Source organism: Lissotriton helveticus, chromosome 2_2 (genome assembly GCF_964261635.1).
Source record: "Lissotriton helveticus chromosome 2_2, aLisHel1.1, whole genome shotgun sequence".
NCBI lineage: Eukaryota > Metazoa > Chordata > Amphibia > Caudata > Salamandridae > Lissotriton > Lissotriton helveticus.
In genome coordinates, this window is record NC_136060.1 from 7,173,550 (window position 1) to 7,245,638 (window position 72,089).

The following is a 72,089-nucleotide window of genomic DNA, read 5'->3' on the forward strand; positions in this document are numbered from 1 at the left end:
TTGTGGTTTGTGTTAAATCTATATAAAGAATACTTATTTTGAATATACAACTGTGTGGTGTCCATCTGTAGTGTTGTCACTTGATTACTGTATGTGGTCACAAATGCTTTACACACTGCCTCTGAGATAAGCCTGTCTGCTCGTACCAAGCTACCTAGGGGGTGAGCTGGGGTTATTTTAGCAGTGTACCCGCTTACCCTGACTAGAGGCAAGGGTCCCTATCTGTCACAAGTACCTACCTGCACCAACTAGAGACCCCCCAAATCTAACACCGATGATATCATTTTTTATGTGTGGCATCCTGATGATAACTTAATACCATTGCTCCAGGAGGTAACAAGGTATGGTGCTAAATCGGGTCTTCATATACACTAGGGGAAGTCGGAAGTGTTCCAATTGACGGATGCAGCCAGTACAAGAATGGTAGATTATCCATTGACTTGGTGCGATGGCTCTGTGAAGTACTTGGGTCCACATTCATAGGGACAGGGATCATATTTTACAGTTGAATTATATGGCCCAGTTGTCGAGAAGTTTGAACGCAATATAGACCGTTGGTTGCAACTGCCCTTATCAATGGCTTGGAGGATAGCCATAATTAAAATGGTGGTGCTGCCGCAATTTCTGTACCTCTTCCTAAACACTCACATACCACTATATAATAGTTGTTTTTCTAACCGGTGCACATTGCTAACACGATTGGTGTGGGGTGGTAAACAGGCTTGCAATGACTGGAACACCTTAATACTTCCATATGAGAGGGGAGGATTTGCCATACCGAATCTGCAGATTTATCACTTGGTGGCGCAGGCGAGTTTCGCACAACACTGGTATTGGGAAGATAGGCAGATTCCATACTATAGGCCTGAGGCCAAATTAGTGCTGCCGTGCCAGGTTAACACTCCATTGCCACAAGGGTTTCCCCGAGACCCGCAAGACATCCAGACTGTGTCCACGACTAGCTGGGCATGGCACAAGTTGCAACGTGTAATGGGGGCTTGTTTGTTATACTCTCCTGCGTTGCCACTTGCTGGCAACAGCTGGGTTCCCATCTTACAGGAGGCATAAATGAAGCGCACCAGGGCCTTATTTCAGATGTTCACATTTGGCGATCATCTTGCATACCGACGACCCGTGTCTTCGCACTGCAACCACAATGGACCACTTTGTGCTGCTGAGAGCACAGCAGGCGTTGCCTATGGATAGTTATCCTTTGGAACCACCCGAATTTCCAATCTTAACTGGGGTTATTAAGAGTGGGGATGGGAGTCACTTAGTGGCCCGGATGTACAGGGACGTGGTGGCATTGCTTCTAAGTCATGATGCAGGTATGTGGGCTGCATGGGGGCAAGACCTCGGCTACCCCTTGACTGATGTACAGCGGGGTCGGTGTTGTTCACAAACGCGCTGAGTGTCCCCCAAGCACCCGCACAAGCTGCTCCTCTTTAAGTTTCTGTGGAGGGTATATATGACCCCTTGGAGGCTGCATCGTATGGACCCCTCTCACCTGCACACTTGCCTGAGATGTCACTATCCGGGGGCCGACTTTGCACATGTGACGTGGACATGCATTTGAATAGAGAATTACTGGAGATCCATTTTTTAGGAGCTCTCAAAGATGGTGGAGGCCAATTTTGCGCCATCGCCGCTTCTGGCACTGTTGGTTATGTTCATGATCTTCCAAAGTCCCAAGTGCCGCTTTGTTGCCATAGCGCTCCTTAATGCTGAGTGAAAAAGCCCTTAAATGGGCATGCACACAGAGTCCTACACTTATTGCATGGCTGCTTAGGATGACCTATTGCAATACCACTAGTGACACGTATGCACAGTTGCAGCCACCGGCCTCTCCACCTGTAGATATATGGCAACCATTTCAAAACTGTTTATTAGCAACACGGTTTGACGTTGATTCCCCCTCTCTGGTACAGCCTGTGTCTACAGGGTCTGTGTCTGTGTAACAACACTACAGAGGTATGCGTTTCCTTTGTTCTCCTCAACCTCAACACATTAGTGACTGTTGTCATGCATAAACTGTTAATGTACCCTTTATACTTGTTGCTGCTTTGTAAAAGTTATGCCAGCACTAAATGTACTGTTGTGTAGGCTATTGGTCTATGTTTTCACCTGTACTGCTCCACTTTACTGTACTACTTTTCATAGTTTTTCTTTACTGTTTTTGTGATTTTGTATGTAATGTCATAATCACTGCCAACTTTTCTCCTTTCCCATCCTGCTTAGTTTACTCCCCACATTCTCTCTTAACTGAGTTGAAAGTAGATAAGAACTCTAAGAAGGTCATTTGCATCACCATTTTCTTCAGTGTGATGTATTTTCAAACTAGGTTCTACTGAATAAATAACTACACAACAGTCAACATTCAACAGCCTCCTGAACTTTCTTGAGAGGTTAAGATTTTTACAACCTACCCTGAATCTCCTTCAAGATGATACTGCAAAATAATAAATGTCTATTAGCATAGCTGGAGCAAACATCTTGTATCTGCCCTTAGATTGGAATAATTAGAGATGAAATAAATATATTTAAATTCTTTTTCACGATATTGTCTAATATCTGAAATAAGATAAAGGGAGAGTTCACAGTTTTATCACAGCAATAGATAAGTCAGCGTCACCATATCGAGGCATATGTGTTTTAGCTATCTGCAATAGATATTTATGCCCTGAGCATGAAGCCTTAAATGGTTTGTATCTGGAGAAATTGGGGGTCTTACAATCTTGCCTAAATATATAAATGGGTTTGTGAACTTATTTTAGGGAGTTAAAATATGTTATTTTGCAAACCGGGAGGTAATGTGGTGGAATATTTGTGGGTGAGATAGGATCACATTTCTTAATGCCACAAAGCAGGTGTGCTGCCATACTTTGTATCAATTGAAATCTTACAAGCAAATATTTAGGAGCTAACTGTAAGACAGCATTTCCCTAATTCAATCTTGATAAAATCAGTGCATTAACCACAGGAACTCTTAGATCCTCAGAGTAGTAATTTAAAATAAATAATTAAAGTTGTAAGCATAGGTTGAGTTTCTGGGAGGGGTACCAGTTTCCTTCAGCCATTCATGATCTATGATTTGAAGGTTAGGAACACATATGCGTGTACTTCAAGGACCATATCCCAGTTTACTTTTCCTGTCTTGTTCAATTTATTGTCTAGATCATGCTGTTCTGATTTCTTCAGATAATGTCTCAGATTTACATGATATTAAGGGCCTTATTATGAGTGGTCTGGTGTTATATGCAACATTTATAGCACCAGATAAATAACAATACTGCGGGGTAAATTATTTTTTGGTTCTGTAAATTTCACCTATTTCACGTTTCCCCATAAAATGGGGCATAACATATTGATTTGGGTGCTTGCTGCAACAAACTCTACCTGCCCTGTTAAATACTGGGTATTTTTCTCTCCTAAAATTTCTTCGGAGTAAACATGATAAAACGTAATGGGTATGCATTTTTTTATTTGCATTTTTTTATTGCACCTTTATATACTGTAGCATCCTCCCCAGGCCCAGCAAAGGAATATGCCACACACAGAGGTCTGGTTTCTACATCTTTATTACTCAGCACACAATCACAGAATGGTTTCTCATTATGTCAGAAATGTTAATACCCACACCTTAACGCCTCCCAGCAAATTACGCAATTCTTGTTGAGCCCGCCCAGAACTGCAAGGTTCCTAATGCACATAGTCTCAAGACACTCCATTGCCCCATGTTAAAACAAAAGTACAAACAATATTCACATTATTCACATATATCAATACTCACATATATCAATAAGGCATTGAAGTGCTCGCACTCATCAACTATATTGAGTGGTATAAGATGGTTGAAGTGCACTCTAATTGTGCAGCAATGGAAAAAGGTTGTGATGGTTGATCTGGACTGTGAGAAGGTGGCCTGGTATATGCTGTCCACTAATTAAAGTGGGCACCCTGTACCAGTCCACTCGGCCCTTATTATTTATGAGGTCAAAGATAACCTTATTGAAAGCTATCCTAGTGGTAGCTATGGGGAGGAGCCTTCAGGCTTAATCTCGAAGGAATGTAAAGCAGCTTGTTTTACCAGAATATCACCTCCTAAATGACTAAATGAAAGGAGAACCACGCAGTGCTTATATAAAAATATGTATTTATTAATATAACACTCTCTACTAGTCTCTATACAAGACTAGGGGACAAAGCACACAATACTGAATCATTAGAACATTCATAAATAGCACAATACATAGCGGGCTCCAGGGGGAGACCGAACTGTATACTAAAAAAAATATATAACAACAACAACTTCAATAGACACAGTGCCTAGACCACGTAGAATCGCTGGGACCCCAAGGACCTACCCAGAGGAGTGACACAGGGAGCCCTCGGAGGACGGGTGCAGTGAGGAAACATGACCGCGTGCTCAGCACAACTCTATGGGAAAGTCGCAGTTGCCAATTTAAAGTTTAAGGAAACTTCTACGAAGACTTGGAGCAAATCCTTTGGAACATAGGAGGTTCTAAGGCCAACCCACCAGTGAGTACCGAGGTACCTGTGTTACCTATCCCAGAGCTGGATGCATAGGGGTCAGGTGGTGTCGGAAACCTTCAGCGTTTTCAGTGGAGAGCTGCAAAAAGGTACTGCTGCCTGGAAGGTGAAGAGTGTCCATGGAATCCAAGCCTGGATTCAAGGTAAGAGGAACCTGAAAGCAGAGGGGACAGAGTCTTGGTCACTTCAGGTGACCAGGTGCTTGGTAGTCGAATGCCCGCCAATGTCGGGTGCTTCAGGTGCAAAGAAGGGTTGCTTGACTCTGCACTCACGGGGACCAGGAGACGTCAAGGATGACCAGGATCTGGAGGTGAGCTGTCCCACAAAGGATGTTGAGTGCTGAGGGGTAGATGTCCAGCTGGAGCACCAACAAGCATTGGCAACTGCAACCCATGCGGTCAGAGGAAATAGGTTACGGAGTGAACCAGCAAGGTCCAGGGAACTCTCCAAGCAATGGAGAGTCAGGGCACGTCTGGAACAACCAGGTAAGCTCAAGAACATGGTGACCCTCGCCACTACCAACAGGTCAACCAGGTAGACCGGTGACCCACATATGCCCCTTTGGAAGGGTGGAATCATACCTCTCACACGAGTTACTGGTTGGAGGTTTGATTCCAGGGTGTTTGACAACAAACACAACATGTTTGTAAGCAGCCGTTTTAAAGTTACCGCGAGGTTATAATGCACTTAAATATATTTGCCACTACCAACAGGTCAACAGGCCAGGGATCGCAAGGAGACCTCAAGCAAGTTTGTAAAGAACCAGCCCACAGGATACTTGTAGAGTGGAGGATGGAAATGCACCCAATGTAAATGTAAAGCACTCTGATACCCATGGGTCACGTTCACGCTATACAAAACTCTATAAATGAATAAATAAAAATGCAAAGGATCAGGAATCATCACTAAGCAACTGCAAATGTACGCAGTGCACAGGGGTTCGGGTTACACAGTCCCCACGAGGAATACTGGTCTCTGAATCACTGAGAAGGCAGATCAACCTCAGGGACGTTCGGGAACCCACATCCTGTGCTGCTGAAATCTTCAAAGTCCTCAGGAGCTTGGGAGAAGCAAACTAGTCAGATGCATTTAGGTGCCTGCTTTTGCAGGGAAGTAACAAGTTAACTCCAAGAAAGATTCTTCAGTTGTCCAGTGTCATGCAGGCAGTTGAAGTACTTGGTTTCTTCTTAGCAGAATCTTGTCCAGGTAAAATCTAAAGTCCTGTAGTCAGGGTACCCACTTTATACCGATGGGAAAGGGTTGGAAAGATTCTGTGTACCCCTTGGTAAGGGGCAGGACAGAGGGGTGGCTAAACCCATGTCCTTTATCAAGTTTTCTGCCAGAGCAGGAGCCAATGGCTCCCAGAACTGGTTTGAGTTTAACTATGCACAGGAACACCAAATGTGCCCCCAGTGCAGACTTCCTGGCACTCAGAGTGCACCTACCCAGCCCCAATACACTAAATTCTGTCTGGGAGGTGGCTACACCTTCCTGTGACAGGATGCTTATTGTTATGCCTTCCTCTGCGCAAGCTTGGCTCGCACGGCAGGAGGGCAGACCCACATTTATTTTGTGCTGCTCAGGTCGAGAAAGCTGGTACCAGGTAGACCGGTGACCCACATATGCCCCTTTGGAAGGGTGGAATCATACCTCTCACACGAGTTACTGGTAGGAGGTTTGATTCCAGGGTGTTTGACAACAAACACAACATGTTTGTAAGCAGCCGTTTTAAAGTTACCGCGAGGTTATAATGCACTTAAATATATTTGCCTGGCTGCATCACAGACAACCCTGGAGAATGGTCTCCGAAGGCTGCAGAGGGGCTCTGCTCATGCAGGGGCACACTCTCACATAAAACCCAGCACCCTGCCTTCAGGATTGTTAATCTCTGAGAACAAAAGGGGATAGGCCCATTAAAGCGTGGTGAGGGCTAGACCCTTTATAGAATTCAATAACACAAATTGCCCAAACCACAATTACTCCACAATTTTTTAAGAGGGAAGAAATCAATTTATGATGACCACCCTCGACATCTTGCTCAATGTCAATTTTTTATCTTATTCAAATTATCACAAACTTTATGACAGAAAACAAACAATACATTGAGTATTTACACACCTATATATACTTTGTCCACACATATAAAACACCAAATGTTTACACAATAAATAAAGTTTCTGCATCAAACATTACAAAAAAATTATGAATACATCACAAACAACATTACAATCAAAGAATGAGAGAAACCAATTTTTGGGGGGGAATTATAAGCAAATAAATGGCTCATAAACAGTTCAATACTGGACCAGCCGGTCCTAGTATCATAAAGATGACAATTTATTCCACCCTAGATAGTGCCGACGCGTTTCAAGACCAGACACAGTGTCACTGGTCTCTCATCAGGGCTGTTTTATTCTTTGTATCTGAAAGATGCAAAGAAAGTATTTTACTCATCTATTTCGAAAAAGAACTCCTTTTTGGTCAGTGGGCTGAGAGGATAGATAGCTACATACCAGACTTATTTATGTGAAGAGCAGGGCTTTAAAGCGTCATAGATTTCATACGGACTGTTTCTTCACGTGGCCAGTACCTTCTGTAAGACCCTCATACGTGCTCATACTTGGGTCATCATGCCCGATCAGATGTCATAAGGTGCTATATTCTTTTTTTACTTGTAAGTAACAGTTTCATCTCTCGAACTTGTTCACCACTGCCTTAAAATATTTGCATCATACTTGGTTGTGTCTGCCTTTACATTTCACTTTGTATTGAGGATGGCTCTTGTTTTATGCTGTGGTACAATATCTCTTCTATTAACCTTACCCAGGGTTTTCTGACAGACTTTTCAAATGCACTCCTCTACAAGGCCTTTCACTTCTTCGAGGGTGGTATATTGGCTGGAGCGGGCCTTTGACTCCACACACACCAACGTCAAACTGCATCTCATCAACTGGGGCACATGTGGCACGCATAATCAGTTTGCTTTACCATTGCAAACTCTCAGGGAGAGCAGCCTTGTTTCTTTTGGCCACAAATCCCCTACTTGTTGCAAGTTTTTGTGTCCTTTCCAGCCCCAGGAGAAAGCAAAGGAGCATGCAACTCATGGAGCTGTGGATTGTTCGTCTTTATGCCTTAGCATACGTTGACACACTGCCTACTCAATATGCCATAACAATTAATAACCACATCTTAACACCTCACAGAAATTTACATAATTCCCTGTTGAGTCCACCCAGAACCGCAAGGCACCTAGCACACATTCTCACAACACTAAATACACTGGGTGACAAAAAAACTGCAAAACTTGTAATTACAAGATATGCTGTAACATTAGTAAATATTGGCTAACTCTTAATGTGGACTTGGATGTTTTATAGAGGTTTCGGACATCTATGTCTATTAGATAATGAGCTTTGTTGGAGTCCGATCCTTTCGCTGCCAGTATCCTTTGAACAATATTTCTATAATGATTCCTCGCTCAGACTGGTGGTTCTTCAATGAAGAATCTGTTAAGAATACTGGCCCTTGAAATTCATGTTCTGGAACTGAGTGATTGTCGGAATGCATCCTTAATTTCCAGTATTGTTTCTGTAGCTCCACTCCATTAGCCAATTTTAGTATGCATACCACCACAGATCAGATTTCTGGGGGCAATCGAAGATGTTGAGAATACATTTTTTTCAAGAGTGATTACAGCTCTGCAGAATTTGTAATTTCAGTATGCACATTTATTATCTTGATTACACAGCTATTCACCTTCTCTGTGTTCTGGCCCAGTTTCCTAATTTTTAGGTATATTTCAAATGTCTACTCTGCATGACAATTACACACCTAGGAATTATGGTAGCTCTCATTAAGTACTTAATATAATCATTTATCTCCAAGCTCTCTTCTGAACAAATCTCTTACAGGGCCATCATATGCTACTGTAAGGAATTGGTTTATTAGTTAAGAGGGGTGATAAACAATCTTTGTCAAAGTGAACCACAACAGTCACTAAATAAACCTGTGCCTAACCCTCTGGCAACTTGACACAAAAGCAATAAGACAATGTGTAAAGCATTTATGCTGTGCTCAAACAGTAATTGAGTGAAAAAACAAATCCCAATAGAATATAATTTGATAAATAAACAACAAAAATCCAATTGCTAGATCGAGCGTTATGAGTTTTTAAAGTTTAAGGTGAAAATAGCGCCAAAAATGCTTAAAGATCCCTTATGGGTATCGGGTCTTTCTGGACTTGGTCACAGTTACAGGCCAACTGCAATGGAGTGTGAATCAGATACAGGGACCAAGTTTACCCAGGTGAGAAGTTTAACTTCTCAAGTCCAAATCCATGTCAAGAGCTACCGGTGGGGTTTCACGGCAAGGAGATCATTGTCAGTTCAAGAAGCAGAGTGTCACCGAAGGTCACTGTTGTGACACAAAGAGACAGTCGTCACCCGCCCTTTGTGTTGGTGGTCGATGCAGATTGTCCCGGATGATGAGGACTGTTGTGAATATTAATATTAGCTGCATCAAAGTGTCAATGGCAACACAAAGAAATAATAACACATCTTCAAAATTATAGGATTCTAAAGGTGGATTGCCAATAGCATTGGGTACCTAAGCTATGTGTGCTTAATTCTAGTTTTGGTTTTCACTTCTTTCCATCTTCACCTTCCCTGCTGCCTACCTTTACTTCTCCACCTATTCATAATTATGAAATGCCTTTTACCTCACACCCTGTACTTTGCCTGCCTACATTTTATCTGCTATCTCTTACTCTAATCCTGACCATATTGTAATTGAATTACATCACATTTAACAATACAAACTTTATCTTTCAGTGTAGTTATTTTCTATTTATTTAAAATAATGTTAGCATATTTAAAAACTAAACACTACCACAAGCCTAAGTTGAAAGGAACCGTTTCCCAACCCTAAACTAATCCTAATTGTGAATCTGAACCTATTTTTAATCAATGTAATGAATTATTTATTTGATTACTTGAAATTTTGATGGTATCCCGAACCTGATAACTAATTTCATTTAAATAAATATTTAAAAATAAAGTTTTTTCTATTAATTTATTTCTTACATTGACATTAAGTTACATTAAAATAATAACTATCGACCTTTCGCTAACGTAGCCTCCAATTCTACTAATTTCTCTTAGTAATTTAGTGCAATTTTGAACTATAATACTAAGTTAAACATACCATACATGTTGTATTTGCCAAACACTTTGGCACGTGATGGTGAAATTCAGTAAATGCAGACAAAGTGGAAGTTCTGCAAAAGCAGTAACAGGGATGTAAATCATAGATTAGGTAAAGGGGAGACTTTCACCTACGAGCAGAAAGTAGAAATTAGTAAGAATAGGGGCAACTACAATTTCAGTTTTGCCAAAACACAGATACAGAAAATCTGCAAATGCGGCAGAATTTTCTCACGCTTCAATGAAGGAATTCAGAAAGGGGTGGCCTAACAAAATTCTGCGAATACCCTCAACTCCCAAACTTTTTGTGGCTATTAACAAACAATTTCTAGGAAGTTTCCTGTAATATCCCCAGCGGTCTAGTGGTTGCATGCACACACGCATCCACACATCCGCAGGCCAGGCGTGGCCTGCGGGGTTAAATAAAAGGAGGACGTCCGCTCGAGGACGTCACTTCTGACTGCAGCACTGTGTCGGTGTGGGTTGCTTGCTGCTGCGCGACCTGCCCCCGCGCTGCCTCATGAGCCTGAGTGAGGCCTGAATCATCTCCCAAAAGCAGCACACAACATTGGCGACGAGCGGTGGGGGCCCAAACCCTCGCCCATGCACTGGAGAGTGAAGCGTAGCACCCTGCTTCCTTACGCGGCCCTACCGTGTGCCTGCCTGCGGCATTGTCCCAGCCTGACCCCACCTGGCCACCCCTGCCACTCCCCATTGGGGTCGCGGGAGGCCCCAATGTTTGCCCCGGGAGTCGGCGCATCGGGAAGAGGAGCCGGACCGACGGTGCGACCTGGTGCCATGCCTCACGCTTCTCACGTGAGTCGCGGGTACGCGGAGTACCCTGTCATTGCTAACACATCTCGCGTGAGACGCTGCAAATGGCTCCTGGTGTTCCCTACTGCTCCCTGGAGGGAGAGTGAGCAGCATTCTGGCCTGGGGAAGGACTCCAACCCCTCTACACACCCAGACGCCCGCAGAACAGTCGACGGAGCTGAGGTAGGCCGCCCGGCTGCCACGTGGCATCGCGGAATTGGTGAGAAGGTGGGAACACTCAGCGAGGGCACGCACCATCCTGATAAGGTCGCAGAAAAGGGGGAAGAAAGGATAATCATCCCGACGAGCGACCACCATGGTGGATGAAGAAGCGCCAGCAGCCACCATTAACATTACGTTCTAACATGCTGCATCGGGGGTCCTACCGCCATTCAGCGAAATGGAGGATCCGTCTACAGCGTCCCCACGTTGGAAGATATGGCTCGAGAGACTGGAAAATTATTTTGTGGTCACGAGAGTGACGGACAAAGCACTGAAGAGGTCTCTATTACTACACTATGCAGGGGATGAGATATTCAGACTATTCAAACACTTGCCCAATACGGGGGCGGCGGATGATTATGAAGCTGCTGTAGCTGCCCTCAATGGTCATTTTGACCCACAACTGAACCTAGACTTTGAAGTTTTCAAACTGGGACAGGCACGTCAGAGGGAAGGCGAGACCATGGACCGTTTTTATGCTCGCGTAAGGGAGCTAGCAAGTTCCTGTACTGACGAGGATCAACCGAAAGCCATACGGAGACAGATCATTCAAGGGTGTCGAGACAAGGCGCTGAGAGGATCGATACTACGCAAGCCAGGGATCTCACTTGAGGACATCCTAGTTTTGGCCAGGTCCCATGACCTCTCGAATGTCAGGGCTACCGCCATGGAACAAGCACTCCACAAACCCCAAGGCAAACCAGAGGCCATCAAGAGTGAACGGGCAGACGCGGTGAAGACCCAGCCACATGGACCACCCCAAAAGGAATACCGGAAAGACCAGTCCCGAGCACGATGTGGGTATTGCGGGCACGAGCCCCAAGCGGCCAAAGATTGCCCAGCCCAGGGCAAAACCTGCTCAAATTGTGGGATTCCAAACCATTTTGCGACGGTGTGCCGAAGGAGGAACACGTCAAGGACTTTCAAGAAACCACGCACACCTACCAAAGCAATTCGGCAGTTGTCGTTAGCTGAGCCACCATCACCGAAAACAGAGAAATACCTACCCACAATGGACGAAGACTCGGAGTCCGAGGATGAAGAGGCATACATCGTCTCTTTTGCGCGGGAACTCAAGCAGCAGCGGCGGCCACAGCCGACGTGTGTTGTGCAGATGGCCGGAAATGAAGTCAAGGCAATAATTGACACCGGGGCCACCGTGAATGTCATGGGCTTGCAGCAGTTCAGGAAACTACGCCCGCGCCCCCAGGTGCTACCGTCCAAAACGAGAATATTCGCATATGGATCGGATACACCACTACCCCTCAAAGGCAAAATTACAGTACTCATCAAGGCTGATGAATCGGAGGTGGTGGCGACGATCCACATAATTGACAGAGAGGATGACACTCTGCTAAGCAGCCACACGGCCGAAGACCTGAAGTTAATAGCGTTTGCCAATTGCATCAGAGCACACCAGGTGGACGAGCTACTGGGACGATTCCCCGAACTCTTCAGGGGCCTGGGTTGTATAAAGTGTGAACCAATCAGACTACACATCGATAGGTCCATCACCCCCACCGCCCTGCGACACCGTCGGATTCCGTTCCACTTACGTCCACTGGTGGAGAAAGAGCTTGAGAAGCTGGAAAGCCTAGGCATCATCGAAAAGGTCACGGGACCCACTCCGTGGGTTTCACCAATGGTTATTGTGGAAAAACCTAAACAACCGGGTGAAATCCAGTTGTGCATTGATATGCGACTACCGAACACCGCGATCCGGAAGGAGAGACACCTGACCCTACCATGGACGACATTATTGCGGACGTAAATGGGTCGAAGTGGTTTTCGAAGGTTGATCTGAACGCTGGATACCACCAGCTACCATTGGCGGAGGAGAGTCACTTTATCACCACTTTTAGTACCCATCTTGGTCTACGACGATATAATCGGTTGAACTTTGGCATCTCCTCAGCAGCCGAGGTGTTCCAAAACACCATTAGAGAACTTCTGTCCGGGCTACCTGGGGTGATCAATGTCAGCGATGACATCCTGATCCACTCTGCCACCGCTTCGGACAATCACAAACACCTCCGGGATGTCCTGAGGAGACTGAGTGCCCATGGAGCAACACTTCACAAGGAAAAATTTCAGTTTTTCCAGCCCTCCATAGAATTCTTCGGGTAAGTCTTCAATCAGGAAGGTATCCAGGTAGACCCGAGGAAATCCAAGGCCATCAAGGACGCCTTTGCGCCAATATCCCCAACAGAAATAAGAAGCTTCCTTGGGATGGCCACTTACTGTGGCCGATTCATACCGGGCCTAGCCACCTGGAGTGACCCACTAAGGGCGCTGACCAAGGCGGATGCCGTCTGGCAGTGGGGTCCGAAAGAAGACGAAGCGTTCCAGGGGATCAAGGATGCCCTCCTGGAGAAAGCCACCCTGTCGTATTTTGACCCCAAGAAAAGTACGGAGGTGCTAGTGGACGCCAGCCCGGTGGGACTCGGCGCGGTGTTGACCCAGGAACACGAACCTGGCCAATGGACAGCGCTAGCATTCACCAGCAAAGCCCTTACCCCAACTGAGACCAGATATGCACAGGTTGAAAGAGAGGCCCTAGCCATCAAGTGGGCTTGTGGCCATTTCCATCTATACTTGCGAGGACATCCTTTCGTCATGGTCACCGACCACCAACCCCTGGTGTCCCTCTTCAAGGGGACTGCCCCACATCTGCCACCCCGCATAGAACGATGGGTAATCCAACTCCAACCATATGAGATGGAAGTCGTATATCGGCCAGGAGCCAAAAACCCTGCGGACTTCCTGTCACGTCATCCATCCCTACCCGAACCAGAGTCGGTGGACGACGAGTGTGAGGAGTATGCCCAGTGGGTGGCACTCACATCATGCCCCCAAAGCATGACGCTGGAAGAAGTTAAAGAAGCAGCTGCCACCGACAACATCTACCTGAGGTCGTTGAGGGCGGTTCAAGAAGGTTCGTGGGCTGAGTACCTCCGCCCCTCCAACTCCTGGTCAGCCGAAGACAGAGAGTCCCTCACGAAGATGTGGAGAGTCAGACACGAACTAAGCGCCACTGAAGAAGGGGAGTTACTGAGAGGGTCGCGTCTGGTCATTCCCCAGAGTTTGAGAGGCAGAGCGGTGCAACTTGCCCATGGGGGGCACCAAGGCACCACGAAGATGAAGGCGCGCATGAGGGAAAAGGTATGGTTTCCGGAGCTGGAGAGCATGGTGGAAGAACACGTGCGGCAATGCATGGCCTGTCAGCTGACGAGTGATCCTGAAAGACCCCTACCCGTGATCACTGAAGAAGCCTGTACATCTCCCTGGACCAAGGTGAGCATAGACTTTGGGAGTTTTCCGGGAGAGGGACACACGCTAGTGGTCATTGACTCCTACTCGAAATATCCACTAGTAGATAAAGTAGCTTCCAATGCGTTCACCCATGTGGGTCCGGCCCTAGAAAAGATGTTCTCCATGTTTGGATACCCGTCGGAGATACAAAGTGATAATGGTCCCCCGTATCAAGGAGCTGAGTTTGCCACATTTCTCCGAAAAAGGGGAATTCAACACCGCCGCATCACACCCCAATGGCCCCAGGCAAATGGAGATGTTGAACAATTTATGCGGACCCTAAACAAAGTATTCCGGATAGCAATGGTGGAACAGGCCGACCCGGAGCAGAGGTTACATGAATTCCTGCGTGAGTATCGGGGCACCCCCCACTGCACCACCCAGAGCAGTCCGTGGACCCTCATGTTTCAAGGACCACGAAGAGACCTTCTCCCCAATGCCCCGGGGTGGACACCGCCTCCAGCCGACACCAGTGAGGCCCAGGAACGGAGGCGCCAGGGGAACCAACGAGCTAGTCACCGCAGAAAACCCACCCCGAGAATAATAAGCCCGGGGACCCGGGTGATCATACGGAACAGACGCCCATGGGGAAAATTCCAAACTCGGTATGAGCCTGGCACCTGGACGGGTACGTCCACGAGAGGCACCATGGTCACGGCACAGAAGGGAGAGGAGGAAGTGTCAAGGAATGCCACCTGGTTTCAAGGCCATATCGTCAGGAAATAGACAATGCTCAGAGCCAGACGGAGGGAACCCCGATTCGAGTGTGAAGACAGCCCCCGAAGGAGGAGAAGAAGACGCGCTAATGGAAAGGCAGGTAGAGGGACCCGAGAATGCGTCAGTGTCTCTGACACCAGCCATCCCGACCAGTAGTGTTTGCCAAGATGCCGAAAATGGTAGGGCCAACCCACAGCGGTACAACCTGCGGCCCAACCGGCCACCAAGCCAGAGACTGAGAGACTATGCCTGTCTGCTGAGACCCTGAAGCTGTCACCAAGGGACACGCAAGTACTCAGGCCCTTTTGTTTTCAAATGTTGTAGTCCGGGACTGTTTTTGTCTGTTGTGTAAACAAAAGTAAACATATATATAGTTGGATAGGGATGTAAATCCCCAGCGGTCTAGTGGTTGCACGCACACACGCATCCACACATCCGCAGGCCAGGCGTGGCCTGCGGGGTTAAATAAAAGGAGGACGCCCGCTCAAGGACGTCACTTCCGACTGCAGCACTGTGTCGGTGTGGGTTGCTTGCTGCTGCGTGACTTGCCCCCGCGCTGCCTCATGAGCCAGAGTGAGGCCGGAATCATCCCCCAAAAGCAGCACACAACATTTCCCACCATGAAAACACATACAAAACTGCTCCTGTGGAAAGTAGGGTTAAGTGTCTTTCCAGGATAAGAAAATACAACTGGGGGATAAAAATATATCTGTGTTAAGGTGCAAATTTCTGCATCATTTAGAAATGACAATCTGCAGAGGTTATTTGTTTGCACATGACTATTTCTGAAAATCTATGTCTGTTGACGATTTCTAAGAGTACTCCTTCTTGCCTTCTGTTTTATTATTGAGCACTGAAGTCACGTGGCTTCTGCAAGAATAATATTTACAAATTAAGGAGAGAGGGAAAGAGAAAGAAATTAAGAAATTGATTCAAATTAAGGGCCTGGTGTTTCCAAGGGTTTTCATATTCTGTGCCTTTTGGAAAATACGTTTTTACAGAAGGGCCTAAAAGTAGAATGCCTTCGATGTTTCTTAAGTGCAATACTTAAGTAGGCAGTGTCCTTTCAATGGATCTGCAACCATTGGCAGTTTTGATTTAAAGTGTGATTCTTGTGGGGAAGGTCGAGAGATAATCTTGAATTTTTTTGTAAATCCCATAACTACAGGAGTGGATTTCTAATTATTTCAGTTAGGCTCTGTAACTCAGGAGCCAACAGAGCTGTTATGAATCTAAAAATATTTAGGAATATGGCAACATATCAGACTAGCAGACGGGATTGTGTGAATCCAGATTTACACATAATATGGGGGCCTGAAGCTGCTCATAAATGCAAAAACAGGTGGTGCTCTTGTGCGCCAACAAGTCTATTAAATATGAACAATTATATTTTCTTTCAGGTAGCAGCTCATATGGTAAACATTGCTTCTTAAACAAATCACAGAGAAATATATACTGTCTTTATTTTAACATCATTCCTATTTTAAGTATTCAAGGGTTCATGGAAAATGCTGCCTTAAATACTGTGTGACTATTATATAGTATAAATAATGAAATTACAAATGTGGGATGACTCAGCACTGTTTATTCAAAAACCTCAGGAACAGATCTTTGCAATTACATTTCACAAACCTGCAAGTGTGAATAGGTTTCTGCGCTGCCCTCCCTGGTTGCGAATCAGATAGCTTTCTACTATGCATTGTTTAAAGTATCTTTTTAAAATGAAATGTCTATAGTCTTTGAACACAAACGTTTACTGCACTTGCATTCCCACTTTTGAGATTTCATAGCACTACAAACTGAAAAAATTGCTGATTGCAAGAACGTGCAAATCAGTTCAAAGACTCACTGAGTGAACACCAGGACATCACATACAGTGTCGATTTTAGGTTTATCACAGTAGCTCTCTAATCGAGTGCACATTTTTAGGTCTCGCCTATGCAGCGCGCATGCGCTGCTTAGGAAAATGACCTTTAGCCATCGATTCAGTTTGTGTCCCACAATCGGGGGCGCGTTGCATTGCTTTCAATGGCAGCGCCCGCACGTTTGGCAATTCCCTTGCGGGATCAAGCTTTGACACCATATGATTGTAATTAACTTGCAAACACATGGTGCCCCTGGCTTGTTCCCGCAAGGCAAACGCTTTGTGTGCTCTGTGCCGCACTCCCCCTACCCATCCCACTTTTAGCGCAAGGCTTGTTTAAAACGTTTATGAAAGCCTTATTGAAAGCATTGCCCTGCAGGCACAAGCGGCTATGCTCCATTTGCCCACTAGATGATGCTCCTTAGCTGAAGATGGACCACATCCATCTGCTCTCGCTCTCTGCGCCTGTATTGTTCCTATAATCCAATGCAGTGAGACGGGGGTTGCCGCTGGCTCCGCTGGTGAAGGTTTGATGATCTATTGATAACGTAATGCCACTGCAACCGCTATAGGCCAAGTGCATCTCTGGCAGGAAGCAGGAGCAGCTCCGCTGTGTTTGCCGCTGTTAGGACATTCTGTACTCGGGCCTGCTTAGAGAAAGGTCCAAGGGAGCCTCTTCTCAGTCAAGCTAGATTCTGTTTGGGGGTACTGCATCCTTCTTATAGAATTGTGCACGGCAGCTGTAGGGGGGAGACTTATCCTGCGTTCAGAAATAATGCATTTTAATACAGCATGGATCGAAGCGACTTCCTTAGTGCTGCTTTGAAGTATAAAACAGCCGCTCCTGCCTCTCTCGCAGAATTATTGATTTATTTTGTTTCTATGGTGTTTCTATGGTATTTTCATCAATACAGGCATTATAAAAGATGATGGTGTCCGCCTCTTACTGGTGACTTACAACCACACGGCAAAATGTTTATATGCATCACAGAATTTTGTGAAATAGTGACCAACAATCCACCCGATATTTAACAAGTATTTGCAATGCAATAGGTCTCGCTATTGCCATTGTAAACGATATTGCCTTTTATTTGTGTTGATTTTAAAAACATAAGTAAAGGCATTGTTATTTACAATGCCAATAGGTTAAACTCTCGCAAATGTGGGATCTATTGCATTGCAAATGCTTGTTAAGTTGGTAGCAGGGCAGGACTGGCTGTAGCAGGCAGCAAGCGTTTTACTGTGGGCCTGAAGGGTGGGGCTGGATTTTGACCTGTGTGGGCGTTTGATACAGGGGGCCAGTTTTGCAGCAGTGCTGCAATTTCAGTCCCCTGTAACAAACGCAGTAGTGGGGCTTGATGGGGTGTTTGAGGTGTGTTGTAAGGTAATCAGCATACGGAGACACCATGTAGTTCAATGTAGTTTATTGTTCAGTAACACAACACCAGTGCGCCCGTTCGCTTCCGCCAGCGAAGCCTAACTGATGGAGAGCCAGCGGCGCTCACCTTACAACGTTCGGCGTCAGGCCTTCCACTGTGGCGCGGGGGTGCGACCACAGTCAAATCACAACATACCCCCCTTTCCTCTACACGCAGGTAGGGAATAGAGTGGTAAACAATGCAAGTACAGAATTAATGGGAGACAGGACAGGGGAAATGAACAACGATTCAGCCAACACGGAAATCATTCAAATGTGGAGGAGGTCTCCTGATCCGTAAGGGTCTCTGATGGGCTTGGGCCCCATGACAGTTCTGAGACATATCACTTGCGTTGGTTGCTCTTTGATCAGTGCCTAAGTCATCCCCTCCAGGGCCTGGTGTTCTCATCTCTGTACCTGTGCGGGCACTGTCAAGCAATTGGCGATCCTGAGCCAGCATATAACCTGAGCATGTATCTTTGGTGATTGCGTTTCTACTAAAGGTTTCAGGAGAATGTTCTCCAGAGCTGTACTTTGCCACTCTACGCAAGTTCCATTTTTCTCCATTCTCCAATACCACATAGAAGGGATGCACTTCCTTCACCTTGAATGGTCCAAGAAACTTACGCATACCTCTGACCCAACATCCAGACCGGACTTTGACGTAATCACCCACCAGAATGTTAGACCAGTTTTTTCCCTTTTCATGAACCATCTTGGAACCATGCACGGGAAAGCTCACATCACACTCACCGCCATTCTTTCCATCAATCACATCTCTGATCCACGGAGGCACCAGTTTTGAGGTTGGTTTCCTGCCCCGCATGGCTATAAAGGGAACCACACAAGTAGTTGAATTTTCAGTCGTGCGATAAGCCCACACTAACTCATTAAGAGTTCTTTCAATGTCAAGGTTATTTGCGAGTGCCAGACTTTTGGCGCCCTTGATCATGCGATTGGCTCTCTCTACAATCCCATTGGATTGTGGGTTATACAAAGTGGTGAACACATGTTTTATACCACACTCACTTAGGAATTCCCTCATCTCGTTGGAAGATAATTGGGTCCCATTGTCCGTGATAAGGACTGAGGGATAACCTTCCTCCTTAAAAATAGTTTGCAAAACTTTGATAGTAATGCGTGTAAATATCTCAGGAAGAAGATAAGCAATGAGCCATCGGGTATGAACATCCATAACTACCAGACCAAATCTCTTGCTGGGGTGGACACCAGGCATAGGTCCAATAAAGTCAAGGCAAATACTATGCCACACCGTACCGGGATCCTGGATGGAGCTAGAGGTGGATTGGGGTCCCACTTTGAGCCGCTTTTCAGATTTGCAGCATTCACCGCACCTCTCCACCCACTTGACCACATCGCCATCCATTCCTGGCCACCACAACTCGTTTCTCAGCCTTTTTTTTTGTTATAGTTTGGCCTAGATGCCCTTCATGATCCGAGTCAAAGAGTTTTTTCCGAACATCAACAGGGGGAATTAACTTATCCTCACACATGATGATCTGATCACCAACAATGGATAACTCATCAATGACTGCATTATAGGATCGGACACTGATTGGCAGAGTACTTTCTCTATGTCTGCCCTTAGAGATGAGGTTTTTGACATTCCTCAAAACCTCATCATGCGACATAGCCTCAGCCCACTCTTTCTTGCTGACTGCACCACAACTCCACAGAACTACGTCATCCACACACGAGATAGCTCCTTCGCACTCCTTCTTCGACACTCCTGTTTTGTCCACATCCTCCCATTTCAAAGACAAACGTGACATGCAATCAGCCTGAACGTTGCGCCAGCCCGATATGAACTCCAGATCAAAGTTGTACTCCTGTAATCTCGAGGCTAACCTTGCTAGCCTGGCTGACCCCTTTCCTGTTCCTCCTGGGGAGAGTATTTTCAACAAGGGCTTGTGGTCGGTGCGAAGTTTAAACCTACGCCCCCACACATACATTCTGAAGTACTCTACACCCCAAGCAGCTGCCAAGGTCTCTTTTTCTATTACAGAATAGCATCTTTCTGTAGTAGTCAAAGTGCGGGATGAAAATGCCACAGTTTTTTCGCTATTTCCGTCACTTTGTGACAACACCGCTCCTAAGCCGGTGTCACTCGCATCAACTGTGATGATGGTCTTTTCCTGTACATCAAACGGAACTAGAATGCCAGCATTGCATATCTCAAATTTGATTTCATTAAAGCATTTCTCTTGTTCATCCCCCCAACTGAATCTGACCCCTTTCCTCAAGAGCACCTTGAGTGGTTCTGTTTTGCTAGCAAAGTTCTTCACGAACTTTGAATAGTACTCAATAAGCCCAATGAATGAGCGTACCTGGTCTTTATTTATGGGAACAGGAGCCAACTTTATGGAAGCCAAAAGATCTCTTTTAGGTTTCACGCCCTCTGATGAGATGAAGTGCCCTAGATATTCCACCTCTGTTGCTAAAAATGAGCATTTCTCCCTGCGCAATGTCAGACCAGATTCTAGAATTCTTGCAAGGGCATTCTTTAAGGCAGCATTGTGGTCACTCACACTCTCACCAAACACTAAAATGTCATCCTGAAAATAGATTACATTTTTCACACCCTTGAAAACCTTTGTGACCATCCGTTGAAATACACTTGCAGCTGAACCTAACCCAAAGGGCATCCTCGTAAACTGAAATATACCCTCGTTGGTGATGAAAGCTGTCAAGTGTTTTGAAGATTCGTGCAATCGTATTTGGTGGGCCGGCGGCGCTCTAGTCCCTGTCTGGCCGTGGTTGGTAGCATCCATATATAGCACTGTAAACAACAAGGGCCTTACCATAATTAGCTGAGCTAACTCAGATGAGGGCTGAGCGCCTATTTTATGCACTCTTAGGGCCTCCTTTATGGGGATGTGGCAGTGCTACAAGGCACCTTGCTGCACTGCCGAAACGTCAATGTGGAAGGGCAGGATTGCACTGTATTTATCTCTCCTGACCCACTCAGAAGAGGTCGCTCCCCCACGCTCCTAAGGCTTGCTGACCCGGTGACTCCAGAGCGCCCTGAAGCAGATAGCGGTATCGTAGCTGAATCTTAACACCGCGTCTGCGCTCCGCTCATTCTGCTACCTCTAATTAGCCCTTTTGACACCCGCATTGCCGACGCTGCCTGCATTGCGCAATTGATTTCTGTAGCGCCGCTGCATATTTCTATCAGCGCATTATCTGCTCGCATTGCTTTATTTAAGTAACTTAATGCGCGATTGAGCCCCAGTCTTGCCCAGTTCCGATTTATTCCTTGCAGCCATTTTGTTGTTGTTTATTGTACTCCCTGACCCGTGGCTCCGCCCTGCTCCCACCTCCCAGCTGACCCTCCCTCCCACAAGCAGTAATACACAGACACCCCCTTCCCCACGCTGTGACTCTCTCCTGACCCACTCAGAAGAGGTCGCTCCCCCACGCTCCTAAGGCTTGCTGACCCGGTGACTCCAGAGCGCCCTGAAGCAGATAGCGGTATCGTAGCTGAATCTTAACACCGCGTCCGCGCTCCGCTCGTTCTGCTACCTCTAATTAGCCCTTTTGACCCCCGCATTGCCGACGCTGCCTGCATTGCGCAATTGATTTCTGTAGCGCCGCTGCATATTTCTATCAGCGCATTATCTGCTCGCATTGCTTTATTTAAGTAACTTAATGCGCGATTGAGCCCCAGTCTTGCCCAGTTCCGATTTATTCCTTGCAGCCATTTTGTTGTTGTTTATTGTACTCCCTGACCCGTGGCTCCGCCCCGCTCCCGCCTCCCAGCTGACCCTCCCTCACCCCTCCCCTCCTACCACCCATATATGACAGATGCCTACGCGCGCAGCGTTAACGCGCAGCGGTCGCGCCCCATGCGCACCGAAGGTGCGCCAAAGGTAAGCCCGTCTACGCCAAAGGTAAGCCCGTCTACGCCCGTCCACGCCAAGCCCGCGCCCAGCGCCAGACCCCCTGGCCCCCATCCCACCCACCCCACCCGCATTACATACGACGCCTCCACCCTCGTAGCCCTAAATCCCGGCCGTCTCCCCAACTGAGCTCCCAAGCCGCTCCTGGACACACCCATGGACCCTTCACATGCAACTCATGCAAGTATGACGGCACCAAGTCCAACTCCACATCCACGAACACCAAACAGAGATCTGATACCAACCACCTAAAATGTATCCTGCTCAACACCCGCTCGGTCCACAGACACGCCATCGACCTTTGGAATCTACTAGACACCATCTCTCCGGACGTCGCCTTCCTAACAGAAACATGGATGAACGCCTCCTCTGCCCCAGACATCGCCATTGCCATACCGGAAGGATACAAGATCATCCGTAAGGATCGCATCAAGCAAACAGGAGGAGGCATCGCCATCGTCCATAAGAATTCCATCCGCATCTCAACCAGCTCAGACGCTAACCTCGCAGCCGCCGAACACCTTCACTTCCAGATCCACACCGACCCCAAGACCACACTCAGAGGCACACTCCTCTACAGGCCACCAGGACCCCGTGCACAATTCAGTGAAGACATCACTGACTTCAATACCCCACACGCCCTCCCCTCCGAGGACTACATCCTACTGGGAGACCTCAATTTTCATCTGGAAAAGAGCAACGACAGCAACGCCACCACCCTACTGGACAATCTCGCCAACCTCGGACTCAAACAACTTGTTAACACCTCCACTCACTACGCAGGTCACACACTCGACCCCATCTTCACCTCCAGCAAACATATCTCCTTCAGTCACACCACAGCTCTCCATTGGACGGACCACAGCTGCGTTCACTTTGTCTACAAAAAGACCACAACCCTCAACCATCCTCAACCTACTCTGCGAAGAAACTGGAACAAAATCACCATCGACCAGATCTCCTCATCGCTTCTTCAAAACCCCCCTGCCCACTCTTCGAACACCAACCAAGCAGCCACTAACTTCACTCAATGGCTAACCAACAGCGCCGACAACCTAGCACCTTTGAAAAAACGCCAAAACAAACTAGGCAGCAAAAACGCTCCCTGGTTCAACGATGATCTTAAGAAATCCAAGAAACTCTGTTGCTTCCTCGAGAAGGCCTGGAAAAAAGACCCAAACACCAGCACCAAGGACGCCTTCAAAAACGCCACCCGCACACACCACCAACTGATCCGGACTGCCAAGAAAGCTGCACTTAAAGACTGACTAGACAACAACGCCCACAACAGCAAGGAATTATTCAACATCGTCAAAGAATTTACCAACCCCTCAGCCAACTAAAACGACATCACTCCCTCTCAAACCCTTTGCGACACCCTAGCCGCATTCTTCCACGACAAAATCGCAGACATCCACAACAGCTTCGACAACCAACCCGGAAACCAACCCTCCCAACCTTCTGCCGTACCCCTACCCCCCGAACATCCTCAACAACTGGAACCCTATCTCCACCGAGGACACCATTCGCCTGATGAATTCCATTCACTCTGGCTCCCCTACAGACCCATGCCCTCACCATATGTTCAACAAAGCAAACTCCATCATAGCACCACACCTCCGGGACGCCATCAACTGCTCCCTCAACTCCGCCACCTTCCCGGAAAGCTGGAAACACGCCGAACTCAGCGCCCTTCTGAAAAAAACCACAGCTGACCCTACCGAACTCAAAAACTACCGCCCCATCTCGCTCCTACCATTCCCGGCCAAAGTCATCGAGAAAGCGGTCAACAACCAGCTCGCCGCCTTCCTCGAAACCAACAAATCCCTCGACTCCTCACAGTCCGGCTTCCGAGCCAAACACAGCACTGAGACCGCCCTCATCGCAGCAACAGACGACATTCGAACTTTACTGGACAATGGAGACACAGTCGCCCTCATCCTCCTTGACCTCTCCGCAGCCTTCGACACAGTCTGTCATAGCACCCTCCTACAACGCCTCAGAAACATCGGAATCCAAGGAAAAGCACTGGAATGGATCACCTCGTTCCTTACTGGAAGAACTCAGAGAGTCCGCCTTCCACCATTCAAGTCAGAGGCCACTGAAGTCATTTGCGGCGTGCCACAAGGATCTTCACTCAGCCCCACCCTCTTCAACGTATACATGAGCCCCCTCGCGACCATCGCACGCCAACACAACCTCAACATCATCTCCTACGCTGATGACACTCAACTGATCCTCTCACTCACCAAAGACCCGAACACCGCCAAAACCAACCTACATGAAGGAATGAAAGAAGTAGACGAGGTTGAACCTCGTGTTAATTTGCGAAAATCTTTCAAAATGCAAAAAAATGCATTTTTTACACTGTCATGTTACAGACATACATGTCCTTAGGACATGTGTGTTTGAAACATGCACTTTCAAATACATTTCATGGGTGCAGGGGGGGTCCTTTGGACCCCCCCTGCACCCTTGGAATGCATCAACAAATTGTGAATTCGTAAATGCCTTCCCATTGACTCCTATGGGCCTTTTGGCCCATAGGAATCAATGGGATTTGCGAAAAAGCAGTTAGGAATTCGGTATTTATTTGTGATTCGGTAAAAATTTCGATTTTTACCGAATCACAAATAAATACCGAAAAAAATGATGCATAGCATTTTGCAATTCTTAATTTGCGATTCGGTAATTTTCGCAAGTTAAGAAATGCAAAATGTATGCATGATGCATGTGCCCCTTAGCTCTTTGAGCCAGAGCATCTGTTCATGATGCTTCCCCAGGCGCCTTACAGATCACGCACAGATCTCACTTTAAAGCGCTTACCTCGTTGAGATTGTTACTAAGTTTAATTGGGGCTTCACAAAGATATTTAAAATGACATAGCTTGCAGAATATTGTGAAAGTATTGCAGTAATGGGGTGCTCCAAAATCGCTATATGAATAGTCTTTTTTTATTTAATTTTGTTAGTTTTATAGTGAACTATAAAGCGCATTTGCATTTTCACTATCAACGTGTGCATAAAGGATCTCCCTATTTCAGTTAAACTTCAGTCAGCAGGATTAGAGCAGCTGGCATCGCGGTGAAAACTTAATCAGCTTTGTTATCTTTTTTTTGTTTTTAAATCAAAGTCCATCAGATTCTCCTTTGAGTCCTTCTCGCTGCCTGAATATTAGACCGCATTCGTAGAATTTACGCAGGGTGCATTCTTAGAAAATGTTTGAACATTTCTAATCTGGAATACATCCCAAAAAGTCAGAATGCTAACAGTTTTTATTTTTAGCATACAACAAATGAGAACACCGCAGGAGTTTGATGTTGATATTATTTACAGGAATAGCTGTCCATTAAATTATTCTACTGTATGCAACATAGTGTGAAACATAGTGTGATCTATCTATCTATCTATCTATCTATCTATCTATCTATCTATCTATCTATCTATCTATCTATCTATCTATCTATCTATCTATCTATCTATCTATCTATCTATCTATCTATCTATATCTATCTATCTATCTATCTATCTATCTATCTATCTATCTGTCTGTCTGTCTGGCTGTCTGTCTGTCTAATGTGTAATACATTACAATTGTTGATTGTGGTGGGACAAAACCTCGAGTGGGTCTGATACAGCTCCCCTCTCTCAACAAGGGTAGTAAATAGCATATTAAAATTAGAAAATCTATATATGTAGTTTATACCACGACATAAATAGGTATTTAAGCAAAATCAGGAGGAAACTGGTTAAAATGGTCCTATAAAATTAAAGTTACATCAAAGAGGCCTCATGATTATTCGAAGTGTTGTTTCCCCTTGTAAAATAATTATATCATTCAATCTGTGGGGCAATGCAAAGTGTCTTTTGCTGAACTGTAAAATTTGACGTTTGCACTGTAGTACTAAATGTGTGAATATACATTTATGTTACCGTTGCTTTAAGTATTATTATTTTTTTCAGATTAGTATATAGTGCGAACGTGACCCGCTGATCGCCATATGCGATGCAGCGCACGCAACAAAATTCATTTTTTTTTCTGTTACTTACCTGAAATCGTCCGTTTCCCACATGTTACACCCCGACCACCCTGCCCCTCCCCGCCCCACTTCACCGCCCGGTGGCACGCCCTACATGGGCCGTAGCTATCTAGAACTGTTCGTCAGGCCTTTTCCTTTCATGCGCATTGTTTCCTGTGGCACGATATTCACAAGTTTTTGCAAATTCTGGAATTTCAAGATGGTAAAAAAATTATTTAAGCCCTTCATCAGGCATTTGGCATGTCAGTGTGCGCAATGAAATTTGTTTTATTTATTTACATAACACCGGTCGACCGTGGCCGTTATCCAGAGATAGACATCATCTAGCAGAAAAATCAAAACGGTAAATCAGGGAGAATTTGAAAATGCTCAAATTGGTGTTAGGTATAGAGTTGCTGTGAACGCTGAATTATTTTATCGTATTGCACAAACACAAGTCCTATCCTCATCGCTGATCACTAATGATATTTGGAGGTTTGCACCCTATCCAATGCCAAAAGCAGGCACCTTTTAGACTTGGCATCTTTGGCGTGCTTTCCCCTGATTTTTTGCCTCTACATCCTGTATTTATGATGCTGAGGTGGATTTCGTTTTTGCTGGGTTAGATGCTTTAGGCACTTTACCAATGCTGATCAGTGTCAAAGTGCATGGTTCTCCCTGATTGGCATATTTGATTTACTGGTAAGTCCCTAGTAAAGTGTACTGAAGTGTGTCAGGGCCTGTAAATCAAATGCTACTAGTCGGCCTCTAGCACTGATTGTACCACCCACATGCGTAGCCCTGAAAAGGTATCTCAGACCTGCCACTGCAGTGCCTGTGTGCAGTTTTAACTGCCATTTCGACTTTGTAAGTGCACCCACTTGCCAGGCCCTAACATTCCTTTTTCTTACATGTAAGACAACGCTATGGTAGGCCCAAGGTACTCCATTGGGTAGGGTGCAGTGTCTGTGAAAGGTAGGCCATGTACTGGTGTGTGTGACATGTCCTGATAGTGAAATAATGTCAATTCTGGTCTTCATTATTGAAAGGCTATCTTGCCCCATAGTATAGAATGGGAAATGCTTTGTAACATCTTACAAGTGTAACTTCCCATTGGGACAAGATATAGAAATAAAGATTAGTCTTCCTGTACTCAGAATTTAATAGCACCTATTTTAGTAAAGATGGCTTTTAAATTGTGTGTTTGAAAATGCCACTTTTAGAAACTAGGCATTTGCTTGTTTAACCATTCTGTGTGCCTCTGCTTGTTTGTGTATTGACTGTCTAGTTTTGGAGTGACAGGGGCTGGAGATGTCCATTCACTATAGACAGCCACTGGGGGGGTGGTGGGGGGGGGGTTCAGGTATGCCTGGCCCTTCCTGGATGACTCTTAATGGAGTTTGGCTGAATTTAGAGAAGTGGGAGGAGATTTATTTGCACCTGAATAGGGCCTGTCTCCCTTGCACAATGCTGTCTTTACCGTTTGTGGTCATACTTCACCAAGAGGACAAAATTGGTTTGGACTGGACTCAGAGACCCTTGCACAAAGAGAACAAAGACATTTTGGGGTATAAGTATTAGACCAATAACACCAGAGAGTTAGATCACTTCTGGACTCAAGATGAACCTTAGTCAAGTAGAAGAGCTGTGAGGAGGAGTACTGCCTCTTTGCTGTGTGCTGTGTGGGGTTGGCCTGCAGTTGCTGTTTCTGCTAAGGAAAGAACAGAGACTGGAACTTTGCGTTGAATCTGCTTGAAGAAGATCTCCTAGGGCCTGTGTGTGCTGGCCTCCTGTTCTGAAGTTTCAGGGACACAAAGACTTCACCCCTGCTCCCCTGAAGTCTGCTGCTGAGAGTTCTGACCTTCCAGGAGGTGACTGTTCCAGTTATGTACCTCTGGAGGTTGTGCTTGCTGCTGGAGGTGGAATAAATCAATGCATCGCTCTTCTTGCAGCTGTATTTCTGATGCAGCACAGCTGTGCAAGAAAAACCTCTATGCATCGCTGAGCCGAAACCGATGCAGCACCTGTTGCCAGTGCAAGAACTTACACATCGAAAGATGGCAGCTGAACAAACTAACGCTGCCATATTGATCTCCGATGCATCCTGGATTTTCACACATCGCACCTGTGCGGCAAGGTTTTCCGATGCATCACCTGCGGACCAGAACATCTTGGAATTGACACATCACTACCCCTTACCGATCGGATTATACGCATCACTTCTCTTGCGTGCAGCAGAACTGTCTCATCATCCCATATTGTCTCAGAAACTGATGCATCTCTTTGTTTCCTGATGCTTTCCATCTCTGCGCTGTTTGGCCTTGCAAATTCTGATGCAGCTACAGGTACTTTGTGAGAAATCACGCATCCATAGTTTTCTATGGACCAAGTTGTTTGAAAAAATCTTTTTAAAGTCATATTCTTATTACATTTATGTTGGATTTTTGTTGTTTTGGTCTTGTTGAATTTAGATAGTGATACTTAATTTTTCAAAACTGATGTGGTGTCCATTTGTGGTGTTATCACTGTATTACTGTGTGTTTTCAGTACAAATACTTTACACATTGCCTTTGGGATAAGTCTGTCTGCTCATGTTCAGCTACCCAGGGGTTGAGCAGGGGTTATCTAAAGTATGTATCCTCCTTATCCTGACTAGAAGCAAGGATCCCTATTTGGACAAAGGTACCTACCTCTGCCAACTAGAGGCCCCCATTTCTAACAGGACCACCATCCTAGTCAGAGTAAGCTAGATACACATTTCAAATTAACTTGTGTTCAGCCTCTGTAGCTTGGCACTGAGCAAGCAGACTTAACTTAAGAAGAAATGTGTAAAGTATTTGTGCAACACACACACACAGTAACACAATGAAAACACCACAAAAGGAGACCAGGTTAAAAAAATTGGAGAATATTTATTTGAGTAAAACAAGACCAAAACAGCACAAATCCAATTACTAGATGTTGAGATATGGTATTTTAACAAATAAATGCAAAAATAGTGCTTAGAAGTAACTAGCGGTCAAAAGGCTACTTGAGGTCGTGAGGGACAGGTACAAATACAAAGTCAGGTTAACCATGATGGAGGACAGGCTGGCTATGAGATTCACACAGGTCCCGCTGAAAATGTGCATTAGATGGAGCAAGCGTCAACATTGAGAGCATGACGCGTTGGTTCCAATTCACGCAGTGGGTTCCTGCATTGTCATTTAGCTCCTCATCAAGCCATGCACACGGGAAATGCTGTCGTCAAACAGCCACTGTGTCAAAGGGCGATGCACCAGTTTTGACCGGCACAGTGTGTGACGGTGTGTCTGTTTTGTAGAAGAACAGCTGCAGAACCCATTTGTGAGGCCCAGGACTGGAGGGGCACCACTGACAAGTGTTTCGTATCACTGAAACTTTAGAAAACAGGAGGCAAGCCAGCAAACCCTTGGAGGCATTCTTGGTTCAAGTGAGAAGGGTCTAGTCCCTGTCCTCAGCAGGGCAGACATCAGCAGGCAGCAGGGCATCTCGGCAAAGCAGAGAAGCAGTTCACAGAAGACTCAGTAAAGGCAAAGAGGCAATCCTTACAGCACAGCAGTCTTTACTTCAGCAGATCTCTTTCCAGGTAAAGTAGTGTACTGATTTGGTCGGGTCAGAGCCTAAGTACTTGTACCCAAATGTGTCTTTGATGTAGTGGTAACTTCAAAGCAATTCTCTGAATTGCACAAGGATCCCTTTCAACCCATCCCTGCCTGCCAGGCTATTGGTGGGGAGGGTGAATCAGTGCATTATGTTTGAACAGGACTAGGCCTGGTCAGAGTTCACAGAAGTACCGGAAAATCTCTGCCATGCTCCATGGAGTTCCATGAGCAGTGGCACTGATTGTTAAAGCCTGTAGTTTGTTCGGCGCTGTAGAATCACTGTAAATGGTACTACACATTACACCAGAGGGAGCTGCTTCTTTCTGCAGCTCAAATAGATATTCGACTTGAGTGGCAGCTTCCTTAATGTGAGCAACTGATTTCTCAATGCTAGTTGTTGCGACCTGCAATGATAGCCCGCATTGAGAAATCTCGCCAAGAGGTCAAGCATGCGATTTTTCTTGCTCATGCACACCAATTTAAAGTAAGCAAGCCATGCAAGAGAAAAAGCTCTGCTCTGCTTCCCTTTGTGCAGTTTTGTAGTACTCTGTGTGGAGCGTGGAGTGGGTAAAACTTTCTTCACCTACCCCAAGACAGGACACTACCTATAGATGTGTAACTGTCAGCCCCTCATGTTCCTCCCTGCCCGGGAAGACCCATCAGAATGCAGATGTATGCTGATGAGTGCTCAGAACGCAGATGAGCCTCACCCGCCTGTGTTTGGGGCAATCTAGAGGGAAGTGCGCAAAGTGTAGCTGCCACCCTGCCCCAACGTGTATAGGAGACAGGCTGCAAGCACGCCGAGCAATGTTAGGAGTAGAGAAATGTCCACTTTTTAATAGTGGCATTTCTAAAAAAGTAATGTCACATTCATCTTTACCACTATAGACGATTTCTCATTACCATTCCAAAAATATAAAACTTGATTTAGTTACTCATTTCTAATCAGGAATTACAGCATAAAAGTATTTTAAGGACTTCCCAATGCTAGCCAAAGAGAGGAGTAGGCCTCACATTAGTTAAAAATAAATGTTGGTGTGTGTCACTACCAGGACCTGTAAAACTTACAAGTACATGTCGTACCTTTTAGTTATCTTATGCCTTTGGTGCCCGGTCTGGGCATTGTTGCTTTGCATTGTCTGACGTTGTTTCCAGTGAAGCTGGGTAGCGAGGCTTTACTTTGCAGTAAGTCGGTTCTAATGAGGCTGTCTGCTGTGAGTTGAGGCTCTGTGAGGGTTTGCGACACTCTGCATCAGTTCCGATGAAGCTTGTAGCTGTGCAGAGAGGTTCTGTGGTGTTTTGCATAGTGGGCGTTGGTTCCGATGAACATTGTAGCTAAGTGGCGAGGCTTCGTAATGCTTCCTGTTGCTTGCTGTTGGTTCAGATAAAGCTTAATGCTGTGCAGTGAGGCTTTGCTGGGCTTCATGTTGCTTTGCACTGGATTTAGTGGAACCTTCAGTTAGGCCAAGAGGAGTCCTCTCTTATAACAACCATGGGTCCAGGGCATGGGGAGTCACCTCTGTGGATGACGAACTCACTCCAGCAGAGGCTAGCAGGGTTCAGGCAGGTCCAGTTACAGGTATATGCGGATCCAGTGCATGTACAGGTGGGGCAGCTGCAGGGAAGACCCTGGAGCTTGTTGTGTCCATGTAGTTTAGCATTTGAGGTCAGTCAACTGAAACTTTGAGTTACTCAGCCTGGAATGAGGAGAGAAGTTTCATTCCTCCTTCTAATAGAGCAGGGCAGGTGTCAAAAACAGGGCAGTTTTCAAGCAGCAGTACAGTTCTCTGGCAGCATGCAAGTCCTTCTTCTGTAGTGTCCACAGGCCCAGAAGTGTCCTGAAGTGTAGGGGTGGGCGGAGCTCTCAGAGTTGCACTATGCAGAATTCCTTAGAGTTGCATAACAACTCTGTTGAATTCCCCAGAGTTGCGCACTGTGTTGTTTTTTGGGCATGCTCTGTTGAAGTTGACCCATAGGACAATATCATTATTAAATGCAATTAAATGTGATCACGGGATCTTTGCAGCAGCATTGGGCTTATTTCCAGGAGAAAGAGCCATTGGGGGAGGGTGACCTTTTTGACTGTGGCTCTTCTTTTGGGAAAGCGCTTGCTGACGATGCATTGGTGGGTGCAGCTGTCCCCGTCTTCTGCACAGTGGTGTAGGGGTTTGCACTATTGGGGTGATGCAGAGCGTTCTGCTTTACACTAAGTAGAAGCCCTTAGAACCTGGAAACGGGCAGTTGCAGCAGCTTGCGACACCATGCTAGTGCAATTTAAAGAATTTACGTCTGAGAGGCCCCCTGCCCATAATATATTCTAAAGCATACTTCCCGGTGAGTAGTTAGATAAGGACTTTCCCTGACCAGGATAACCTTCTGTCTACTCACCTACCTACTCATGTGAAATACTTGTGTACTCCACTTTATATTGCTACTCCAAGATGTTACTGCCTAAATTTACAAGCCTAGTGCCTAATCTGATTGAGATAACTGGTGTAATATAAACCTGGCTCTGCAAAATATATGAGACTAAACGCTTTAAGATAATAGAGGCTCACTATTAGAGAGATTAGCATAGCCTATAACAAGAGATTGTAATTGTATTTCCAAAACTATAGTTTTTTACCTGTGTTTAGTTACATGGAATTTTAAAGGTCTGAGCTCTTCAATTGTACGCTGTGAAAGGAACCTAATTGAGCTGATTTGCTGTGTAATACTACATTGATTAATTAAAAAACCTAATAAAACTATTTGACCACAAAACAATCACTTAAAGATGGGAGCAAATGAGGTTGCTGATTCTGTAAATCATATTATTTCACTCTGTCTCGCTCATATTCATTTGACTTCAATATAGCACAGTTCTATGTACAAAAAAACCCGTTGAAGTGGTCAATGTCCTCAAATCCAGTTAAGTGTTTTCATTAAAACAGTAACAAATAAAAGCTTGTTCCTGACAGGATTGCCTTTCAAATACACTGCACGCTACTCATGGGGGTACATTGAGCCTACCTCAGAGGTGCCTTATATGTAGTAAAAGGGCCTGGCAAATGTGTGAACTTAGCAGACATAGCAGTTTAGAATTGCACTGTCAGATACTGCAATGGCAGGCCTGAGACATGTTTACAGGTCCACTCAGGTGGGTGGCACTACCAATGCTGCAGGCCCAAGAGTAGCAATTGATTTACAGGCCCTGGGCACCCACACTGCACTTTACTACGGATGCCAATCATGGATAACCAATCATAATCACACTTTACAGAGGGAGCACTTGCACGTTAGCACCGACAAGCAGTGGTACAGTCCTGAGAGTCCAAAGCCAACAAAAAGGGAGTCCGGAAAATAGGAGACAATAGGCAAAAATTCAGGGGATAAACCTTCAAAAAGGTTCAGGTCCAACAATTATCTTATCAGGCCACAACTCAGGAGCCTTATATCCAAAAGACAAAGGCAACCCTAAGAAAACAGGACATGTAATGTATTAGAAAAACAACGGTTCATGTGGGCAATGCAGTAAAAAATAATATTTTTGTATGCACAATGGCAAAATAAACACTGATGTAGAATGCCAAAAAAGATCCTTAATACAGACAATATTAAACACAACCAAACACTTATTTTGTAGCAAAAGTAACGACTGTATTATAAATTATGTGGGCTGTGCTTAGTGTCACAAGTGAAAAAAGAACCAACCAAACAGGCAACAAAAACTTTTTTTCATAAATTGAGGTTTCTTAAAACATGCAAAGATCAATGGGAACTAGCTACAGAGTAGAAGCACCGTGTGTATGTCTGTAAATGGAAAAACATGTGTTTTTCGTTTAGGAAGACCCTCACCCACCAACCCAATTGGTGGCATGCTTCATCATCAGGTCCCAGCCAAGGCCCGAGTGCACCATGGGTGTGCTTTGACGCCTGATTACAGTGGAGGAGGTTGTGTGCAGTGAGTGTGCAGTGAAAGTGCAAAGTGAGTGAGTTAAAAACCTGTCCAAAGGGTCCCAGGTGCTCAGAGAACTATTTTAATAGCGGGCCCTTGGCAGCCTTAAAAAACTGAGAAGCGGATAATACTGGAGGTAATTTATGGCTCCAATATCCCATGTGGTCAACATGTTTCAGCCAGGTCTCAGTGCTAACCTGGCTTTCATCAGGACCTATGTGAGTGGTAATTAGTGATGGTCTAACTGTATGTTTTCAGACCAAAATGTGTTGCACGCGCTAAGGTGCGATAATTGGAAGAGGATGGTTTCCTCTAGTAGCTCAATACCTGTTTAGGAAAAAAAAGACAGACAAAGACATACAAACATAGACATTTGAAATAAATGGCTTCGTTTGACACACTAATTTATATGACTGAGTAACGTTGTGTCCATGCTCATATGCGCTAAAAGAGCGATTGTGAATTCGGAACGTGATGTTGGGTGAAGATGTCGTCGAATTATGCGCTACTGTGCAGTGGTTCAATAGTGTTAGGGCGTAAACATTGTTTGGCATGAGTGATAAAAATTACCAAAATGAAGTTTTTCTTACGCTGAAATTTTCAGAAGGGTATATTCACGTAGAACTCATCCGGTACCTAGTGAGGGAAGGCCACAAAGCTGGCACAGAACTGATTCTTAAAAAGGATGCCAATTTATCTCATTCTCCATGAGTGAATCTCTGTCCTGGCCTTGAGTACTCAAAATACCTTTGTTTAGAACGCCCTAAGTATCTTCTCCTGCATCTTACAGCAATTCAAAGCATAGCTGCTGACTGAACCCATTGACTGGTAGGAATGCCTCTGCCAGTCCATTGCTGTAGTCTCTTTGCATGCTCCCAGATACTACGAATGTCGGCTTTACAGTCCATTTTATTGTCTATAGAGCTATTTTGACACTACCCTTCGATTTAAAAATTACAAATTCACATGTTTTATCACTCCAACAGCTCTACTCCGCGTGGAATACACTGTTAACTGTTTCTCACTTTAGAGTTGTAAGCACAGTGACTTGTGCTTTGTCTGTCTTGATCCACCCTTTGTGGAATGAACTCTCCCTCCAGTTCCATATAACATTTTATCACTACATAAACAAGATTTTTCAAAGGGTTAGATTTTCAGTTCCAGTACCACTGGTTAAGCGTGGACTCATCTGAAATGTTTTGGAGCACAATAAATCCTGATCTTTGTGTACAAGCACTTCACAAGCACCACCTAGCAATACATATTCTTTTATATAGTGAATAATACTGCACTAATCCTTTTCTAAGTGGTATCATTAAAAGGCTTTTCTATTAACCAATTTAATGCTACTTTTAATCTACCAGCTTTGGAAAGATAGAAGGATGAGTTGTGATCTGCAATCATAGCTGATGGAAGTGGTCGATGTTTAACTCACTGCGACATTTTGCAGCTAACCATACACTACCAGCTAATTCTAGCCTCAAAGAATTTCACATCTCCAAAATGCATTTATTTAATCGGCTGTAGACTTATGAACCCCATTGACAACAATATAATACATGACATTTTATAATTCTTCTGTGAAAAGATGTTTCATTCCCGACTTAACTTGCTCAGACTTGAAAATCTCTTCTCTACTATCAACGTCTGATCAAAATCATTGAGTCCTCCATCGAGTCCCTCTAGCATTCTTTTAAAAGTACCTACTTTGTAATGAGATTAATATTCCATTGTGTAAGCGCATGCATCCACTCTCCCTCCCAAGTCCACTGTTGACCACATTTGCCACCAGGAAGATCCAAGAAGCTGACTACTGCCCCACAGGCAGGGCTGCTTATACCTATAACATCTACCAAATAATGAATTCACAAAATGGGCCCACGGCCCTGATAGTTGAAAACTTAATAAAAGACACAAACAGATGGTCCTACCGATCAAACCAAAGTGTGACCACAGCTATCCAACCCAGACCACTGAATGACTCTCAGAATCAGGACCATTTGTTGAATCAGTGGGAAGCTCTATTGCAAATATGTCAATTACGGTCGGAAAAACAATCTGTTGGCCATTTACTGTATTCTCCCGTGAAACAGAATGTGCTTCATTTACTCAGACATTAGTCATAGTCATATTTTATTGTGCAGTTAATAAAAACCTTTACAAAAAGCAAATACTTAAAATATTTAAAGTAAGTGGTCAGTGTTAAAATGCTAGGTGTACTAACGATGTTGTACTTAGTCCATAATTAGCCTAATGATGATCAAAATTCTTTGCATTGCTTGGATTTTAACATTTCTTAGTATTTTAAATATTTGCTTTTTGTAAAGGTTTTTATTAACCTCACATTAAAATAGGACTATGACTATGACATACATCCGTTCCTCCTCTGTCATCTCTGGAACATTTTTCTCTGTGTTTCAAAGTTGGTTTCTGCAGATAGATAGTTTTTCAGTTCATTCCTCTTCCAACATCTGACTGTGATTCATCTGCATGTCACACGACTGAGGGAAACTATGCTGCAAAATATGTATGCACTTGCATCCTTATCATATGCAATAATAAATAAATGTATCATATTTCTGTGCTTCACATACATCTGTCACCAATGGTGTTAACATCATCAGTTTTCTCAGAAGTACTTATGTCAATTATGGCTCCTTTTCTTGAATGTCAATAAATTAGATTTAAACGGATGGTCATCACCCATGCCTCTACTGCACTCTTTAGCTTTTATTATTTGTTCCTGTATGTTTTTTAAACCATTGTAGTTCTTTTTACAGTCCTGTTTATCTTTTCGGCTGTTACTTTATTTCCACACCTATTTTGCTCCAGATTTGCTTTTCACGAATATTGCCGTGGTTAGAGTGAGCCTACAAGCTCAGAGTTATTCAGTATAATGGTGTCTACCAGCTCCCATCCACCAAATGTTGCCTTTCTTTTCTATTACAGTAAGTGAGGTACTGCATATTAGTCATTTTTTTATTCAGATCATTCTAAGCGTCTGTGTTTTCACACACATATATTTATACCCACATTCATGCCTGCATGCATATATAAATACTGGCATGTGAGGGTGGCTATAACATTGGTAATTTAGGTGCATACCTTTATCCATTGGACCTTCTAGCAACTGGTTCCTGGGAATTCAAACTAAAGCATACAAACAATTACCAGTGGCTGAGATATTAATTCAAACATTCCATCAATCACCTTGTTGTCCTTGGCATTCATGGCAATTACTTTTGCACATGGTTACTCTGATTTTACAGCTCACAAACAGTGTGTTGCATTAATGGCAGCAGACAGAACGAGAAAGGCTTCTTTTTGAGAAAATACATTTATGAATTCAAACCCGGCACATAGAACTTACAATCGTACGCAAAGGAAGGTGATGTTATGACAATTTACGCATGTATTGACAGGTTTTCTCAGGTTTAAGGGCACAGGGGGAAGTATAACAAATATTCCAATCCCCCCCCCCCCCTTGGAATGAAGGGAATAAAAAATGTAATTTTAGCTTTATTCCACCTAAAACCAGATCAACTTCAAAGCAAGATACAGTGCTATTATATACCCATTTTAACTTTATAAATCACCCTTTGATTAATATTCATATGTTGGAATGCATGCTTGAGTGTCTCTTAAAGAAGAATGTTGCCCAGCTGTCAGATTCATTGACAGCATGATTTACATATTCTTTATCACAACAATGACAATAAGTGAAAACAACACTGAACTCACCAATCCAATTTCAGAGGAACTGCACTGACTGAGATATGTGATCCAGCTTTTAAAAGACACGATGCCCCGATGCTTTACTTCTCCTTTACTTGTGCAACATACGAATCCAAAATATGGTCGGAAGTCCCATGAGTTTAGTAATTATAAGTATTGTTGAAAAAAATATATAACATCCAAAATGAATGACAGATAAAATTCTTATGTTCCTACCAGTTGGTTATTTATCGATATTTAAGATTCATCGACTTTCCCCTGTATCATAGTTGTAGAAAAGGATCAATTTAGCATACTGCAAAAGTATTGTGAAACGGAAAACAAAATATGAGAGGCTGGTAAATAACTCCTGAATGTTCTCAATATTAATTATATTTATTTTTGATTATTCAAATGCATCATTAGAGTGCCTACATGTGCCCAGGGCCTGTATATTAAATGCTACTAGTGTACCTACAAAACCAAAGGGGATGATGGACGGAGTGTTGAACATTGCAAGCACTCACCCCCAGTCAACTGATTTGGGTTTAATCCATCATCATTCTTTAGCTCACTCTGCCACCCCAGTTCAGACATGGCCATATGCAATCAGTGTGACCTTGGGCCTCATGGGTACAGTCCTGACCAAACTGCCAAGCCAGATTGTGCCACCCACACAAGTAGCACTTTAAACATGTCTCAGACCTGCCACTGCAGAGGCTGTGTGCAGGTTAATCTGCCAAGTTGACTTGCTATTTATAAACCCTTGCACGTATTTTGTAACATAAATATCACCTCTAAGGTAAGCCCTAGATAGGCCATGGGCCTGGGTGTTTTATATTGAAAAAGTAGGACAAGTACTTTTAAGGTTTGTGTGTCCTGGTAGTGAAAAACACCCACATTTGTGTATCACTTCTGTGAGGCCTCCCCTCTCATAGGCTGACATTGGGAATTCCTTATAGCTACTATAAGCTTCCAACAAGCAGCTTGAAAGAGCTGAAAACATACAATATACCAATAACTAAAAAAACATTAAATACGTGTTTGCTTTCTTGGTCCTTGCCCTCTGATCATTTCATTGCAAATTATAATTTCAGTATATAATAAAAAAATTATGCTGTAGTGGTTTGTTATTGTTAGACCAGACAGTCTTAGGTTGGTCTTCCTTCAAACTTTTTGCTGATTTTTTATTTATTGGCAGTAGGACTCTGAGTACTTTACCACATACCAGCCAGTGCTAATGTGCATGTGCTTCTTCCCCTAAACATGATTTAATCAACTTATCTACAATTGGCATATTTCATTTATATCTAAGTCCCTAGCAGAGTGCCCTATATGTGCCCAGGGCCTGTAAATTAAATGCTACTAGTGGAACTGCAAAACCAAAGGGGATGATGGACAGAGTGTTGAACATTGCAAGCACTCACCCCAGTCAACTGATCTGGGTTTAATCCATCATCATTCTTTAGCTCACTCCGCCACCCAGTTCAGACATGGCCATATGCAAATCAGTCTGACCCTGTGCCTCATTGGAACAGGCCAGCCCGAACTGCCAAGCAATGTCTTCTCTGGACCATAAACAAGCATCCTGGGACCAGTTTCTGGCTAATCAGCCATCATCAGCCAGGCTAGCTTGAATCCAGTGGCAAAATGAGCAAGGGACCCACGTCTGGGCATACCCTGCCAATTTAGGGCGAATAAAGCAAAACCAAAGGGGATGATGGAGGGAGTGTTGAACACAGCAAGCTCTCACCCCCAGTCAACTGATCTGGATTTAATCCATCATCATTCTTTAGCACACTCCGCCACCCTAGTTCAGACCTGGCCATATGCAAACCAGTCTGACCCTGTGCCTCATGGGACCAGGGAAGCCCGAACTGCCAAGCCATGTCTTCCCTGAACCGGAAGCAAGCATCCATGGACCCGTTTCCGACTAATTAGCCATCATCAGCCAGGCTAGCTTGAATCCAGTGGCAAAGTTAGCAAGGGACCCACGTCTTGGCATACCCTGCCAACTTAGAGTGAACAAAGCAAAACCAAAGGGGATGATGGACGGAGTGTTGAACATTACAAACACTCACCCCCAGTCAACTGATCTGGGTTTAATCCATCATCATTCTTTAGCTCACTCCGCCACCCCAGTTCAGACATGCCCATATGCAATTCATTCTTACTTTGTGCCTCATGGGTACAGTCCAGCCCAAACTGCCAAGCCAGATTGTGCCACCCACACAAGTTACACTTTAAACATGTCTCAGACCTGCCACTGCAGAGGCTGTGTGCAGTTTAATCTGTCAAGTTGACTTGCTATTTAGAAACCCTTGCCACCTATTTTGTAACATAGATATCACCTCTAAGGTAGGCCCTAGATAGGCCATGGGCCTGGGTTTTGTATAATGAAAAAGTAGGACAAGTACTTTTAAGGTTTGTGTGTCCTGGTAGTGAAAAACACCCACATTTGTTTATCACTTCTGTGAGGCCTCCCCTCTACTAGGTTGACATTGGGAATTCATTATAGCTATTATAAGATGCAATTCCTGATTGAAAAGTAGTAGCTCTATCATGTTTCATATAATTGGAATAATAAAGATAAATCCTCTTTGCTGCTCAAGCTGGATTTATCATCACAATTTTAGAAATGTCACTTTAGAAAGATGGCATGTCTCTGCTCTTAGCTCTGTGTGCCTGCGGCGTGTCTCCAATACATGTCTGGGGTCGGTGACAGCTGAACTTTGTGCATTCTATCTAGACAGCCACATGCAAAGAAAGGTTAGGTGTGACTGAGTGGCCATCCACATCCTGATGGGCCATCCTGGGTAGAATGGGAGGGAATAAATTAAACTTACACCTGAACAGGCAGTGTCCAGTCCCCACACAAAGGAGATGAGTCTGAAGCCAGTGATGCGAGGAAGATCCTCTGTGTACTTCAAAGCCCCTCTTTGAAGTCACGTCCATTTCAAAGGCACAACTGGGTATTAGGACTGGGTCTCTGACACTACCAAACCAGAAACTACTGGACCCATGAAGAAACTCTGCCAAGAGGAAGTACTGCTGTGCTGCTACAAAAGCTGCCACTCTACTGGACTGCTGGTCAGAAAGAACTGCTTTTCTACTGTGCAGCCCTGCTACCTACTACCCTCTGCCCTGTTGAGAAAGAACTGGACTCTTTGACTTGAATCCAGAGCGATCTCCAAAGGCCTGCTGGCATGCCTCCTGTTTTAAGAGTCAGGGATATTAAAGTCTTAGAACATACTCCTGTGCCTGCTCGATTGGAAATGGAACCAGGCACTTCCTCCCGTGGAACTGAGGCATCCTCTGCTGTGTGAAGCAGAAATGATGCATCACCACTTCTGTAGGAGCTGAACCGGTGCATCACACTTGGAACCAGTGCATCACCATCGGAACAGATGCATCGGAACCACTGCATTGCCGTCACTGCAGTGAGAGACAATCAACGCATCCCTTCGACTGGGTGGAGAAACTTTTAACCGACTCATCTCGGAACCGGCGCTTCATCTTCGGAACCAGAACATCGCTATCATTGCATGGAGTAAATTGATGCATCACCTCGACTGCGGGGCCTACACCAACGCATCACTCAGCTGCACTCTGCATCTCGCTGTTGAGACCAGAATCAAGGTACTTTTGTTTAGCGGGCCTTGATTGGCTCCTTTATCCTGCTCATGCTCAATGGCAGTTGGCTCAAATTCTTGACTATGCCGCCGGTCCAGCACGACCAGATAATCCCCATAGTCGCTTATTGCTTGTAAGCGCTATTTTTCAATTTTAATCTGTAAATAGTCATATTTTCACTTCTACCTATTGTATTTTCAGTGTTTTGGTCTTGTTTTATTTTTAAAATCCTAATCCTTTTTTCTAAACTGGTGTGGAGTCTTTTTTGTGGTGGTTTCACTGTGCTACTATTTGAAGTGTTGCATGAATACTTTGCACATTTCCTCTTACGTCAAGCCTGTCTGCTCTGTGCCAAGCTACCAGAGGGTGAGCACAGGTTAATTTATGATGTGTTTCTAACTTACCCTGACTAGGATTGTCGTTCCTGCTTGGACAGGGTGCATACCTCTGCCAACTAGAAACCCAATTGTAGTTATGCTAAAGGAACATTCTTTAGCAGAAAAATGGGTAGCGATGAGTTGAATAAAACTTCCTCAAAAGGTGTTATATGAAATGATTGGGTCTATGAAAGTAACATTTGCTTACTCATTCAAAAATATTTGTGAGGCATAGTTATGTATGTTTTCTACAATGTAGTTTTTTGCATGTGATTGTTCTGCCAGTATAAAAGATATTAACATATATTTATGGATAATATTTTGATATATCACAGGTAAAATTATAAAATCTTTTTAGTTTTACTGTTCTCTCTGTCTTATTAATGTGCTGAAAATGTGATGATTTAACTTTTTAGCACCATGGATCTAGATCACGACATAACCTTCTTTTGTTTTCATGCAAATAATACAAATATGCAGAAACCCTTTGGCTGAAAACAAGTTGAATTATCCACATGGATGGGTGAGGGACATTTTATGCAGGTACATCTAAAGCATTCTGACATTGCTTTAGCATTGTTATCTCAATAATCACTGGCCTTAACACATAACAATAAAGACTTCATGAAATATTAAGAATTTGAGATAACATGACATTTTGAAATAGTCTCAGAATCCTGAAAAATGATCCTGTTTCCTCTAGAAAATTTTCCTAGTTCTCACTTTTAGAATTTAGATATACATTTTGCCGTGTGTTGTTGAATGAACACTGAAAATAAAACCCTAGTGTGTGGATTTGTTCCTTGTTAAAGGGTGGCATGTTACTGGTAGTAAAGTCAACAAATCACTAACGTGGGCTGACACCTTTCCCCTTAATGCATGCTGAGTGGCTGGATAAAATGTGAATGGTGCAACCATAAATGAATAGATTAAGTCTGGCTGAATCCTCTAAAAGTAACTATGTTATATGCATAATTTTAGTAAAATAAAACAATCAAGCCTAACACAGACCTAAACAACACAACACAAGAAAGAAAAAAGAAAGAAAGAAAGAATGGAGGCAAGAAAGAAAGAAGGATGGAAAAAGGAAGGAAAGAAAAAGAGGGAAAACAAGAAAGGACGAAGGTAAGAAATAAGGCAAGAAAGACAGAAAGAAAAAGAATGGAAAGAGACAAATCAAGAGAGAAGGAAAGTAAGAAAAAAGACACGAAAGTAAGAAGGCAAACTATAAAGAAAGAAGCAAAGAGGAAAGAAAAAAGAAAGAAAGAAAGAATGGAGGCAAGAAAGAAAGAAGGATGAAAAAAAGCAAGGAAAGAAAAAGAGGGAAAACAAGAAAGGAAGAAGGTAAGAAAGAAGGCAAGAAAGACAGAAAGAAAAAGAAAGGAAAGAGACAAATCAAGAAAAGGAAAGTAAGAAAAAATACACGAAAGTAAGAAGGCAAACTAGAAAGAAAGAAGCAAAGAAGGAAAGAAGAAAGAAAGTAGGAAAGAAGAAATAAAGAAAGAATGTAGGCAAGAAGCAGAGAAAGAAGGAAGGAAAAAATTAAAGAAGGCAAGAATAAAGGAAGGCAATAAAAAAGGAAAGAAGAAAGAAGCAACAAAAAAGAAAGAAGGAAGTAAAGAGAGTAAGAAAGAAAGAAAGAAAGAAAGAAAGAAAGAAAGAAAGAAAGAAAGAAAGAAAGAAAGAAAGAAAGAAAGACGATAATGATACTGAACATTTTAAAAATGGACACATTCTTGTATCCTGTGATATAACATCAGTCAGAAAAGCAAACCACTCCAAAAGGAATTTACAACAGCATTAGCAGAAGATGGTGCATGATAAAGATGGAATGTGCATCATAAGTATCCTGATATCTCATCAGGCTCTAAACAATAAAACAACACTATAATAATGATAAAGTAAAAACAAAAAGACTGGCACTAAAAGGCACTAGCTTGTGTGCGGATATGCTCATTGTGAGAGAGCAAAATGCAGTCACTCAAATGGAAATTAACCAGTGGCTTAAGCATGCTGATACAGTGCTCCATTCTGTGGTCTGTAGTGGGTGGAAACAAAATATGAATGACACAACAACAGATCAACGGATGAAGAGAGGTAGCTGGTAGCCCATATATGTAAGTATATTATACATATAACTTTAGTAAAATGAAAAGGTCTTGGCAAACGTTAGACCTAATAATGGGGGGGGAAGGTGGTTAAAATAAGTTACTTTTACCATTTTAACTCCCATAGGATTTTCTGCTCTTTTCTCCACAACAAATGGCTCAATACAATTACTCTAAACTTGGTATAAAAAGCAGAAATTTCCTCCTCCGAAGTTCCTAGGTTTGCTTTTGCGAAAATCAGTTCAACAGTTTTAAAAAAAGAAGCAATACAAAAATATGTTGGATGGGCTTGAAATTGTTAAAAAGGTACATGTATTTCGACCACAAACCCAAGTTTGTGAACTATCTACTGATCTAAATATTAAACACATTTTTTAAAGAAGTTGGATGTAGTTTATCATGCAATAAGCAGTTAATAAATTGACAAGTTGAGAGTTAATGTGAAGGCATGTATACAAAACCAAACCTAAAATCCACTGAAGTTATACAGTAATGGTTAGCTTGCAATCTGTAAGTCACAGAACAGCCTTATAAACCTTAACTTGCACCCCAAATTATATAATGAAGTGACAATAACTAAAAGCAGAACATTATTAAACAACAAGACATACACAAACCCATAAATATTTTTACATGTGTGTGCCCATATATGCGTCTTTCTGTTTATATTTATCTATATACACACACACACACACACACACACACAAACAAACAATATTATTATTATTATTATTATTATTGAAAGATTTGTAATGCGCATGGCTGCCCCAGCAACGGGACGTTCCAGTGCAACCAAAGACTTGAGATTGTAAAGGTTGGAGGGGTAAGGCACGATGATTCTGGATCCCTTTGATGGAGGATGGGAGCGAGTTCCAGATTCTGGCCGCAAGAGTTCTCAAGGAGCGGCCTCCCATTCTGGCTCTTAAGACTCGGGGAATATACAAGCCAACCCTTGGTCCGCTGAGCGCAGAGTGCCCCGAGGAACATAGAAGGATAGCAGATCCACCAGCCCCGGTGGTGCTTGTTGTTGAAACACAATGAAGAAACACTATGGTTAAAGTGCCCCACACTTGATGTGGCAGATGCAATTACAAATGTTGTAAATAATCTTACTGATAAAATTATGTATCTTGTAACCATTAACACTATGAATGAGATGACTATAAATGTTATTTTATTGTACTGGGTCTGGTGGCTCAGTGAACTAATGTGCCCACTGCAGAGGCCTGTGTTCGACCTCATGGTCACAGGTTCGAATCCCAGCGGATCCACTCAGCCTTTCATCCATCTGAGGTCGATAAAATGAGTACCATTGAGTTGGGTAGCAACAAACATCTGTTATTCAGCGGCAAGATACCCTTAGTGGTGAATATGCGCTTTACAAATACACGTGTTATGTTACATAGATAGATAGATGCCACACAGAAAGGACAAATGCAATCCTAAGCTGCTGCTGCAATTGTGCTTATTATATGGAGATAAATGCAAAAAGAACAATTGATTGACAGAATGTAGAACAATGTCATACAATCTCCCCAGTACAGACATCTGGGCCTAAATCCATCATTTTTCTGCTCACCATGCCATTCCAGTTTGGACCCAGCCATATGCAAATCAGTCTTGACCCTGCGCCCAATGCGATTAATCCAGCCCAAACTGCCAGGCCAGGTCCTCCCTGGACTGGAAACAAGCATCCTAGGACCGGTTTCGGGCTTTCAGCCCTCATCAGCCAGGATAGATTGACTCCGGTGGCATAGAGAGCACGATACCCACATCTGGGCATACCCGTCCTACTCCGGGTGACAAATGGAAAAAGAACAATTGATGGACAAAATGCAGAAGAATGTCATACATTCACCCCCAGTACAGAGATCTGGGCCTAAATCCATCATTTATTTGCTCCCATGATGCTTGTTTCCATGAGGCACAGGGCCAAGACTGATTCCCAGGATGCTTGTTTCCTGTCCAGGGAAGACAAGGCTTGGCAGTTCGAGCTGGACTGTTCCCATGAGGCACAGGGAGAAGACTGATTTGCATATAGCTGTGTCTGAAGTGGGGTGGCAAAGTGACCTAAAGAACGTGATGGATTGAACCCAGATCTGTGACTGGGGGTGAGGGTCTGAAGAGTTTCAGCTCTCAGTCCATAATCTCCTTGTGTTTGCTTTATTATGGAGATTCACAGTCCCCTGCGCAACGTTTCGATCTCATGGCCTTGGCAGCGGCGATTCATATTCATAGAAAGTGGTGCTTTAAATCTTAACACATCAGTCTCATTAATGTACACCATCTTGTAACCATTTACGTTTTTACTGTCAATTTTATGCAATGCTTTTGTTTCCAAACTAAAACTTTATCCGTGGATTGATTGATATGTGCTTTATATCCCCTCTCTATCTTTAGACAAAATAGTGGGCCAACTTGGTCAAAATGCACAAAAAGGTGCCTGGTGTATTGTAATTGCTCTTTGTATCCAAATTCTTTATAGTTATTGCATCGATCTAACTTTATATACGCAAGGTCATAGAATTTCAGGTCTCTGTTCCAGGGTGGCTGTTGCTGCTAGTTTAGGCACAACATATAGAATTGGTTGAAATGGTTGACCAGAAATATTGTGAATCAACTAAAGGCTGAAAGGACTGAGAGAGTCAACAATGACACAAAAGACAGAAGTGCTATTTTGGAATCTCATCACATATTTATTTAATAATAGAACATCTATTTCGCTGTGGTACTTTCTTTTCTCGTGGAAAACTGCTAAGTCTCCCAGATTCATGCCACTCTTTGTTGCTACCAGTTGTTCTCTCTGCTCTATTAGGGACACTTTGAGCCATACCAAGCAGTGAGAAGACACTCCCACTCTCAAAACCCTACAGCCAATGATTGCCCTGTTCTTTACACTTGTGGGGACATTTAGGTGTCACAAATCGTGTAGCTCTTCCATGTATCAAAACTTTCATCCCAAGTTGTACTCACCTTACAGGGTAAATATAGCATGTAGAACACAATCACAAGGTGATATATTAACCCCACCTGAGTAGTCACCAGGATGGACATGTCTCGATCAACCAGACAGAGGGACCTGCCAGCAGCAGAAAAATAGTTAAAGAAAGCTGAATGATTAATACAAGAACAATTCTGGTAATGTCACCTTAGGAGCAATAACACGGAATCCTCTGTCTATGTAGGTTTCTCGGACTGTTGAAGGAGTATTAGACCTTTCTTGAAAAGGAAATATCGGTTTCATTGTATTATTAACATGTTTATTAACGAGTGTGTGTAATCCATTTTATTTCTACTCTTTCATAGTAGATCTATTTCTGCAAAGTCAATTATATGTGTTAGTGTGATAAATGATATGGGTTTAGATACAAATTGTCACTATAATACGTTTGAGCAAAAGCAGTTTTTCACAAATACGTTTCCAATTTTTCTCTAAAACCTACAAGTATTTGTCATCCCTAGAGATGTGTGGCTTTTCTCCCAGACATATGAATTTCTCTCCTAAGCACCTAGGCAATAACCTAGTAAGCCATTTATTATGATAGGATAGCATAGGCAAAGCCAGAAATAGAATGAAGTAGGAATGGGATAAGAAAGCACAAAGGGCTTTATGTACAGTTTAGTGGACAAGGTGCTCTGTCACGTTGGTGGTGGAGTAGCTTTACTGGCAAACTCTTGTTCTGGAATGGACTGCTAGGAAAAGCATGGAAGTTTCTTCCAGGAAAAAATTAAAATCACCTCCACACACTGAGAGAAAAGGCCTAGCGAGTCAGGGGTTTTTCAGAAAAACATTGCTTAGCAGTAGCATTAAGCACAGAATCTGCTATGTGAAGTTGTAATGTCTTCAGAGAAGCTAACATGGTGGTGGTTCCTCTGAAAGTGCAGAGATCTCCACTAAGGCAGGCAGATATTTCTAAATATGGCAGGACAGTGGACCATTTGCCAAATTGCAAATAAGTCCCTGAATTATAGTGTGAATAAAATGGTAATTAAATCAAATGCATCAGTACTGGGATGCACTGAGAGAATTCCTCAACACTAAAATTCTACAAGTATGTCATGCTATGATAAAAATAGGTGTCTTTGCTTACCTATGGATCAAGAGTCTTTGCAACCTATGAATCCTTTCAGACAGCAGATTCCCCAATGCCTTTTAGATCCTAATTATATCCATCTTAGAGATGTGTTCTATAAGGTTATGGAGATATGCTAGCTCATGGGGCCAAGCTATAAAGTACTTAGTCCCAGCTCTGGGTGTGGGGCTCAACTTTTAAATACAGTTAAGCCGGGCTGCGCACAGTGCACCACGCACTATGGACATTCGTAGACCCTCCTCTACTTTACTGAAATTAGAATTAAGACTACATGATGAACTGTAAAGTTCATTTTTATACATTTAAGATATTTGCTGTAGAGCATCTTCCCCCATTTTACCAACAGCATTCAACGAAGTGGGCCTAGTCACTAGATATAAATCACCCTGTGCGATATTATCTCAAATGCATAGTTGCCCCCCTCCTTTGAATGAACACTTCCCAAGTGCTACTTTCATAGCCATCCTCCTTACCAATGCCACACGATGCCCTGTGTCATAAAGGGTCACTCAGACTGCAGATTTCTCCATTTACTTTCAACATTTGACTAATGTTGAAACTGTTTTGATGCCTGATTCCCTTCCAAAGTCTTAGGTCTTTAAGCCATTCTCCAAGTGTGCTCAACTGTTGTCAGTGATGTTTATGCACGTGGGGGGCTTTCGGTGTCTGAGTTATTTTCACAACACATTTTCTTGCTTGCAGCTTGCTCTTATTGAGCGGAAGGCAAGTCAGGAGAGGGTAGATCAGCTAATGGTGGTTTTTGTGAAGTGCAAGTCTAATTTTATTTTCACAGCAAGGACTCAACCCTGTTTTTGTTCTAGTGTCATTCACCAACCAGGAAACACAGAAAGCACATCATGGAGCAGACTTGATTTTCACCAGGTGAGAAAAGGGAAGGTGTAAGAAAAGGACATCTACTTTTTAATTTATTCTGAAATATTTGCGGAAAACAGTTTTGCCAGCTGCTATTTCTACTGCAGAGGAGGTCCTGGTTGTTGAGCAGATAATGTTGGAAATCTTTTGTGGAGGGGTACCTGACTGATTTCTTCCACCCATTATGTTTTCTGTGGCAGAAAATGAGACCAATATGATACCAGTAACTTGGCTCAGGCACTGGTGTGGCTTTGTTGTCTGCTTTGATGACTTCTTTTGCCCTGAAGTCAGTATTGATGACAGAAAAAGAATGGAGAAATCGGGAAGAACACTGATTGCAGTGTTGTTGAACTGGCATCGGTCTTAGGTATTGGGCCTAGAACCAATGTCTAAGGTTGAGTTCATTTCGATATGGGTTTGGAAAAGTGTCAAATCTTGTCTGTTTTTCCGGACACTCCCAAGCTTTCTTTCAAGGAGTCAATACAGAGAGTGCATGATTTATTTGTTTCAGCTTCTGATCCCGCATTGCTCTTGGGAGAGAGAAGACAGTTAAAACAATCAGGCTGATATTTTGCTTTCTCCTTCGCACTCAAATACAGCTCTTTTGGCAGACTTACTGCCCTCCTCACTATACCAGAGATCTAGGTGCCCTGTGAAGGGCTGGCCTTGTAGGATGCCTGGTGGTCTCTCATGGGCTCACTGCCCTGGTGCTCAGATGGGCAAACCTCCAGGGTTTCCAGGTACCCTCACAGGTTGCCCGGTGCTCTCTCATGGACCTCCTTTCCAGAGTGCTCTATGCCCCCTCAAGGACAACACTACAAGGCACCTGTTCACCTCCCCACCAACGATCATCCGTCCACCCCTGAAGGGCCACCCTGCCTAGGCTCCCAGATAGACCTCGTGGGCTCCCTTCCCTGGATGCCTGGTGTTGTTTCCACCGCCCTTCTAGTGGTTGCCTTCCAGACTGTAATGTGCACATGCTCTTACTGCCTGCCTCTCTGCCCTCAGGACAGGCGAGCCCCTTTAATGATGGCTGGTGCTTTCTCATGAGGGCACTCTATGCCCCTCCCAGAAGGGCACTCTATGCCCCTCAGGTTGCCTGACATCAAGCTGTTCTCCCAGGCCACTCCCAGGCCTTCCTTTATCAAAGCTTTCCATCTCTCCCCCGCATGGTTAGCCCTGAAGGACCACCCAATGGCACACACCCTTCTTGGATGGGCGACCCAACACCGAAGGACACTCGCCGGCACCTGTCCTCCATCACCCAGACTAACCTCTGAGTCACCCAATACCCTACCACCTGGCTGCCCTCACAGCTGTCCAGCCCCACCAGTACTCCTCAATGGTGGATATTGTGCGCCCATGCCCAGCCGGCTTACCACTTGTGTGCCAAAGGTACATACGTAGTTGCAATGCATGCCATAATATCACATTCCATTCCATTGCATAATAATACTAGGCACATTGCAACAGTAGAGTAGGTGTTGCATAGCGGAGACATAAATATCACTGTTCCCACTTCGGTGAGTGCAACCCAAAACTAACCTTTCCATCCCAAACCCAACTGTGAAGCCTGGAATTCCTTTTTGAACCCCCAAAACACATCCAAAAATCTAACTTTACCCCAAAATTCATATTTTACCCCAAAACACACCAATATTCATATTTTACCCCAAAACACACCCCAATATTTATATTTTACCCCAAAACACCCCCCAATATCCTGATTAGACATCCGAAACCCATACCCCCGAAAAACTTTTAATTACCCCATTACTGACCTCACAATGCGTTGTAATCAAATGCGATTTAAATGCACCTGTGTTGTCGGCGTTGCGTTGTTGACAATGTACTGCCTGCGTTGTAATGGTCATCTCCCGTGCCAAAGGCAACCAATAGGCTACGCCGTTTGCGTCTGTCTGCCCCTGGACTGTGCTCAGTACCAAGGAGCCTTCCTCTTGGACACTCCACCGCTACGACACCAGCACCCACCTCGCCATCATATCTGGCTACCACCTCGCCTGCCAGGACCAACCTCTGAGCCGGAACGGACATCGTCATTGCCATTAGTGACTGCTGCAGTATCACCCACATAGAGCCCCCGACCGTCAAGGAGGAGGCATTGCCAACACCTCCAGAAGCACACTCTGACTGACCACACACTCTAATGACCCAAGGGTGGCCATGGACCACCTCAACTCCCAGATCCGGACCAAGTCCAGGCTCATCCTCTGCGGCACCCTCATTTGCATGCCCATGGGCCATGGCACCCCATTCTCCAATACTATTGTAGACCTCATTGCACCCCAGGGTATCCGCTCCACCAACAACATCCTATTCGGTAAACTTAAGTTCCAACTGGACAACCCCAATGACCAGGACACCACCCCCTCCTGGGGAAGGTCCCCTACATCATAAGCAAGCAGCAAGTCACCTCAACAAGCCACATAGCAGGACTAACGGTTGAGCACGACACCTCTGCCAGCGGGAACTTCAACAACAGCCACAACACCGGACTCTCCTGCACCGACCATCATTGGTAACATCACCTTTTCACCTTTCCCACCGGATGCCACCGTCTTCATCACACCCACTTACATCTGGATCAAGGCCACCGAAGTACGTCTTGTCAACTCTCTCCGCACCAACACTCCTCCAATGCTTCCAAACGATGACAAGGCAGTGCGTAAGCACCACCGATGGATCTCCAACAGCGCCAAAATTCGGACGCCCCTCAGGAACGGCCTGCGTCAGTACCTTCCGCCTGCCTGATGGCAGACGTGAGGGTGACGCAGTACCACAGGGATAGGCTAGCCCCTTGAATTGCCGAAGTTGCATCATGGTTGTGACTGCAGCAATGCATGACTTTAGCAAAGACAGATACGTAAGGATTCCTGATTTGCGTCATGGAGCACAGTCCAGTGAATACAGCACATCCAAGCTGTTGCAAGAAAGGCGTAGTGAGAAGTGTTGCAATGCTGTCTTGTCTCAGGGCTGCAACACTTTTCATGACTGGGGCCCAGGAATGCGCACTATCTTATTGATGGTGCACATTCATGCACTGTAGTTTTGTTGCAAGGCAGTGCTGCAACATTGCTTGCAGCGCTGTCCAGAACCAAAGCCTGCTGAGATGTGGCCCCAAGTGTTATCCCCATTTTTAAGACCAGCTATTTTCTGGTCTTCAGAAGTTCAAGGATCCCCTTGTGAATACGGAGTATTGGTGTTTGTGGCCATTTTTGCATGGGAACGCCTCTCCTACATATAATTATCCCTAACAGAAAGGGTGATCTTTACAACGGACACTTTTGCCTAAAAACTGTTGATAACAGCTGTAAGCGCAGCTTGGTAATACAGTGATAAAATTATCGCCGCATTGGTGGCAGAAAAGTGCAGCTAATACAGCGATAAATCCTTGAGAATGTGCCCCTCAGTCTTTTGTAAGATGGATGTTTGCGGCCTGAATGGCTATTCCTAAGAAGAGCCCCGGCTAACCAAGACCAATCAATATCCTTTGCATTATCCCATACTGTATTTTTTTCCCATATTGGGTGAGGATAGCAACAGTGTGGTTCGTGGAGCCACAAACAATCGCAAGGTATTGTTCAGTGTCATAGGTTCAGACAGGTGATTGATGGTTCTAGTATAGCAAAACGTTATATTTTTTCTAAATGTTAAAGGGCCAGATTCTACACAAAGGTTCTCTGTAGGACGAATGCCAATCCAGCAATTTTGAAAAATGTCAAAAGCTTTTAAAATAATTGGAGACGTCAAAGAAGAGTTAAACTCTACCTGTGAAGTTGGCTGAGCGACAATTATACGTTTAAAATCAGCTGATTGAATCATATGCAGCAGCAGGTGTACGTATAGAAGTCGAAATATTCCCTGAGCCAAAGAGATTGACAGATTAGATTTTTGTAGCCACTTTGGGGTTTCTACTGATATTTAAGAACCAATGGGGGACTTCTCATGTGAGATTTATATAGTGTTACATTGAGATGTTAGAGTTTTATTTCCATGTAACTTTGTGGCTTAGGGTTTCAACCCGGACCTGTTGGACCTGTTTGGATGTAAGGTACGATGAGGGATTTGTTAAATTTGTTTGAGTCCTCCCTAAGGTCTGACATCTAGGTTTCATATTTCATTGCACTTTTAAACTTGCTTCTTTCTTTTTTTTGTTATTGCTTATTTAGATGTATTACCATTGTTTCAGTGAAATAGATTCTGATGCAATATTGAGTTAGAACATTGCAGTCTACTGTATTGTATTGTATTGAGAATTTACATTGCGCAAAAAACTGTCACCCAGCGGGTATCCTGCGCTTAGATTTCAGAGTAGTCAGCACGTTGGTAAACCTAAGCTGGCAGTAAAAGATCTAGTTTTCCGCCCTTGGAAATATCCAGGTTTTCAGAATCTTTCTGGAACAGGTCAACGAATTGGCCTGTCTGATAGTCTGGGGCAGGTCATTCCAAAGACGTGTGGCTGCCAGGCCAAAGGCTCTGCCCCCATCCTGGTTTTCTTAAATCTGGTCGTCCTTATCAGGTTTACATTGGAGGAGTGGAGCTGCCTTTTCAGATTGTGCCAGGTAATTCTTTCCTGTAATGGGTTGGGGCCCAAGTCATGCGTCACTCTATACACAATACAGAGAGATTTAAAACAGGTTCTCTCTTTAACCCCTTCCACGCTGATGACGAGCTGGGCTCGTCATCAGGTAGCCTCCGCGCACGCTGATGACGAGCCCAGCTCGTCACGTAACATGCGCTTTGAAAAATCTCAGCGTACGGGCGGAATTCCGCCCGCACGCATGCGGTTAACAGGCAACCAGTGTAGGTCTCTCAGGGCTCTGGTCGTAGCGGCCCTACTTTGCCTGTTCAATGCCAGCTTTGCTGCCATGGAATGGATTCTCTGCAGTCTCTGTAGGATGTACTGCGTTGCTCCCAAATACAGAGCATTGCAGTAGTTCAATCTGCTAAGGATTACACTCCTTCTGCTAGGATTACTCTATCGTTTTTATAATTCATTTTATTCTCAGAATGGTACTGCATTTGAGAATCTACAGTAGTTGGGGTTCCCACTATTGATCATCTCTTATAAATTGGGTAGAGTGGAACCTCTCCAAGGCAGACTTCGGGTAAGTCGTTAGAGTAATTATAGGCCCTTCTGGTTAAAAACAAATTTTTTAATGAATAGGTGATATTGGGACCTTCTACATGTGAATGTTTCTTATTAGATTTTCTACTTTTTCTTGGTGGGAGATTAACCTATATTTTTATAAATTATCTTTGACTGATTTCCTATGATGTTCTGACCTAGAGTTGATGTGCATGGTTCTTGAGTTAATCTGGTGGTTTTGTGTCACTGTACCACCTTGTTTAAATACAGAAGAATGAGGAGTAGAGCTTATTGAATATAGAGTGTGTTCCAGGTAGATTTTTAAAATAATTATAGAATTGATCCCAAAGCTGTGTTTAGGGTCTTAAAGTCTTCAGACATTTGAACGTAGTCTTCTGAATGTGTAAATCCAGGTTGTTCGATGAAGCCGTATCCAGAATTGGGCTATAACTTAATGTGCTGTTGAAGAGATGCAGGGCCAGATTTTGAAAACTGTTACTGAAGCAGCGCAGCCCCCAAAGAGGCTGCACTGCATTGCGTGACAGGGAGAGAGTAGGAAAGCGCCAGATGACATTCTCCTCCCCTCCCACTAGCGCCGGCACTGATTTCAGCTGCCTGCGCCAGACATGCACCATAGCACCATAGTGCTAGGGTGCATGCCTGAATCTAGCATTGGGTTTGTACAGGAATGGTACCAATTCTTGAACATGTCTTGTGCAAAATACTATGCCTAGAAATACTTCAAATCTTTCCCAACTTTGTATGTGTGCTGCCTATGCAGCACGCATGCAAATGTAGAACATAAAGTAGAAATGAAATGATGTCACCTATCTAATGCCTATTTAATGCCTGCTTTACAACGTCATTAATTTTTGGTGCAAAACCCTGTCTACCAATGTTAGTAGCTACGGTTTCGCATCAAAAAGCATGGGAACACCGATGTACTACCCACGTTACATCCCCTTGACTCAAAGTAATGCAAAGCAGCATTTCGCTTCGCGTTACTTTTCCATGCCAACCATCGCTAATATCAATTAGCGTTGTCTTTTTAATCCCTAAATAGGGTTAGCATTGGGTCAGAGTACCCAAAGTAATGCTAACCTGACACTAACCCTTTGTGAATCTGGGCCCATATGTTGTTTTTAGGGGCTCATTCTGAGTTGGAGGAATTACTTGTATGATTTTGACATCCAGAAGAGCAAAGTCCAATTGACCTTTATTATTCAAATTAGCGTCTCGTTACTAAGGAAATTAACTTTTATAGAATGGGGAAGGAATGCATCAGAGGGGCTTATGTAGATCTCGGTGGAGGGAATACTCCGTCACAAATGTGATGCATTGGATATCCCGCCCCCGTATTATGATGAGCATAGGATAGAATGGGATCGCAATTCTGTGGACGGGATGTCTGTCACGTTTATGATGGAGTTTCTCATCCGTCGAGATCTAAATCAGGCCAGAGTTAGTCATTGTTGTGTTTTACTCTTTGTACGGGGCTCCTTTTCCTTTCTTTGGGAACTTGCGATAGTGAATCCTTTTAAGCAGTAATCTGTGTAAATAAAAGAGAGAATAGTTGGCGACCAAGTGAAAAATGGGTAAACAGGAATTTACGCCTGGATGATTTTAAATATTAAGCCAAAGAAAGTCTCCTAATTGTAATTGTTCTTGCGCAAAGTTTTCTAATCGTTATTGTTATTGTGAAGCCTGAAAGATAGTTTTCTGAATGCTGGCACTAAATTCATATGAAAATGAATGAGAACGAAAGAAGGTCCTACAACCTATGATTACAACGTTCACCCTTGGGGAGTACAATGGGGTAGAGAAATCACAAGGAGCCTTGACCCTTAGCAGGAAGCATACAGAGGTAGCAGAAAAGACTTTAAAGACAAAATAACCAAAATAATCAAAAGAGGAGCTCAACTCTCCTCACCTATGCTGGAGCTGCAAGCTGCAATGCTGCTGCCTTTTCCAACCTTGTACAACCATAATTAACCCTGTATCCAGCTCTGCTCTTCTAGGGGTCTGTGTATTCTTTTGAAAGCAAGTTTCCTCATGGAGTCAGTGATGTAGTTATGATGGCAGGCTTCCCAGAGACCTGCACTTCGTGGACCTCTAGGCCCTCTAGGAATCTGTGCTTCACTCAACAAGCCCCCTATTGCATACACGATTCAGAAAAGGGGGTGGTGATGAACAGAGTGTCTGAATTAAGCAGACCACTCTTACCCAGTCCAAAGATCAGGGCTTGATCCATCACCGTTATTTATCTCACTGCCCCATCCCAGCTCAGAACCTGGCTATATGCAAATTAGTCTGTCCCTGGCCCAGTGCATCATGGGAACAGGGCAGACCAAACTACCAAGCCAATTCTTCACCAGAAAGGAGACAAGCTACCGGGGACCGGTTTCTGGCATTTCAGCCTCTTCGGCCCGGCTTGCTTGAATCCTGATGGAGCAGTGAGAAAGGGACTCATGTCTGAGTATACCCTGCCACACCTATAGTGGCCAAAAACGATTCAGAAAAGGGGGTGGTGATGAACAGAGTGTCTGAATTAAGCAGACCACTCTTACCCAGTCCAAAGATCAGGGCTTGATCCATCACCGTTATTTATCTCACTGCCCCATCCCAGCTCAGAACCTGGCTATATGCAAATTAGTCTGTCCCTGGCCCAGTGCATCATGGGAACAGGGCAGACCAAACTACCAAGCCAATTCTTCACCAGAAAGGAGACAAGCTACCGGGGACCGGTTTCTGGCATTTCAGCCTCTTCGGCCCGGCTTGCTTGAATCCTGATGGAGCAGTGAGAAAGGGACTCATGTCTGAGTATACCCTGCCACACCTATAGTGGCCAAAAACGATTCAGAAAAGGGGGTGGTGATGAACAGAGTGTCTGAATTAAGCAGACCACTCTTACCCAGTCCAAAGATCAGGGCTTTATCCATCACCGTTATTTATCTCACTGCCCCATCCCAGCTCAGAACCTGGCTATATGCAAATTAGTCTGTCCCTGGCCCAGTGCATCATGGGAACAGGGCAGACCAAACTACCAAGCCAATTCTTCACCAGAAAGGAGACAAGCTACCGGGGACCGGTTTCTGGCATTTCAGCCTCTTCGGCCCGGCTTGCTTGAATCCTGATGGAGCAGTGAGAAAGGGACTCATGTCTGAGTATACCCTGCCACACCTATAGTGGCCAAAAACGATTCAGAAAAGGGGGTGGTGATGAACAGAGTGTCTGAATTAAGCAGACCACTCTTACCCAGTCCAAAGATCAGGGCTTGATCCATCACCGTTATTTATCTCACTGCCCCATCCCAGCTCAGAACCTGGCTATATGCAAATTAGTCTGTCCCTGGCCCAGTGCATCATGGGAACAGGGCAGACCAAACTACCAAGCCAATTCTTCACCAGAAAGGAGACAAGCTACCGGGGACCGGTTTCTGGCATTTCAGCCTCTTCGGCCCGGCTTGCTTGAATCCTGATGGAGCAGTGAGAAAGGGACTCATGTCTGAGTATACCCTGCCACACCTATAGTGGCCAAACACGATTCAGAAAAGGGGGTGGTGATGAACAGAGTGTCTGAATTAAGCAGACCACTCTTACCCAGTCCAAAGATCAGGGCTTGATCCATCACCGTTATTTATCTCACTGCCCCATCCCAGCTCAGAACCTGGCTATATGCAAATTAGTCTGTCCCTGGCCCAGTGCATCATGGGAACAGGGCAGACCAAACTACCAAGCCAATTCTTCACCAGAAAGGAGACAAGCTACCGGGGACCGGTTTCTGGCATTTCAGCCTCTTCGGCCCGGCTTGCCCTGTTCCCATCATGCACTGGGACAGGAACAGACTAATTTGCATATAGCCAAGTTCTGAGCTGGGATGGTGCAGTGAGCTAAAAAACGGTGATGGATCAAGCCCTGATCTTTGGACTGGGTAAGAGTGGTCTGCTTAATTCAGGCACTCTGTTCATCACCACCCCCTTTTCTGAATCATTTTGTCCACCATAAGCGTGGAAGGGTATACTCAGATGTGAGTCCCTTGCTCATTGCACCATCAGGATTCAAGCAAGCCGGGCCGATGACACCTGAAATGGCAGAAACCGGTCCCCGGAAGCTTGTTTCCTTCCCAGTACAAGAATTGGCTTGGTAGTTTTGTTTGCCCTGTTCCCATCATGCACTGGGACAGGAACAGACTAATTTGCATATAGCCAAGTTCTGAGCTGGGATGGTGCAGTGAGCTAAAAAACGGTGATGGATCAAGCCCTGATCTTTGGACTGGGTAAGAGTGGTCTGCTTAATTCAGGCACTCTGTTCATCACCACCCCCTTTTCTGAATCATTTTGTCCACCATAAGCGTGGAAGGGTATACTCAGATGTGAGTCCCTTGCTCATTGCACCATCAGGATTCAAGCAAGCCGGGCCGATGACACCTGAAATGGCAGAAACCGGTCCCTGGAAGCTTGTTTCCTTCCCAGTACAAGAATTGGCTTGGTAGTTTGGTTTGCCCTGTTCCCATCATGCACTGGGACAGGAACAGACTAATTTGCATATAGCCAAGTTCTGAGCTGGGATGGTGCAGTGAGCTAAAAAACGGTGATGGATCAAGCCCTGATCTTTGGACTGGGTAAGAGTGGTCTGCTTAATTCAGGCACTCTGTTCATCACCACCCCCTTTTCTGAATCATTTTGTCCACCATAAGCGTGGAAGGGTATACTCAGATGTGAGTCCCTTGCTCATTGCACCATCAGGATTCAAGCAAGCCGGGCCGATGACACCTGAAATGGCAGAAACCGGTCCCCGGAAGCTTGTTTCCTTCCCAGTACAAGAATTGGCTTGGTAGTTTGGTTTGCCCTGTTCCCATCATGCACTGGGACAGGAACAGACTAATTTGCATATAGCCAAGTTCTGAGCTGGGATGGTGCAGTGAGCTAAAAAACGGTGATGGATCAAGCCCTGATCTTTGGACTGGGTAAGAGTGGTCTGCTTAATTCAGGCACTCTGTTCATCACCACCCCCTTTTCTGAATCCCTATTGCATACAGGCATTTGCCGTAGGCCTCCGCTTTGCACTCTCTTGATGGGAAGGACGGCACTTTTTTTCACTTGATATTGAAGGGAATGAAAGGTCATGGAGCTAGAGCAAGTAGCACGCGACACAGATAGAGGAGTTCAAACAGCACAATTCCATCAGCGTTACATTTATAGCACACCTCTGTGGCATTCTGTAACATTCTCTGGTTGCGGACCACAGTCTGGCAGCTCAAGCTCACCTGGGCCTACTCACAATATAGCTGTAGCTGCTATGGGTCCCCTGGGCCCTCAGAGGAGAGTACCCAGCAGCAACACACCTCCTCAATGGGCAAGTGCTGAATCCAAATCCACCTGATCTCTCAGACCTACAATGTCCAAGATGAATCAAGTAAATAACAGGTGGAGCAGCAGAGAGGATTGAAGCCTCTTCTGCAGATTCAATTGTTCAGGAATTTTGCTGGAGAACGTACGGCATGAAAGGAGGCGAAAACAACCTGTAGCCAATCTGTCCTGCCTTATTCAAAACAAATATATTAAACAAATACATATTTTGGAACCCCTCATGAGTCTAATATGGGCTTTAAAATGTTGACATAAACTACCAACATCCCAAGGACTTGTTGGACTAGCCATTAGTCATAATAGTGGCCTCATAGTGCCCTGGGATGTATCTGCATACCAACACTGCACCGAGCCCTGCACAAATAATTTACTACCCATGGCCACTAGTAGAAAACTTTAATTATTACTACATTTCACAATGCCTGAGCTAGCATTATGCTTTATCTTTAATATGTGCCTTGCCACTGTAGTGAATGGCACAATAGGTGCTGCAGTCCGCAAGTAGCCTTCAACTTCCAGGCCCTAGGTTCACTTTCTGCGTCATGTACTAGGAACATATAGGCAAGTTAAATGTGCCAAGTAGGAATAAGCCAATTGAAGCATGTTTAAAGTGGAAGCACATGCACATTATCTCTGATTAGGGGTAAAGTGCACAGAATTCTAAAGCTTGCAAAGTGGATTGGGCAAAAATCTACACTTCATATTGAAACCAAAATCATCCAATCCAATACTTAACACACAATAGTCATTACTGCTCTTAGTAATCCCTATGATATTTCCAGCACATCTTTAATACCTTTAATGCCTGGCGAAATACGCTTCTATTGAAAAATGGCTCTCTCTAAAAGGTTGTTTACAACAAGGGGAAGGGTTTGGACGGGCGATTTCCACTTGTCAGGAGTGGTAGGTCCAACCTCAGCGTGTGCCCTAAAATTGTAAGTACTACAAAGAAGGCTGGGTTGTTCCTCAAATGGGTGAATGTACGTGTCACACTAGTGTCTGGATGCTGTAGTTCTCAATGAGTCATACAGTTGGGCATCCACTTTGTTGGATGTAATGCCCTCACACACCCTTTCAGGTGTCATGCTTCATCATCTGGGCTGCTCCTCGTTGGGTCGGCGATGCAATACCCAACGGGCGACACCTCAAAGAGGAGCACTTTAGTGGAGATCTTTTATCCAACTGCTGTCAGGTGAAGTGTGGGTGTGGGGCAAGTAGAGCGTAGACGTATATGTGAGTTAAAATAAAGCTGGGAGTACCAGAATCAAGTTTATTCTGGAGGTCTCCTGCTTTAAATAAAAGGAAAAACTAGCCGGTACTCGTTGGAATTAAATGTTTCCTGTCTGAGTCTCAGGTAGCATGTGATCTAAACGGTCGACATGTTTCTCGCGTGTTGTACAATGACTCGCGATTCTTCAGGACCTCAGTAAAGAAATTTATCTTGAATGGAATGTATTAGGTCACCGTTTCTTTTGTTTGTAACTATATACCTGTTGTGACATGCTTTTTTGTCTTCCATCTAGGCAGATTCAGGGCAGCACAGGTACATTACCACATTAAGCACAATTCATTTTTGTGAGATTTTTAGAATAGTACACCAGATACACAGGTAGATCCTGTAAACGTAGACAGTCTTCCACAAAAGATACATTTCTTTACTGAGGTCCTGAAGAATCACTAGTCATTGTACAACACGCGAGAAACATGTCAACCGTTTATATCACAGGCTAACTGAGACTACTGGCCCCACACCTGAAAGGGTGTGTGAGGGCATAACATCCAACAAAGTGGATGCCAAAATGTAGGACTCATTGAGACCTATAGCATCCAGACACTAGTGTGACACGTACATTCGCCCATTTGAGGAACAACCCAGACTTCTTTGTAGTACTTCTCTCTAAAAGGTCACACGAAACATCCTCCCATTTTTTCTGACCTTCCATTGTTGGCCTTAGGACTCTGAGCACTTTAGCACTGCTGACTAGTGCTAAAGTACATGTGCTTCTCCCCTAAACATGGTAACGTTGGTGTATACACAGTTAACATATCTAGTTTACTCATAGGTCCCTTGTAAAGTGGTATACCATATACCCGGGGCCTATAACTTAAATACAACTAATGGGCCTTTAGCATTGATTGTGCAACCCAACCAAGTAGCCATTCAAACCTGTCTCAGGCATGCCATCGCAGATCCTGTGTCTGCAGTTTACTGCCACTTCGACTTGACAGTTATAACTACTTCCTGATCCTTAAACTTCCCTTTTATTACTCATACCTCATTTCTAAGGTATGGACTAGGTAGCCCATAGGGCAGGGTGCTGTATAAGTAAACATTTGGACATGTGCTGTTAAGCTTTGCATGTCATGGTAGTGACAAGCACCCACATTTGTGTTTCACTGCTGTGAGGCTTACTCCTCTCTTAGGTTTGCATTGGGAATGCCTTAATACACCTTTAAGCTGTACTTCCTGATTAGAAAGGAGTAGCTGCCTCATGTTTCTTATCTGTGGAATGGTAATGATGCAACTTTCAGAGAGTGGACATTTCTCTGCTCTTAATGATCTGTGTGCCCTGCAGCCTGCCTGTAATACACATCTGGGGTGAGTGACATCTACAGTTTATGCATCCTCTCTAGACAGCCAAAAACACAGGTTCGGTGGGTGTGACAGAGAACTCATGTGCATTCATCTTCATTCTGATAGCTCTTTTGGGCGGAGGAGTAGCTAACACACCTAAATAGGCAGTGTCCTCTTTCCCTAACAAAGGGCTGATTATACTCTACTGTTAGCCTGGAGCCAGGGCTGGGAAGAAAGAGGGACCAGTGAACCTCAAGGACCTGCTTTGAAATCACCCCCACACCAAAGGCATACTTGGTTATAAGTACCGTGGCTACGACCCTACTTACAGAGTACACTACTGGACCTGTGAAGAACTCTGCTAGGAGTAAAGACTGTTGTGCTATAAGGATTGCCACTCTACTTGACTGCTGCTCTGGAAAAACTGATTCTCTGCTTTGCTGTGCTGCCCTACTGTAGACAAGGACTGGACCCATCTCACTTGAACCCAGAGTGACTCCAAGAGCTTGCTGGCCTGCCTCCTGTTCTGACATTAAAGACTTCCTTCAACCCTGCAACAACACCTAGACTCTGCCATCTGTGAGTCCTGCCCTACCAAGAGGTGTCGATCTGGTCATGGGCCCTCGAAAGGGGATTTCTGCTGTACAGACCATGGAAATCAGTGCAGTGATGACTTTACGCCGATCGGAACAGATGCATTGCCCTTCTACATTGACGTAGGAGCTGTTCGACAATATCACTTTATCAGACTTCGTGACTCAACGACAATGGATAGTGCAGCTAGACAATGACACAGTGCGTGCATCATAAAGGGTTTTATTGATGAAGCCTTCATAGCCTGCTTTATTTGGAACCAACTCATTGAGTCTTAGACGTCTTCACTTACTCCACCCAAGGTACATTTTCAGCGGGATCTGCATGAGTCCTATAGCTGGCTTGTCCTCCATCGAGGCTGACCTGAGCTGTGGATTTACTCCGGTCTAGCTCAACATGAAGTAACCCCTAAGCGCAATTTGACTGTAAGCAGTAGATTTTGATTTAATCTTTATAAATTCATTACTCCTTTCTATTTATTGGATTTTTGTTATTTTGGTCTTGTTTTAGTAATAAAAATACAATCTATTTTTATAACTGTGTATGAAGTATTTTTGTGAAGTTTTTATTGTGTTACTGTGTGTATGTTTTGCACAAATACTTTACACATTGCCTCTTAATGAGTCTGACTGCTCTGTGCCAAACTACCAGAGGGGGAGCACAGGTTATCTTTTAGTGTGTACCTAGCTTACCCTGAAGATAGTGGTGTTTTCTGCTTGGACAGGGTGAATACTCTGATACCAGAAAACCCAGTTCTAACAGTTTCTTTTTTAATACTTTAGTAAAATGGCATGTAATTCCATGAATTGGTCCTCTTTGTCTCATATTAGGACATCACTTCTCAGGAAAGGGATTTTCTTTCCTCATCTGAAACAAAAGCAATTATCCTGAAACTTGCAAGATAGCATTCTCTTTTTTGTTTGACTATAAACTGTTTTAATACTTACCTGGAGAATAGAATCTCACAGATTAATTGTGTTAATAGGGTCTAAATAAGTAGTTTGGTTAAAGCAGCTTTAAGACATATTTTCTTAAGCTCTTACTTTTTTCCAACAGCAATTGCATCCTGCAAACTAGAGTCACAATTAGCCCACAATTTCTCTTTCACAGTAGAGTCATTAATGTACATGACTATGTGATTTGGAATGTACTCTTCTCCTAAAGTCCCAATTTTGCATGAGATAGCAAGTTTCTGTTCAGCAAACATGTACTCTTCGACAGATTCTGATACAATATTTTTCCACTGACAAGTAAAATGAAAACAGTCAGTGGAAACACAAATAATAGTCATGCAATCATTTTCTGGATCATCTAAAGCATTTTTGACAATATCATTGGCTCCAGGGGCTCCCAAGTTTTTCTCCATAATGGTGTAAACCTGCAGACTTTCTAGGCCTAATTGTTGGAACAAGAATTTCTTTCTTAGTTGGAGACTACTTTTCATTAGCATCATTGTTAACTGCAGATATTTAATTGAGAAAGTACTCACTTCTTGAGAGGGTCACTATCGACAAAAAAAAAGGATTGAGGAGGAGTGAACAAAAATATTTGTTCAGCATACATCTTTAAAGTACTTGAGACAATAATATGATGAAACTGTACTGAGTAACAAGTATGGATATATTTTAAAATCTGAAGAAGGTTTATGAAGCAAAAATATTGGTCCTAGGCCTGTTGTAAATTGAATATGTAATATTTCTTGAACTATTTATTCCAACACCTAGTGAATTATTGTTGGTGCCAACATGCTGCTGCTTAAATTTGGCAGCTGGATGCACTCGAGTGAATAAATGCTGATCTTGTGAAAAGAAAATATGGCATTGAAGGGTTTATGATCTATTATGGATTGGAGACATCATCATGAAACAGAAAGTCAGGATTGATACTGTTCTTCGTGTACTTTCACCCATGTTCTAGTAAATTGCAAGGACTGGTTTCTCTTCTTCTGCACAAAGCTTATTTTATTGTTTTGATAACTTCTGGTCACATCAAATGTCTGATGCTTATAGTAAGGCATCAACCTTACCAGTATACAACTTTCCTTTTAGCTTTGGTGCAGCCCTTCTTGTTTTTTACAAAGGTTCTAGCTTTGGTGGTGGTTCATCTCCACTATCATGTCCTTCACCTCTATCCATATTTGGATGACTGGCTTCTGAAAGCCAGCTCACTTAAGATTTAATTACTAAACCTCTCATGTACAGGTACTGTTAGAAATGGGGGTCTCTAGTTGGCAATGGTTTGCACCTTTTTCCAAATAGGGACCCTTGCTTCTAGTCAGGGAAAGGGGGAAACACTCCTACAATAACCTCTGCTCACCCCCTTGGTAGCTTGGCACGAGTAGAGAGGCTTATCTCAGAGGTAGCTTGAAAAGCGTTTGTGAACACCTACAGTAATATAATGAAAACATTACAAATGGACACCACACCAGTTTAGAAAAATAGGTATCTTTATCTAAACAGGACTAAATGGCAAAAATCCACAATACAGTATCAAAAATAGGCTCTTCGATGGTAGAAAGCGTTCAGTTCAAGGCAAGTTGTAAATGCGACACTTTTCTTACAAAGTACCTTAGCTGCGTCACGCAAAACAAACAAAAGGGTTGCAGGGAAGGCGATGTGTCAGTTCCTTGCTTCGGGGGAGGTGGCGCGCCTGTTCCTAACTGCAGCGCAGGGGAGGCAATGCAACTGTGGATGGGGATGCGTCTGTTTCTTACTGCATTCCGGTTATGATGCAACAAGATGGCGCCTCGATGCGTTGCGGTGATCCGTTGCGATGCGATAAAATGGCGGCGCAATGCAATGATCCGTCGATGCGTGAAGGATTGCTGCCGCACGGCAGGTGCTGCAACAGTGTTCTCGGTGATGCATCGGGACCTGGAGGGGATGCATCACATTTCTTCTCCGTGGCTCTGCGATGCATCAGGACCAGGCGCAGATGCAGCACGTATTTTCTCCGTGACTCGCCGATGCGTCGGAAATCGGTTTGGATGCGACATGCTTCTTCCTCATTGCGTTGATCGTCCAGCTCCCAACAACAGTCTTTAGAGGTCCTAAACAGCAGCAGGCACCTCTTTGCAGGTTGGAATTCCCAGCAAGGAAATTCAGGGGAGCTGGTGGTGAAGTCTTTGTGTCCCTGAGACTTCAGACAGGAGGCACGCTCAGTTTCAAGCCCTTGGAGATCTTTTCTTCAAGTAGGTGACAAAGCACACAGCAAAGTCCTTTTTCTCCTTTCCTTGGCAGCAAGCAACCACTGCAGGACAACCCCAAACAGCAAACAGTACAGGGGCAGTAATCCTCCTTCAGCTTCTCCGGTTCTTCTCCTTGACAAAGGTTCCTCTTGATTTCCCAGAAGCAATCTAAAGTTCTGGGGTCTCGTTACCCCCTTTTATACATACACATTCTTTGTTCTCTGAAGGCAGAGAGTGTCTGTACCCAGCCAAAACAAGTTCTGTCCTATCTGGTTCAGCTTCCTGGCAGAAGGTGGAGACAGCATTTTTGAAAGCAGACCTGGCCCAGGCAGGTGAAAGGAAATCTCCTACCCCTACTCTAAATTCAACCCAGGTCCCTTTCAGCCCACCCTGGCTCATCAGACTGCCCTCTCCCATCTCCTGTCACTCACAAGCCAGACATGCAATACACAAACCTAGCAGAGGCACACTGGATGATTAGGCAAGAAAATACATACTTTCTAAAAGGGGTATTTTCAAAGACAGAATGTTAAAATCACCCACGCTAAAAGATGCACTTTAACATTCTGAGTTCAGGCATGCTAAACTTTATTTTCCAATCTTGTTCCCTGAGTCAGTTATGTTTATAAGATTTTATAAGCAACTGCCCATTCTGGCCTATAGGAACAGATAGCCTTGCAATAGTGAAAACTGAAACTGGTAGTATTTCACTATCAGGACATGCCACACACATCAGGACATGTCCTACCTTTTACATACAATGCACCCTGCCCACAGTTGTACCTTGAGCCTACCTTATGGGTGACTAACATGCAGATAAGGGAAGGTTTGGGGACAGGCAAGTGGATGCACTTGCCAAGTCAACATGGAGGTCCCAGACTGCATACAGGCTCTGCAAGGCAGGCCTGAGCCACATTTTACAAGCTGCTTCTGTTGGTGGCCCAATCAGTGCTGCAAGCTAGGGTGGCATGGTGAGCAACAGAGTAATGGATTTAACCCAGATATTTTGACTGGGGTGAATGTTTTGATTCGTTCTGCATTCAATCCAACAATTGTGTATTTTTTGCTTTCTCACCCCAAGTGCTCCAGGTATGCCCAGACATAGGTCCTGGGCTCACTGTGCCACTGGAATCAAGCTATCCTTGCTGAAGAGGGGTGAAACGCCAAAACTGGTCATAGGATGCTTGTTTCTGGTCCAGGGAAGACCTGGCTTGGCAGTTCGGGCTGGACTGTTCCCATGAGGCACAGGGTCAATACTGATTCATATATGCCAGGTCTAAACTGGGGTGGCATGGTGAGAAAAAGAATTATGGATTTAACCAGGATATCTTGACTGGGGTGAATGTTTTGATTCGTTCTGCATTCTGTCCATCAATTGTGTGTCTTTTGCTTTCTCGCCCTAAGTGCACCAAGTATGCCCATATGTGGGTCCTGGGCTCACTGTACCACTGGAATAAAGCTATCCTGGCCTGGTATGGGACCTGCTTATCTGGCAAACAAATTTGTCCCTTACAACCCCTCCCGTCAACTTAGGTCGAGCGAACAAGGCCTTCTACAGGTGCCTAGAGCCAAGAAGGCTAGACAGGGTAGTAAAGCCCTCTCAATAGCTGGCCCGTCCCTCTGGAACAGTCTCCCTAACACCCTTAGGCTCTGTAAGGACCATCTTCCTTTTAGGAAAATGTTAAAAACACTCTTATTCAGCTTCTAGATAGCCAGTGTGCTCCAGATTTCAATGAGGTAGAAGCTAAAAGCGCGGAGATACTCCTCCGGGAGTCGATGCCAGCGCGATACAAGCCCGTAAAATAAATAAATAAATAAGAGGGATGAAACCCCGAAACCGGTCCTAGGATGCTTGTTTGCAGTCCAGGGAGGACCTGGCTTGGCAGTTCGGGCTGGACTGTTCCCATGTGGCACAGGGCCAAGACTTATTTGCATATGACCAGGTCTAAACTGAGGTGGCATGGTGAGCAAAAGAAATATGGATTTAACTTCGGGCTTGACTGTTCCCATGAGGCACAGGGTCAAGACTGATTTGCATGTGGCCGGGTCTAAACTGGGATGGCATGGTGAGCAAAAGAATGATGGATTTAACCCAGATCTCTTGATTCGGGGTGAATGTTTTTTGATTTGTTCTTCATTCAGTCCATCAATTGTGTGTCTTTTGCTTTCTCACCCTAAGTGGCCTGGTATGCCCAGACGTGGGTCCTGGGCTCACTGTGCCACTGGATTCAAGCTATCCTGGCTGAAGATGGGTGAAATCCCGATACCGGCCCTAGGAAGCTTGTTTCCGGTCCAGGGAGGACCTGTCTTTGGCAGTTCGGGCTTGACTGTTCCCATGAGGCACAGGGTCAAGACTGATTTGCATATGGCCAGGTCTAAACTGGGGTGGCATGGTGAGCAAACGAATGATGGATTTAACCCAGATCTCTTGACTGGGGGTGAATGTTTTGATTCGTTCTGCATACCGTCTATCAATTGTGTGTCTTTTGCAAGCCCACCAGCAGCATTTGATTTAAAGGCCCCGGGCACAGATAGTGCACTGTACTGGGGTCTGATAAGTAAATCAAATAACCAAACATGGAATCACTAATCCCTAACACAATTTACAAAAGGGAGCACTGGCACTTTAGCACTGAACAGCAGGGGCAAAGTGCCCAAAGCATCTAGACCAGCAAAAACAGATGAGGCAACACCAAACGAAATGGAAGGGAGACTGTGGTACATAAATGATGATCCTTAGTCCAGGTGTAGTAGTAGATCCCTCTTTATTAGCAGGTAGATAGGTGGCAAGTTATAAGGTAAGAAGATACAAAGAAGAAAACCCCACGAGGAGCGAGCTACCAGCTGCTCAGCCTGAGATGGCTAACTGACAATCCAGTCACAGAAAGGCACTCAACAATCTATGATGTCACAGGACATTCTGATGGAGAAGTACTGAGGGAAAAGACAGAGAATTCATTTACCACACATCCTCCTTCGTTAAGGAACAACAACAGGAAAGATGTGAAGTCCGAATATAAGCACTCAGAGTAAGCTATAGACACAAGAGAAAAGGATGGAAACAAAAGTGTGAAACCAAAAAACAAAAGAAATGAGAGAGGCATGTAGAAGGATAAATATAAAATGCACAAATGGTGAGAAACACAAGAATGCAAATTACAACCTTACATGCCCATCTACCCTCCTTAGTAAAACATGGTAACAACCCTGGTTGTCCGAAGAGGGTATGACGACCAAGTGATGAAGTGTGCAGATGGAAGAAGGCACAATGAAAATGTACAGCAGAATTAAAACTAAACCAACACACACTCTTCAAGCATGAGGATGTACCCAGTAATATTTTGGAAACGGTGCAATCAAAAGACTACTCCCCTTTCCCAAAAATATTTTGGCAACGGTGCAATCAAAAGACAACTCCTTAAGGAAGGGTACACCAAAGGATATTAACCTCCTGGAACAAGGAACATAGTAGCTGCAACCTAACAACTTCCCCTATGAAAAGGGTACCACATGCAAACAAAGTAAAAATTGTTTGATGCAAATTGACCAAATAATGGTGTTGACCACGCACAGCGCCTCCCCAAGAAAGGAAAAACACAGTAGTCACACACTGACAACCTCCCCTAATAAAAGGGTACACCACGTCACTGACAACCTCCCCAAATTAAAGGGTACACCTTGCAAAACAGCGCAAGAATAGTGTGACACAACAAAGTATGTGACACAACAGAGTAGACACAAGCTAATAACCTCCCCTAACAAAAGGGTACACCTTGCAACACAACGCAAGAGTAGTGTGACACAACAGAGTAGACACAAGCTAATAACCTCCCCTAACAAAAGGGTACACCTTGCAAAACAACGCAAGAATAGTGTGACATAACAAAGTAGACACAAGTTAATAACCTCCCCTAACAAAAGGGTACACCTTACAAGATACCCTAGCAAAGTAGGGTACAACACAACACAGGATTCACACCCTGTAAAACCAAGAGAACAACATCCCCTATACAGGGTACACTATAAGGAACAACATCACCCTATAAACCAAAATCGGGCCTTGCCTGGCCCCACAACCTCCCCAACCGAGGGTACACCGTAAGATTAAGATGTTGCCCTAGGAAACCAAACTCCCCACAACAGGGTACAACATAAGGTACTAGACCACCTAGAGAGAGTTCTGTGTAACTCTGGGTGTATGTTAATGCAACCACAACAGCAGAAGATACAATATGCAAAATACACAATGTGAAAAAAAACACTTGAAGAACCTCCCAATCAGAACAAGAGAATTATGCTCCAAACATACGCCCACCCACAACATTCACAGAGATACTAATAAGTTCAAGCATAAGCAGATGAATAAACAAAAGACATTAGCTCCGGTGAGCAATATCTCACCCGGGGTCTTCGTAGACAGCTCCAGGTAGATAAGAGCATCGAATGCACATCGCGATGTAGTCAAGACTCTTGCCGTGTTCCAAAGATGTATATAGCCATAAGGGTGAAAAGTCAGTCACAAAGTCCTTGGGAAACAACTTCTGAAAAGTGACGAAACCTGATGGATTCTGTGTGAAAATGCACATCTGGTCTTTTATTTGCAGTTCGTAGCATTTACCAGCAGCAGAGGCTATGGACTGGCACTGCAGGGCAAGTTGGAGCAGACCGGGAAGCAAACCATTCTGCTCTTGAACAAGTCATAACACCAGACGCACTCATCCACACAGCCTAGACTTGCGCACTGACTCCATTCAAGATGGCGGCACGCCATCACATCTGCGCCGGATGGTTCGCAGCAAAGGCGTGCTGTCCAACGTTGCATAACAGCAGCAGGAGGCTGTGGCAGAGAAGACGTCACAGAAGAAAGATGCCGGCACCACGAGACCGGGAAGGTTGTGTGCGTCAGTGATGTGTGCGCGCAAGGGCTGAAGAGCTGAAGACTTATTTAAAATGCGGCGGTTCAACTGCCATTACTGAAACTGCGTCGTGAGTGCACAAAAACAAACAGAAATATGCCCCACTCACCGGTAAGATACAGACCGGTTTCCACAAAAACGAGAGAAAGCTCACATTCAGGACAATATGTGAAAGATTGTCGAAGTCAAAAGTAGAGCAGAAGAAACTTCACATGCTTGATACAGCACTCACCGATGTGAAGGGTACTGCTAGCACTGGGCAGCTCCGTGACAATAGACGCAGGAAGTGAGAAGCTTCACATGCCTGATAAAGCACTCACCGATGTTGGCTGTTGTGAAGGGTACTGTTAGTGCTGGGCAGCTCCGTGACAATAGACGCAGGAAGTGAGAAGCTTCACATGCCTGATAAAGCACTCACCGATCTGTCTATGGAGAGAAGGGTTTTTTAGGATACAGGGAAATACCAGGCGCACAGCACACGATAGTGTACAAAAAGGGTAGGTCCGGGTGCAAATAGGTGAGGGGACAAAAGGCCCTAAACCCCTCCGAATGTGTGCAGAGCACACGCAATACAAGGCAAAAACAAATACCAATTGCACACCAAATTACAGTAAAGAAAGGAGATGCCTCAATGGACATAAAGGTACAAGTGACAGTGATCGAGGCAGAGGAGAATAGTTGTTGAGTGAATCCTCTTTTATTTCATGAAGGGCCAGCCGACACGTGTTTCGTCGTCAAGCGGTAACAGTGCTTGCACGACTCATCAGGGCTGGGGAGGATACAAAGTACAGAATGGAATTTGATGTCCACACGGTAATACGTCAACAAGTTTGAGTGACTGTAGGTGGTGATAAACTAGTGAGCGGGTGAGTGCTGGTGGGAGACGTGTAACAGTTTGATTACTTCAGATTCGTTGCAGATAACAAAGTGGAGACACACAGTGCCACACAAGGTGATGGTGAGAACTATATGCGGGAGACCAAGAGTGGCTATATAGTGGTGCGTGATGAGGTGCGGAGAAGTGAAAACCATGCGCCAAGTGTGTGGCTATTTATTAGGGAATGGTAGTGAAGGTATCCCGTGTATGAACGAGTAGAATTTATATGAAAGTTATCCTAATAAAAATCATGAAAAATACATTGTATGAGGGCGGTGGGTAGAACCCTTAAGTATCTACGTCAAAGTGATAACAGAAAAACCAGTTAAAAGTGGAGATGGACGGCGGGATACTAAGCGTTTCATACCTGTGACGAGAAGAAGAGGGACCATAGGTCTACAACACGGTCGGAAGAAGGAAACAAAAAGGGGCAAAAAACGTATCATAACCAGTACGATCACATTAAAAAGGCACTGCACATCCATGATAAGGTACAGATACAGGCAAATGTACAGAAGTGGACACAACAAAAGTGAAGACTCACCGCTTAGCCGGTGATACTTCCGACCCGGCCCTCGCTCGGGACCAGGCTGCTGGTGGGTGGATGGATGTGGCTCCAGATTCGGTGGGCGGCTGCGCTGAGGGGAATGCTGGGAAGGGAGTATAACGAAAGGATTGTGAATGTGGACCATCAATGCTAGGAGAAATATATTTACAAAACGCCCTGGATCAGGGCGGTGGTTTCGGGAGGTAAAAGGCGGGGGGGGGGGGGGGGTTTCCTCTGAGCAAAAAATTATATATAAAAAGCTAGTCTAATGATGTCTTACCTCAACGTAGGAGGCAGTGCCCCAATGTCAAGAAGTTCGTGGTGCCACACAAATATTGGCACGCATTCACATTAGGATGCAGGGGTGTCCGAGTATTGGGTCTGGAAGTGACAAGCGAGAAATCGCTCGTTTTCGGCGGGATCTGTGGGAGGTAAGGGATTGTGGATATGATTTAGAAAGTAGACCATGGGCGCGGTCTTTTTTCTTTTCTCGGAGTACTTGGGGGATCGGACCAATG